The following is a 70,553-nucleotide window of genomic DNA, read 5'->3' on the forward strand; positions in this document are numbered from 1 at the left end:
CATGTAGATTTTAGCATGTTTTTATTAGTTTTTAGTTAAATGTTATTAGTTTTTAGGCAAAAATCATATTTCTGGACTTTACTATGAGTGTGTGTATTTTTCTGTGATTTCAGGTATTTTCTGGCTGAAATTGAGGAAGCGGAGCAAAAATCTGACTTAGGCTGAAAAAGGACTGCTGATGCCGTTGGATCCTGACCTCCCTGCACACGAAATGATTTTTTTGGAGCTACAGAAGTCCAATTGGCGCGTTCTCAACGGCGTTGGAAAGTAGACATCCAGGACTTTCCAGCAATATATAATAGTCCATACTGTGCGCGAAGATAGACGACGTAACTTGGCGTTGAACGCCAAGTACATGCTGCTGTCTAGAGTTAAACGCCAGAAACACGTCATGATCCGGAGTTGAACGCCCAAAACACGTCATAACTTGAAGTTTAACTCCAAGAGAAGCCTCTACTCGTGGATAGCTTTAGTCTCAGCCCCAGCACACACCAAGTGGGTCCAAGAAGTGGATTTCTGCACCAATTATCTTAGTTTACTCATATTCTGTAAACCTAGGTTACTAGTTTACTATTTAAACAACTTTTAGAGAATTATTCTGTACCTCATGACATTTTCAGATCTGAATTACATACTTTTTGACGGCATGAGTCTCTAAACGCCATTGTTGGGGGTGAGGAGCTCTGCAGCGTCTCGATGAATTAATACAATTCCTTTATTTTCCATTCAAACACGCTTGTTCTTATCTAAGATGTTCATTCGCGCTTAATTATGACGAAGGTGATGATCCGTGACACTCATCACCTTCCTCAATCCATGAACGTGTGTCTGACAACCACCTCCGTTCTACATCAGATTGAATGAGTATCTCTTAGATTCCTTAATCAGAATCTTCGTGGTATAAGCCGGATTGATGGCGGCATTCATGAGAATCCGGAAAGTCTAAACCTTGTCTGTGGTATTCCGAGTAGGATTCTGGGATTGAATGACTGTGACGAGCTTCAAACTCCTGAAGGCTGGGCGTTAGTGACAGACGCAAAAGAATCAATGGATTCTATTCCAACCTGATTGAGAACCGACAGATGATTAGCCGTGCTGTGACAGAGCATAGGAACGTTTTCACTGAGAGGATGGGAGGTAGCCATTGACAACGGTGACACCCTACATAGAGCTTGCCATGGAAGGGACCCTGCGTGTGGGAAGAGGACTTCAAGGAAAAGTAGAAATTCAAAGGACAAAGCATCTCCAAAACTCCAACATATTTCTCATTACTGCACACCAAGTAACGATTTGATTCTCTTTTATTTTTTTAATAATTTTAAACACTTTGACTTCTTACAATTAAATTCAAATAATCTTATTGGCCTCCTGACTAAGATTAATAAAATAAATATAGCTTGCTTCAAACCAATAATCTCCGTGGGATCGACCCTTACTCACGTAAGGTATTACTTGGACGACCCAGTGCACTTGCTGGTTAGTTGTGCGGATCACAAATTCGTGCACCAACCATTTTTCAAGTGCTTGGGGAACAAGCAACTTTCAAAGTTTATTGTAGGCAGTCACTTGAATCTAATGAAGGATTAAGCACCATCAACCAAAGAGAAAAAGAGGGATGCAAAGATCAACAATGGTGCTGAGAAGGAGTGAAGCAAGTAAACTCCAACAACAGGTTGTATTATTAAGTGACTGTCTTATATTCAAAACTGTTATGATTGAAAGTGATATTGTATCCCTGTTTAGTATAATTTCTTTGTAGTCAATAACTAAGATGTTTGGTACATCATAGCACCATATACTTAAAATTTTGCTTACACCCATGGTTTGGAAAAATACGAATAGAAAATATTTCTTTGAAGAGAAGGATTGAGGAATCAAAAATTTATCGTGAGGTAAGCAAAAGATTAAGGGAAGTGGTGGTTCTGGTTGTAAGAATGTGTATTGAGGTTGCATGTTTGTGAAAACCTGCATGGGAGCTCATAGGCAGGAAATAGAGTTCAAAGAAGTATTGTGGAGATTCTCAAACATCTCTTGAGCCAAGAAGCAGCAAAAAAAAAAAAGAGAGAGAACATGGCCTAAGGCTCTGAGCATCAATTACTAGACAGGAAAGAAGAAAGAAACAAGAACTCAAAGAGTTATTGTCCTAGTAAATGCTTGTGGTCGAAATGTGTCAAAGAGAGAGGCTTGAGCAAGTAAATCCTTTGGGGTGCTTTAACACCTAATACCTTAAAACCAACTGGTTTAGGAGTATTGATTGAAAGCTTATCTAAATAGCCGCTTTGAGACATGACACTTAGAGTCAAGGCCAAAACACAGAAATCATAAGCTGCTTCAAGGTGATTATCTATAAAGAGATCTCCACGGTATCATTTGGATGAAATTCCTAAGACCTAAGACTTCCAAGATGTGGGGACTAATAAACACTGAAGCCCTTACATAAACATATGATTCAGAGTTCACTCCACTGTCAATTAATCACTTCACTCACAAAGCATTACATGTCATTCTTTAATCTATTCTAATCTGGCAGAAATTTTGAGCATAAATTCTTTTCTTGCTTGGGGACAAGCAAGTTTTAAGTTTGGTGTTGTGATGACAAGTCATCTTAGCCTATTTCACTAGTCTTTTCCTTTGTTTTCAATAGATTTTATGCACTTTCTTGAGCCATAAGCAAGCCATTTGGGTAGAATTTCATGTTTCCTTTGATTCAATCAACCATGGATGGATTGATGCATTTTCATGAGTTTTTATGCCATAATTGCTTAAATTTCAAGAAGAAGAAAAACTCTCATGATTATAGCATAGCTTTGATGTTTTTGGTTGATTGATGATAGGTGAAAAGAGCTTTGAAGAAGGATGAAGAAAGAAGGAAGAGCTTGCAACATTTCACCCAGGGAGGACAAAAAGCTTGAGCTAAAGCTTGCCTCAAGCTTTAGCTCAAACGTTGGCTTGCAAAAAGTTCATCCTGGAGGCCAAAAGCTTGCGCCAACGTTTGCCTCAAGCTTTAGGTCAAACGTTGGCCACAAGCAGCAAGTAGAATTTCATCCTGGAGCAAGCTAAAGCTTGCGCCAACGTTTGACCTCAAGCTTTAGGTCAAACGTTGGCGCCATATTAGCAAGGAGAAGCACTTTGTTTGAAGCCTTGGATAAGCCAACGTTTGCGCCAACGTTTGCCTCAAACGTTGGGCCAAACGTTGGCCAAGAGAGATGCAATGAAGGAGCCATGTTTGAGCTCACGTTTGACCTCAAACGTTGAGCCAAACGTGGATGGCAGCAATGAAAGGCAATCTGCTAAAAAAAGCTTGAGCCAAAGCTTGCCTTCAAGCTTTGACTCAAGCTTAAATGGTTCATGACCCGGTTCACAAGTGGATTTCTTTCCAACACCAAGAGCAATCAACGGAGGCTACTATCAACCCAATTCCATCAAGGCCAATGCCCAAATTCAAGGCTTGAAAATCATTTGAAGAAAGTGTATAAATAGCTTAGAATTTAAGTTTTAGGAGAGCTTTTCTTTGAGAATTTTCATAGTGCTTACGGAGGAGAGCTCACCTTGCATTTTCTAGTTGTTGCTTTTAGAATTTGAGAGTTCCTGGGAAGGAGAATTAAATTCTCTTCCTCTGGGTTATTTTTGCTTTCTTTTCTACATACTTTGTTTGAGTCTTGGGTGTTGAGAATTGGGGAAATTCTGTCTCAATCTCACCTTGAGATCTCTTGTTTACTTTTTCTGCACAATTGAATTTGAATTTCTCTTCACTGCTTCATCTTCTTTCTACTGCTTGATATTTACTGTTCTTTCAATTGAATTCTAAATTTGGATCTAGGAAGGCATTGAGATCTAGACTTGGCTATCTATTCTCTTGAGTCCTGAGATTTACATTTTCCAATTTTAATTTCCTTGTTGAATGCTTCACCAAGTTTATTTACATTTTCGTTTGAGATCCGGTTTAATTGAATCCATCTTTTACCTTTCCGTTTGTTGAATTTTACTTTTCCTTGTTTAATTTTTGCAATCCCACATCCCTGACCCATTTACAATTCAAGCCATTTACGTTTCTTGCACTCTAAGATTCTGCAATTTACATTTCTTGCATTCTAAGTTTCTGCCATTTAATTTCTTGTTCTTTAAGAATCAGCACTTTTATTTTCTGTTCTCTTTAATTTCCTGCAATTTACCCTTCCCTTTTTACATTCCTTGCAATTTAGTTACTGCCAATTACAAATCAATCAACCAATACTTGATTCGCTTGACTAAATCAACCACTAAACTAAAATTGCTCAATCCTTCAATCCCTGTGGGATCGACCTCACTCATGTGAGTTATTACTACTTGATGCGACCCGGTACACTTGCTGGTGAGTTTTGTGTTGGATCCTTTTTCGCACATCAAAGATAAGGTATTTTAAAAGTAAAAAAAGAAGAAGAATGTATTTTTGGTACAATTTGTATATAAATCAGCAAAAGAATGATAGTGACAAAATAAAAAGGACTATAGGAATATCTTTCATAACGTAAAATCATTAAATAGGGATTATAAGAATATCTTTCCTTGAATATTTATAGTTTCACTAAATTTTCAATTAGGTTGCTATTTTTTTTTCTTTTCAATTGAGTCCCAATGGTATACAAGTAATTTAACAATTCACTAACATTTTTTTAACATTTAACGTTAACAGGGACTTAATTGAAAAAAAATTAACGTATAGGACCAATTGAAAAGAAAAAAGTATAGGGATCTGCAAAGTAATTAAATATGATAATAATGTATACACTTTGTTTTTTGGTTTCTCATGATATATCCAATCTAGCATGTTAATGATTAATTTGTCCCCTTTTAACACTTATTTTAGGTTAATTAGTAAGACTAACTCACATTGATATAGTTATAATAACGTATATTTTTTTTTCACGGTATACTCTAGCTTGGTAGGTCAAAAACTAATTCGTTGTGATACTGAATTTCATTTTAGGGTTTGTCGCTGGCCAATGAGTTGTTGCATCCGCATACACAAGGTGAAATTTCAACCTCCAACACTTACTTAAGTGGACTAGTGAACTAACCGTTAGACCAACCCAACTTGACCCAACTTGATTAGATATAATAATGTATATACTATTGCAAAGGACACACAATTGAGAAGGCGAGAACATTTTTTGGGGTCATAACTCATGAGTACTTCTAAAAAAGTAAAACGCACCACACTCACACACTCTCTGTAGAGTGTAGACTAAAGCGTTTCTTTTTGGTCATGTAGACTCTGGGTTTTCCATTACCACAATTGAAATACCAACCAAGAGATATATAACAAAGGAACAATTAACGAGGGATCAAACCCCAGACCTACTAGTGGACTTCCAATAATCCTACCTTATTAAATGGGCTTTCTGTTCACCCAAAAGGAGAAGAGGGCTTCTTTGCCACAAAAGAAAAGAGACAAACCTGTGACGCTTCAATCTATCCCTCTCTTCTCAAGGAGGAGATTGAGGTCCACCCCAAAAAAAAAAAAAGAAAAAAGGAGAAGAGGTTGGGATGTTGAGTAAGTTACATAAAAAATAATTTTTTAAAAACTAATCCTACAATTTTTTAAAAATTCAGTTATTAAAGATAGATTTGATACAAATATTTTTTTAAATAAAATTACAATAAAATAAAATTTAAAATGTTTTGATAAACTTCAGGAGTAAAAAGATACTTTATCCAAAAAATAAACAAATTAAAATGGATCTTTTTAAAAGGATTATAATTAATCTTGTATTCTTGTTGACAAGGTCTCTAAAGATATTTTTATCTAAATGACATCAGACTTGAGCAATTATAATATAATTTTTCGTATTGTATACTTCATGCAAAATAACATAGAAATGATGTGTTGTGTTTTGAATTGAGTTGTAAATATGTGATTAGTAAGTACATGAATCTGTATTTTATTACTGTTGTGGTTCTTCGGTTGTTTATATATGACAGTCACGATATTATGATTTGATGACATTTATAGGGTTTACATAGTAAGACTTTCGTTTTCTCATAATTAAAGTATTGGATTTAGATATGCTTCAGGAAAAAGAAAGTTTAGACCTTAACAAGATTTTTCTTAATATCCTATGTTACGAAAAAACTTGATTTGTATTTTTATTTTTTATTTTTAATATTTTATATTTTTAAAATTTTGAGAAAAATAATAAGTGAACAAATAAATTTATTATTTTAAAATTAAAATTTATATATAAAATAAAGTATTAAATTAATCATATGTGTAAAATATATACTAAATACAAAATATACATTTAAATATATAAAATACTACATATATAAATAATAATTAATAGTTTATTTTTATAGTACACATGATATTTTTCATAAGCTAATTAAAAAATCACAAGATCTTTGACATTTTATTTTTTCTACCAGAAAAAATCCTTATGTTTTATTTCCGGACAAACAATAAATGTTATTTTTAAGAGAAAAAATTTTAAACAGTTATTGATAGTTATGAAGAAGTTTTTAATAAAAAAAATATTTTTTGGTTCTTAATTTTTATTTTTATGAGATTAATTAGTCTATCTGTTAATTTTTTTTGTATTAATGGAATAAATCTATGTAATTTATTTATTAAAAATTAATTAAAATTAATAAATTTTTTATTAAAAATTTTGTTATCTTTAATAATAATTATTAAAACTGTTTGATTTTAATTTTTATTATATTTTTTAAATACATTATTCAAATATATTAACTAAATTTAGTCTATAAAACAAAAAAATTTAATATTTTTTTTGTTCGAGACCTCGTATTGGTTCGAAAAAATTAGGCCGGCCGGATATTCACTATGTTTAATTACAGTCCGTGAATTGAAAGAAAAGGACAATAAAAGATTAAAAGTGAGAAAATTAATTAGAAAAAGGGAGAAAAAATGAAAATGGTGAAACGAAAAAGCTGTTAAGTGAGTGGGATCGAGCAGCGAAGGAAGAAAAAGAATAGCAGAGACAGAAAGAGAGAGAGAGAGAGCAAGAAGCCAAGAACGCACGCACCTCTTTTCTTGTTCTCAGTTACTCTTCTCTATCATCATCGTCGTCGTCAACCCTCTCTATCGGAGCGTGCACACACGCGCACACACACGATACCTCTCACTCTGTATCCATGCATCCATCTTCTTAATCATCGCCCCAATCCAGGTTCTCTATCCATTCTTATTTTCATTTCCTTTGTGCAAATTCGAATTTCACTGCTGCTCTTCAATTCTCATGTTCAGTTCTCTCTGATTATACTTTATTATTTATTTTCTTTTGGATTTTTTTAAAGATTATAATCGTTTAGTTTCAATTGATTCAATCCTGACTGGTTTCGAGGTTCCGCATGTACCAGATTGCACTGCTCGATTCAACTTGCGATTTTGGTTATTTGCATGAATAAATTAAATAAAATTGAAAACAGACTTAGATAGTTAAGTCTTAACACCATCTTGCGTGTTATAGAGAATTGGAAAAAAAATAACTTAATTTACGCTTATCGAAGTTTCTTGGCGTTGCAAGTCTTGTTAGATCATTATGATGGTCTTAGGAATACTGATGTTGACCGTGAAAAGTGTTTGCAGTTTTATTTAAGTGTAGTTATCAGTTATCATTACTTCTTAACTTTCGTTTTTGTTTAATTGTGATTCTTTTCCCTTTTATTGAATCGTGTTCGGTTGAATCAGGAGCAGAATGGGTATGCCCATGGGCAGTGATGATCCTGCTATACTCAAGTTACATAAGTGGGAACCTTCCGATATTCCACTTGCGCTTTCGGAATTTCGTGAGGCTTTTCTTTCTCCCACAAGAGAGATACTGCTTTTGCATTCTTATGAAAAAGAAGCTCTTTTGCTTCCGCTGATAAAAGGTAATTGCTATTTTCGTTTTTGTTGATTTAAGTTCTGTAGTGGTCACACAGATGTTTCTGATTTGTGTTGTTAAGCTGTTGCGGTATATGCATTTGCTTTCCTTTTTATGCAGGAGAATTACATTCTAGTGCTCCGGAAAGCTGCCATGACAATGATAATCACAGTCCAGGTTCATCGACTCTTTCCTCCCAGGCATTCACTAGGCCTAGTATATCAGATTTGGTGAATGATTTACCTTGCACTTCAGGATCAGGAATCAACATTGATACTGATCCTGCTCAACTTAAATGTCCAAGGTCCAAAAGTTACCCATTTATTAGTGATGTGAGCTCGTTGGCATGGGCACGTTGTGGGGACAGCTATGATCAGCACAGTGATGCTTCATTTAGAGAATTTCTATTTGTGTCCGGAAGACGTGGGGTGTCCATCCATGCTTTTCCCAAATTGAACAAAACCAGAGGAATTGCTCAAGCTGCAGTAGAGGGGAACTTTAGCCAAGGCAGGTGGGTGGAATGGGGGCCTGTTGCTACATTAGCTCAAAACATAGAAGTAGGAGAGTCTTCCAGCCTGAGTGATGAAGATCAGACTATAAATGGTATTGTTGGAGATAGTGGAGTTGAACTACCGAGAGGTCCTGCTGCTAAGAGATACTTGGAGTCGTTTTTCACTAAAATTGATACTACTGTATTAGATGGTAGTATCTGGAGCAAGTTCCCTAAGAATACAGAATTTCCTTGCTCTGCAGAAGTGGTTTCATTTAACATATTTGATGGAGGTGATGTGTCTAACCAGTCAAGCTTGAGCTTGTGTGGAGATGATTCTAATTCTGATTGTTTTTCTAGTGTATTTGGTATTGAGGTTAATGGTTTCTATGAATGCCCAAGAGTGTTCTCAAGTGCTTCATATCGCTTGGTTGGGCTCTTTTTTATGTTACCGCATGATTTGTCTGGAAATATTAATGATGCAATTCAAGGAGGCAGGATAAGAAATTTACTTCTTGTAGCTAGGTTAGACTATTGGGGTATTCAGTGGGTTTCAATAGTGAAGCTAGATGAAAGAATAAACATAAGTCTAGCAAATAAGTGGATGGATTTTCAGTTTTCTGATGATCTCCTTGTTTGTCTTAATTCTTCTGGCTTGATTGCTCTCTATGGTGCATTGTCTGGTGAACTTGTGACACATTTAAATGTTTCACATGCTTGTGGACTTAACCCTCATTTTGATATGAAAGGGTCAGAAAAGTTTTCCTTGAGTGATGGTACAGATATTAAGCAAGAGTGTGACATTAAGGCTAAGTTGTCTGATCAGCATAGTGGTTCTTTTAGGCGGTCATTCAAAAGGTTCGTTGTTGCTTCACATACCTCCCTTTTAGCTGTGGTTGATGAATGCGGTGTGATCTATGTGATTTCCTTGGGTGATTATGTGCCTGACAAGAACTATTCATATGAGAAGTTGCTTCCATATGGTCAGCAATTTGGGCTTGGAATGTTGGTTGGTTGGGGAGTTGGTGGGTATGATATAAATCACAAAGTGGTATACTCTAATTCTTCTGGCAATGCTCGTTCTAGTGATTTGAACATGAAAAGTGAAGTGGTTTCTTTCCCAGACAAAGCTGTGGCGGCCAATGTGCTTCAGCAAATTCATGACTGCACATTTAAAGAAAAGACAGACTTGTTTGGCTCCTATTCAAGTGGATTTTCTGCTGCTGCTAAAAATGATAACAAGTTTCATGGTTCTGATTTGAATTCACTTGTTATGAGAACAATATTCCTTCCTGGTTTTAGAGTCTCTGGGGATGATTCCATTTGTTTTTCTCCTCTGGGATTTACTATTCTCTCTAGAAATAATTATGCACAAAATCAAAGAGGTTCTCTGCTTGTCCATTTTAATCTGCAAGTGAAGTTAGATGTTCATGATGACAACTTCATAGGTAGTAGATATGATGTGTGCCACTTTAATGGAAAAGAAGAAGCTATTATTGGAGAAGCACTTGGATGCATTTTCCAAGGTTGTTTATATATAGTGAAGGAAGCTGGTCTATCAGTGTATCTTCCCTCCATTTCAATTTCAACAAATTTTCTTCCTACTGAGCACATTGGTTATTGCCCACCAAGTAAGGGTTTAGGGATTTCAGACATAATAAAGGACAATGTGGAAACAAAAGAAACAATGAAAAGGTTTTCTCCTTGGAAAGTTGAAATTTTGGACAGAGTTCTTCTGTATGAAGGCACTGAAGAGGCACATCGATTGTGTTCAGAAAATGGTGAGTGTTACGAAAACCAAAAAGAAAAGGAAAATTCATTTTAACCTCCCATGATGCTTTGCATGTAAAAGAGAGAGAGAGTAAGGGGGGATGTATCTGTGTGTTCTTTTACTGTTGAAACCATATGGTTTTCTGTTAAATTAGAATAACCCTGATTAGAGTAAAATAAACTTTGGATGGGATATTTATTTCTTTTATTTTTCGAAGTTTGGATAAGGTTTGTATAATAGGGTGGTGGTTAGAATTTCTTAAACATAGTTTTAGCTTCATTATTATTTATTTCCTTCTTTTTCAGGATGGGATGTCAAAGTTTCTCGCATTCGTCAGTTACAAATAGCACTGGACTACTTGAAATTTGATGAAATAGAAAGGTAAGTAGGCCAAAGTTTAGACATTGATCTAATAGGCATAGTATATTTTGAATTTGTAGTTTTGAGTTATGATATGTTGCATGTGTTCATGGATGCTCTATTTCAAGGTGGGATAGTGCTTTGCAGAAATGTAGGAAATATTCTAGGGTGGACATTTATGCTATTTCAGTCTCTGCATTATAATTTAGTATTTTATCTGTGGTGGCAATTCACATGGACAGATGATGGGTCAAAAGGTTGGTCAGGTGCGGGGTGGCACAGTGGATTAGATGTCATTTTGTTTTTCAGGTGGTTTGACGTTGACCAAAGGCATGAAGGTTGTGTTACTTGGGAATGTAGTGTGCATAAACTTGGTCTGGGAAGCTAAATGGCTATGGAGCTTTCCTCTAGAGAGGACTTAATTATAGCACTGGGTTTTTTCAGACTTTAGAATTAGTATGGATAACCAAATGGGTGGGGTACAATGGTGTGACCACTGCTGTTTGAAAATATGATTTGTTTTTTTGTTTTAGGGTACAATATAATATGTATTTTTAACTCGTACATAAACACAGAATATAAAGTCCTCTCTCGGTAAGGAGCTAACTTACTTATAATAAATATCTACATGTTCTTGAAGCATTTTTTGAATCTTTCAACATCTTGAATCTCACTTTTTGTTACACTAAGAGGGTTTGGACTATAGACAAGGCTATCTGGAAATTTAGAAGTCCAAGGATGGTCAGGTCTGCTTCCTGGACAGAAGTACTGAGTAGGATGAATTATAAGTAATATGCTGGATATTTGTAGGCTTCTTGGTGCAGCTATTTCTTGTAATTGTGCTATATGCAGCTTGGGTTCAGAAATATAATGCTTTTTGGTGCAAAATATAATTTTCATTGACAAGCAAGGTTTGTAGGATAAGATTAGGTGTTTGACTTCTTTTGGTGTAAAGCACATGATCTTTACAAAGGAATTTTCTCCTCCAATATGTTGAGAGATTTAAAAGCTTTGCTTCATTGGTATACTCTTGTTTGGTCTCATTTAGTCTCGTTTCTTATCGTTATGTATACTTCTTTTCATGTTGATAAAATTCCTCTTTATCATAAAAGAAAACTTTGTTGTTGGAGTACATTGGTTTACATTGAATTATATTGTCGTGCATTAAACTGTTTCAGTAATAGTGAAGTTCGAGTTGAGATGGATTACATCGCTGTGCTTATGTAATATTTAGCGTTTTTTAACAGCAAAAATTATCTAATGAAATTCACTTTCCAGTTTTATTGATGAACAGATCTTTGGAAATGCTTGTGGATGTGAATCTAGCAGAAGAGGGGATTTTGAGGTTGCTCTTTGCTGCAGTTTTTCTCATTGTTAACAAAAATGGAAATGATAGCGAAACTTCTGCTGCTTCAAGGTAAATTTATTTGCATGTTGCAACTCTTAGCTTTGTTATGAATCATTCATACTTTATTATATAAACCTATTTGCTAATTTTAAGACATGATGTCATCTGTGTTAAATATATAGAGTAGAGGTCTATTCTAGCATTCTAATTATATATGTGACATCACATTGGTCTTTTAGCTTTTGTTTAGTTTCCTTCAGATGGCTATCTTTATGGATTTTTTGTATAAAAAAGTTGTTAGTAAGAGTGTTTCAGAATTTTGGAACTACTTGAATTTCCTTATGGCTAGTTTGTTTAGGACAGCTACATTGGATGAGAAAACTGAAATTAGGTGAGTTTTGAATGTCCCTTTAGGAATTAACCAAGTTCTTTTTCTTATTCATATTCTTTCAGATTTGTTGTGCCTTCTCCTTTAGTACAGTGCATTTGAAAGGAGAAAATAAATTGTTAGAAAAATTTGTGGATATTACTCAACCTTTTTGAGTTGTAGGTTTTTTCATCTGATTTATGATATCTTGTTTCTTGTGGTGAACATTTAGGCTTCTTGCACTGGCTACTTCCTTTGCAACCAGGATGCTTCGTAAATATGGAATTATACAACATAAAAGAGATATGATCATTGCAGAGGGCTTTAACAAAACAGAATTACTCTCTCTTCCCCCTATTGAACCAGTTAAACTGCAAGCAGAAGTGGATTTTGCTCGAAAACTTCGTGAGATGGCTCATTTCTTGGAGATCATACGCAACCTGCAATGTAGGCTTAGATCGAAATTCCAAAGGGCCAGTCAAGGATTGGTATGGTTTTGAATGATTCTGTTTCTTGGATTACTATTTAAATTGATTGCATTGTTTCTCCTGAAAATTAGTACTATCTTGTTGCTAATTACAGGCTACTATCGGAGAAGAGTCATCTTTAATTTGTACTGATATGTTGCAGGAAGAATCCCAACTTTCAGTTCATGCTTCAGATTTAGTGTCACTGGACATGTTGAACCAAAATGAGCTTTCCTTACCTCTACCTGCTCCTGGTAGTGACAACAACGAAAACCTTGCACTAGTGCCTGTTGATTCAAAATCTCCTTTGGTCTCGGAAGAGTTTGGTGAAGTATCCCCTTTAGGAGGAAATTCTGAAAAGAAAGTTTTGCCTGTGGAAAATCCGAAAGAGATGATGGCACGCTGGAATGTAGATAATCTGGACCTTAAAAATGTGGTTAAAGATGCGTTGCTCTCTGGTCGTCTGCCTTTGGCAGTACTTAAACTGCATCTTCATCAATCGGAAAATTTTGTTGCTGGCAAAGAGCCTCATGATACTTTCACTGAAGTCCGTGATATTGGCAGAGCTGTTGCTTATGACTTATTTTTGAAGGTAGTTATTTTACTCTCATTAGCTTTCATAAAGAAAATAATGTGACTAATACTATGATTACACAGGGTGAAACTGAGCTTGCTGTTTCAACACTTCAAAGACTTGGAGAGAACATCGAATCCTGTCTCAAGCAACTTTTATTTGGCACTGTAAGGAGATCTTTGCGGGCCCAGATTGCTGAGGAATTGAAAAGATATGGTTATCTAGGACCATATGAGTGGAAGATATTGGAAGATATGTCATTGATTGAGGTATGTGGAATTTATGCCTTATTTTGTGCTCAAGTGCAGTTAACTAATCGATAGAGGAATTTGCATTATCTAAGACTTGCAATCTTATTCGTTCCTTCCCGTGCATGTGTGTGAGAAGAGTCTTTATCCTAGCAGCAGCTTCTGGAAAACATATCATGGGCGGCTAAGAGAGAATGGTACTTCATCAGACTCTGTTTTGCCGATGGAAAATAGACTACAGCTCTTGCATAACCATTCATTTGATAGCCTTGTCATTGAATGTGGGGAGATTGATGGAATTGTCTTGGATTCATGGATGAATATCAATGGAAGTACATCTTCTGTAGAAGTTGATGAAGATGAGGCTCATGTTGGATATTGGGCTGCTGCTGCTATCTGGTTTGATACCTGGGAGCAAAGAACCATTGATCGTGTAAGTTGATTCTGTGTGTTCATGTCTGTATTGATGATATCTATTTTTACACTGAATTTTGATGACACCAAAGATGAGGGTCACATGTTCCCCCTTGAATACACTTTCTGTTGGGTTCTAAATCAATTTTCTTGTCAATTTACATTTACTTATTGAAAGAAAGACTGGGGTGAATGTCTCATACAAGTTCTTAGAAATTGGACTCTTATGCCTAGTTGGAAGTTTGCTATGGTATACTGCATCACATAGAACTTCTCATTTGTGCATTTGTCTCTTCAAGTCTGAGTACTCAACTCCAACCTGTACATTGTAAGATTTCCTTTTGAATTCTTGAAAGTTGCTTTGGTTTGAACTTCTCATATAAAATATTTCTTGATCCATTTACTAGCTTTGCCCTAGGTATTTTGGGTTATTAACCTAATGTTGGGACTATTGGCTTTGGTTTGTAGCTTAGCTAATGACTGTTGAAGGGGATTGCTGTTACTGATTTACAGAGGGACTAGGCTGCTATTGCTCACTGCTTGCTGCTAGTCTTTCTTAATATTTTGTTTTTTCGTTAGAAGTGAAATAAATCTGTATACCTTCTAAACACGAAAACTCTTCCTTTTCAGTTACTCTTGCATTATTTATTCATCTTTGTGTTTACAGATGATATTGAATCAATCATCTCCTTCGGGAATATCTTTACTGTGGGAATCACAACTTGAATATCATGGGGGTCGCAATAATTGGAAAGAAGTATCTGAACTGTTGGACATGATACCGGCATATGCCATATCTGCTGGAAGCCTTCAACTCAATTTGGATGTTTTGCAAACTACTTCGTCTTTAGGATGCAATATGAAGGCTTCTAATTACGGAAGTTTCTTAGGCTCTCTTGAAGAATTGGATTCTGTATGCATGGAAGTTCCAGATATCCAAATATATCAGTTTTCACCTGATATTTGCTCTTGGTGGTTGAGAATGCTCATGCAGGAAAAGCTTGCAAAAAGATTTATATTTTTGAAAGAATATTGGGAAGGAACAATGGAGATGGTTGCTCTTTTGGCTCGGGCAGGTTTCGTATCTGATCAAGATAAGATTTTGTTGGACAATGATCTTATTGAGACCTTATCAGATAGAGATGGAACTGTACATGCTATGCATAAAATATTTGTGCATCACTGTGCACAATATAATTTGCCAAGTCTTTTGGACCTTTACCTTGATTGTCATAGTTTGGTCCTTGATCGTGATTCCCTTCTTGCATTACAGGAAACTGCAGTAAGTTTTGTAGTTTCCATTGAGTGTTACTGTAATTTGGTTTGATCAATTCTAATTGTTTGTTCTCTCATTCTTTCTTCAAATTACTACGCTAGTATGAGCTATATGATTCCCTGAAATTTGTAGGTTCTGTTGTTTTACACTATAGTGAACTCATTCAGATGTGTAAAATGTTTACAAGGAATATGGAGGATAAGGCATGCTTAGTAACAGAAAAGTAAAATAAAACCCAAGACAATAAGTCTCTATCTCAATTAATATCCTTACATTTAAGAGGCTTTATTATGGAGATTTCTGTGAAGTTTTCTGCAATATCCCTATTCACTATTATTTTCTTCATTAAGTTAAGCATCTTTAAAACTTCTAGAAGTATGTATTTCTGTTCCATGTTTACTCTTTTCTTCCTATTCATGAGAGGTAAGCTCTAGTGTGTGCAATGCCAAGAGATCTCTTGCTAGCACTACCTCTCAAATCCTTATACTTTTCTTCATTTGCCGAGCTGTTATTTGCATTTCAAGCCTTTTGTAGCGTCTGTTATTCTTTTTATCAATATGCCTTTCATGTAATTATGCTTCTTGTTTCCCCCTTGTGGCTACGATGCATACATTGTTCTTATACTTAAAGGTTTGTCCTTTGTGGTGAAGTGTCTTATAACGTTCTTTTATCTATTGCTTGTTGATGCTTAATACATTGCATCTAAAAACAGGTTGATTGTCAATGGGCAAAATGGCTGCTCTTATCAAGAGTTAAGGGGTGTGAGTACGAGGCTTCACTTGCTAATGCTCGCTCAATTATGTCACAAAATTTGGTTCCTGGAAGTGGCCTCAGTGTTATGGATTTAGATGAAATAATTCGAACTGTTGATGACATTGCTGAAGGAGGGGGAGAAATGGCAGCTCTAGCAACCCTGATGCATGCTGCTTTGCCAATTCAAAGCTGTTTGAATAGTGGTAGTGTAAATATGCATATCAATTCCTCTGCCCAGTGCACATTGGAGAACCTTAGGCCAACTTTGCTACGGTTCCCAACATTGTGGCGCACGCTTGTAGGAGCATGTCTTGGACAAGATACAATGAGCTTGTTGGTTCCTAAAGCAAAAACTGGTTAGCCATTAACCTCATTTGTTGGGTAACTCCTGCCCCAACCCCTTATCCTCAGTTTCATTGGCACTTAAGCTAACTTTTTTCTCTTTTGCATCAATTTGCCTATCACAATTTTGTAATACAGCTTTATCAGATTATCTTAGTTGGCGTGATGACAATTTTTTCTCTACTGGACGTGATACTTCACTTCTACAAATGCTTCCATGCTGGTTTCCTAAGCCCATTCGGAGATTAATACAACTTTACGTGCAGGTAAATTTTGCTTTCCTTTTTGAATGACTGAATTCCTTTGCAATCTTCTCTACAATATTTTGTCTTAATTCAATTCATGTTATACCTGTCTGGTGTTGTTTCCTTTAAGAATACCGTTTGTTTTACATGTACTTTCAGTGATTGGCAGACAGCTTCATTACTGATCTTCTGTTCTCTCTTTAGTTTGTTTATTCATGTGTCGTATGGTGAAAGAGAAAAACAAAGAACTATATTTATTTGAGGAGTAAATTTTCACTGTCGAACCATGTATAGACAGTCAATATTAGAAGTTATTAAATTAAAGGTCACATGATGTGGGAAAAAATCTCATGGCTCTATATTTTAAATATTAATTTTGAACATTCATGTCAAGTCTAATAGTCAAGATTTACTCCTTTGACGGTCAGTTAACTCCTCTTCATGTAGTTTGAATGTTCTTGTATACAAACACAGTTATGGAACCCAAGTTATCTGGGTTTGGTTATATTACAGGGTCCTATTGGATGCCAATCCTTTTCAGGGTTTCCTACTGGGGAAACTTTGCTACACAGAGACATTGATTTATTCATAAATGCTGATGTACATGCTGAGATAAGTGCAATTTCTTGGGAGGCAACTATCCAAAGACACATTGAGGAAGAACTACATGGCCCTTTACTCGAGGTATGTACATTGATTGCTTCTTTTCCTACTTTGTATATCTTCTAGTTGTTCTTTTTTCTCGAATTACCTTTCCCAATATTATGCGTTATTATCCTCCTATTTCTTGCTACAAGAATGTTAACAGCTTCCAACAACGCTCCTCTTCACCATTATCATTCAGTAATTGGATAATGTTGTTTTGTATATCAAGAATTCTGATCAAATTTTCAGGAAAATGGCCTTGGACTTGAGCACCATTTGCACCGTGGACGTGCTTTGGCAGCTTTCAACCAGATCCTTGGCCATAGAGTTCAAAATATGAAGTCTAAAGAGGAGGCCGGTGCTTCAGCTCATGGACAAGCAAGCATTCAATTAGATGTCCAGACTATTCTTTCACCACTTGAGCAAAGTGAAGAGACTCTGCTTTCATCTGTATGTTTTTCTCCTTGCTTTCTTCTTTTGAAAAAAACAAATTGGGTTATGTACTTTACCTGAGGGAAAATTGAAATAAATCAGTGCATTGAGCAATGTTGAAAAAAAAATTAATACAAAAAACTTCACTTGATAAGTAGAAATTTGATTGACGTCACTCCGAAGTCATGCCTCAAATGAATCTATTTGTCTAAATCCAGTTCAATCTAAAAGCTTAAAGCTATTACTTGAAAAACATCCTTCTGCAAGTGTCCTTTGAGCTTTAAGCATGGGTAGGATAATCCACTTTACCTTGTGCCAACATTTGATTTGATTATGAAGAATGGGGATTGGAAAGATTTTTCACCTCAGTTTTCTCGTGATTTATGTTTGACAACCTGCGAAACAGTCTTAATATATTTTGCACTAGATCATATAAACTGGTTTTTATATGATTTTACCAAAAAGATGGTTCTCATAGAAATTTTAAATGATAAACTTAAAATTGTGCTGCTTGAATTGTCAGGTTTTGCCAATTGCTATTATGCATTTTGAGGATTCTATGCTTGTTGCCTCATGCACTTTTCTTCTGGAGCTATGTGGTCTGTCAGCCAGCATGTTGCGCACTGATATTGCTGTGCTAAAGCGAATTTCTTCTTTCTACACATTAAGTGAAGATAATGAAAATCTCAGGCAATTATCACCCAAGGGATCTATGTTTCATGCAAGATCCCATGAAGGTGACTTGACCGAGTCTCTTGCTCGAGCCTTAGCTGATGAATATTTGCACAAGGATTCTGCAGTAAATTCTACTGGGAATGGAGCTTCAGGTAGACAACCTTCTCGGGCTCTTATGCTTGTCTTGAACCATTTGGAAAAAGCAAGCCTTCCGCTGATTATAGATGGAAATACATATGGGTCTTGGCTGCTAACTGGAAATGGTGATGGAGCACAGTTAAGGTCTGAACGAAAGGCTGCTAGCCAGCGCTGGAGTTTGGTAACAAATTTTTGTAGGATGCATCAGCTTCCCCTAAGTACAAAGTATCTTGCTTTATTAGCTAGAGATAATGACTGGGTATGTAGCTACTTCTCTTTCCCCCCACCCTGAAAATACATTTTTCCTTTTTTTTTCTTTTACTTGAACTGTAATGGTATGATTTATATTTTGCTCCTGTCAGGTTGAATTTTTGTCTGAAGGTCAGATTGGGGGATATTCTTTTGATACAGTGGTCCAAGTGGTGAGTCTTGCTTCCTACTCTAGTTCATGTCAAAAAGTTTTAATGGATAAGTTATGTTATAGCAAAGATTTCAACCTCTAATGTTCTTGTTTCAATGCTAGGCATCAAAGGAGTTTAGTGATCCACGTCTGAGACTTCATATGATGACAGTTTTGAGAGCAATGCAATCAAAGAAAAAGGCAACCTCACCAGAGAAAGGTGATGAAACAACCTTTCCTAATGAAAACATGTGTGTTCCAGTTGAACTCTTCCAGATATTAGCAGAATGTGAAAAACACAAAGGTCCTGGAGAAGCTCTCTTGACAAAAGCAAAAGAGTTGTCCTGGTCAATTTTGGCAATGGTGGCTTCATGTTTCCCTGATGTCTCACCATTGTCATGCCTGACAGTTTGGTTGGAAATTACTGCAGCAAGGTGACTGGAATTGTCTTTTAAGTAATTAATGTTTTCACGTTCATAATTATATTCATGTGATTTTCATCATGATGTATTTTTATAATGTTCTGCATTTCTTCTGTGAGTAGGTTGCAGTCCTGCACTATTTAGTCCTACTCTGACTAATCTGAAATTGTTTAATTTGAATACATATATGATGAAATCAATGCTCTATATGCTTTCGATCTTTAAAGAGAAAAATCATGCCGATGCTTATTGACATTGTGTCCCTTTTTTGAAATACCTGATAAAGCAATATCATTTTTTAGCCAGCTCCACCTAGTGGAATATCCATGTGCCGCACATGCATACTCAAACATGTGCTGAAACTAGAAACTAATTCAATGATTCAAACTCATTATCTATATCTATGGACAGAGAAACTTCATCGATCAAGGTGCATAATATTGCTTCCCAGATTGCAGATAATGTTGGAGCAGCTGTAAATGCAACCAATTCCTTGCCTGTAGGTGATAGAGTGCTTACATTTCATTACAATAGGCAGAGTCCCAAGCGTCGACGGTTATTAACACCCATTACAGTCGACTCATCTACTTCTGTAATATCTGAGATCTCAAGTACTTCTATGGGTCCAAAAATATTTGATTCCCAAGGTAAGTCTATCGAGAATGAAAGAGATGTAGGACAGACGGGAGGTATAATTGTTGCAAGTGAATCCAATGAAAGGCCAGCTTCTCTTTCCAAGATGGTTGCAGTGCTTTGTGAACAACAATTGTTCTTGCCTTTGCTAAGGGCATTCGAGATGTTCCTTCCATCATGTCCATTGCTGCCATTCATTCGTGCCCTTCAGGTAAGCTAGCTAATCCAAAATGCTTCTGATTCATGTAGTGATGTATAGTGGAGACTGGAGAATTCTATTCTGTCTGTGTGTGCTATCATTGGGCAAGTGCCATCAAAATTCTTGGTAATGATGATGCAGTTCTTTATACTTGTGGCTTGACCCTCTTTCTCTCATGTTGTTCCTTTTGCCATATTTAATTTTTAAAAAATGATTAAAGAGAAAGACTATCATACAAAGAAAGAGGGCAAGAAATCCTGTCTAGAAAGCATTGGATGCTTTGACTGGCATTTTGCATCTTAATTGGATTTGTGCATTGGATTAGGCCTTTTGTGTATCCAGCATCAGTTTTTCTTTTTTTTTTTTTTTGGATATCTTCCGCGCAATACTGATATCCCCTCTTTGGTCAGGCATTTTCACAAATGCGCCTCTCAGAAGCTTCTGCTCATTTGGGTTCCTTTTCAGCACGAATTAAGGAGGAACCAATGTACTCACAGGCAAATGTGGGACGAGAAGGACAGATTGGAACATCATGGATTAGTTCTACAGCTTCAAAAGCTGCTGATGCAGTGCTTTCAACTTGCCCCTCTCCGTATGAGAAAAGATGCTTAATGCAACTTCTTGCCTCCACTGACTTTGGTGATGGTGGACTTGCTGCGGCACACTACCGAAGGGCTTATTGGAAAATTAATTTAGCAGAACCTATGCTTCGTAAAGATAATGTGTTGCATTTTGATAATGAAACTGCAGATGATGCTTCACTGTTGTCTGCACTAGAAAATAATAGGCAGTGGGAGCAAGCAAGGAACTGGGCCAAGCAGTTGGAGGCCAGTGGAACCCCCTGGAAATCTTCATTGCATCATGTCACTGAGTCTCAGGTAGTATTTATAATTGAAAACCTGCTTGTGACATTCTACAGTTCTTACAAACTGTAACCTCAATTTTGGGGAAGTCTTCAACCAATCTTAAAATCTTCATGTTTATGTTTACAAATTTCACTATTTAATGACTACTTGAACAGCTATTTGGGTTCATAGATAATTTGTAGGCTGAATTAACTTAACTTTTGCTCTAAGTATGAGCTCCAATGAAGCTTTATTATTATTATTATTATTATTATTATTATTATTATTGTTGTTGTTGTTGTTGTTGTTGTTGTTGTTGTTGTTGTTGTTGTTGTTGTTGCCGTGATGAATAGTGGCAATTTGTGTCATATGTTGCAAATATTTCTCACCTCCTCTTTTCCTCAACTTTCTTTACCCCTTATACAAATTCTAGGCCGAATCTATGGTAGCCGAGTGGAAGGAGTTTCTTTGGGACGTACCAGAAGAGAGGGTTGCTTTATGGAGCCACTGTCACACATTATTCATCAGATACTCCTTCCCTTCTCTTCAAGTGTGTTTGGTTTCTAGTACCTGTTGTAAAGTTCAATTAAACATATATGCTACGTTTTTTCTTAATGTTTATATCCATTTAATGATTGTAGGCTGGGTTATTTTTCCTTAAACATGCTGAAGCTGTTGAGAAAGACCTGCCTGCAAGGGAGCTTCATGAAATTTTATTGCTTTCTCTGCAATGGTTGAGTGGGATGATAAGCCTTTCCAGCCCGTATGGAACATATCAGATTTACTTCTTGAACTTCTGTTAATATCTTTACTTATCTTGTTGCTCAATTTTTCAGTGTCTGCCCATTGCATCTTCTGCGTGAAATTGAAACCAAAGTATGGCTTTTAGCGGTTGAATCTGAGAGCCAGGTAAAGAGTGAAGGAGACTTCAATTTTACCTTTTCTGTCAGGGAGAATGCTATCAAGAATGAATCCAGTATTATTGACCGAACTGCAACCATAATAGCAAAGATGGACAACCATATAAATTCAATGAGGAATAGAATTGATAACCAAATCCCTTACAAGAATCAAGTAGTGGATGCTGGCCTCTCAACTACTTTTGGTGGTGGTTCAAAGACAAAAAGAAGGGGCAAAGGATACATGCAATCAAGACGCCCACCTCTTGAAACAGCAGATAAAAGTGTTGATAGTGATGATGGATCTAGTGCCCACTGTTTCAAAAATGAGTTGCAGTTGAATGAAGAGAACCTAAAACTGGAAATGTCATTCTCTAGGTGGGACGAAAGGGTTGGCGCAGCAGAGCTGGAAAGGGCTGTACTATCTTTATTGGAATTTGGGCAAATTGCTGCAGCCAAGCAACTGCAATCTAAGTTCTCTCCTGAAGAAATACCATCTGAATTTAAACTTGTAGATGCGGCCTTGAAGCTTGCTGCTATTTCAACTCCTCCCAGCAATGTATCTTTGTCAATGCTTGACGAAGAAGTGCGTTCAGTTATACAAACACATGGTCTACTGAAGGGCAAGCACCATGTGGACCCACTGCAGGTTCTTATCTAACCACCCTCCTCTACCTAAAAATACACACATACGTGTACGCGCACACACGTGCACTATTTTTCCTGCTGTATTTTGCCAATTAGTTTCCTTTGAAAAATTTTTAAAGATGTTGACATGATATGTGTATTGATAAAATATTGTGGACATACAATGATGCTAGGTTCTGGAGTCTTTGGTGGCCATTTTTACAGAAGGCAGTGGGCGCGGGTTATGTAAGAGAATAATAGCAGTTATAAAAGCTGCAAACACCTTGGGACTCTCATTTTTTGAGGCGTTCAACAAGCAACCAATTGAACTGCTACAGCTCCTTTCTCTTAAAGCACAGGAGTCATTTGAGGAGGCAAACATGCTGGTGCAGACTCATCCAATGCCAGCGGCAAGCATTGCTCAAATACTTGCAGAATCTTTCCTAAAGGTTTGGTTCTTTATTATCTTCAATTGTGTGTGCGCGTTTCCCCTTTTATGGGTATATTGTCAATGTTGAATATGTTAAAATCTGCTTATTGCCTGTCCCAATGAAGTAAAGAAATTAACCAGGATTTTTGAACTGGCATCATTTTTGGTTGTAGGTTTATTCATATGTCAATGTTGGGTTAAAAAACTGTTTATATATACAATTTGTGTAGATTCTAAGAGTTCATAATACAATATTTCTGTATACAATTTATATTGTTCAGGGTGTGTTGGCTGCACATCGTGGAGGGTATATGGATTCACAAAAGGAAGAAGGACCTGCTCCATTGCTGTGGAGATTTTCAGATTTCTTGAAGTGGGCAGAGCTTTGTCCCTCTGAACCAGAAATTGGGCATGCTTTAATGCGTTTGGTGATTACTGGACAGGAGATACCACATGCTTGTGAGGTATCACAATGATAGTTGTCAGTTGTACATATTTTTACCAGAAACTTGGTACCGTTATCAGATGATCCTGTTTTCAACTTTCTGTCCTCTTTCTCGAATAAAATTGTAATTTCCATTAATATCTTTTCAATACCCCCTTCTTTTACATTGCTATTGTGCTCAGCCTTATTCTTTAAGCAGATAATCATTTTGAAGCTGTAACATGAAGGGAAAATAAAGATTCATTGTTGCAAAGTCACTCCATTATTTTGAAGCTGGCTAACTCGTTCTGCCTGATGAACTTGACATTTTTCAGGTTGAGCTTCTTATTCTGTCCCACCATTTCTACAAGTCATCTGCATGCCTTGATGGAGTTGATGTCCTTGTAGCTCTTGCTGCAACTAGGGTTGATGCTTATGTATTGGAGGGTGATTTTTCATGTTTGGCTCGATTAATAACCGGGGTTGGAAACTTTTATGCTCTCAATTTCATTCTTGGCATTCTCATAGAAAACGGTCAGTTGGATCTTCTGCTCCAGAAGTATTCTGCTGCTGCAGACACCAACACAGGCACTGCTGAGGCTGTCAGAGGATTTCGAATGGCTGTTCTTACATCTTTGAAGCATTTCAACCCTAATGACCTTGATGCATTTGCTATGGTCAGTATTTCCTTCTGTTGGTAAAATGGCAACTGTTACAATGTTGTCAGTGTAGCATATAAATATAAATTAATGATTGTATGCTGTGAAGTGCTAACATATAAACTTATATAAAAAGTTGTATAATTGATAACCTTTTGCCTTAGAGGATATTTCCTCTAATGCCTGCCACTTGTATGTCCATGATCAAATTATAAAGCTGGAATACCCTTCTTTTTCTTTTGGTATTCGTCCTGCTTTGTAAGATATGAATACATTTTTGGTCTTGGCGTATTCTATTTCTATAGGTTTAATTACTCTGTTGGTCCCTATAGTTTCGCACCCCATACTTTTTTTCCTTTTAATTGGGTTTCTGCACCAATTTTTTTTTTCAATTAGGTCCCTCTTGGTAGTAATTGGCTTAATTGTATAGGGATCCAATTAAAAAAAAAAAATTGGTGCAGGGACTCAAATAAAAGAAAAAAAAGTGTAGGAACTCAATTAAAAAAAATTTGGTGCAAGGACTTAATTAAAATGAAAAAAAGTATAGAGACCTAATTAAAAATTTTGCAAAACTATAGGGACCAACAGAGTAATTAAACGTATTCTATATTAAAATGTTGATAGCTTTTCAAGCAGCGACTTGAAAGGTGGACAAGTTGCTTTTTTGCAGTTGCTCAAATTCTTTTCTTGTTTCTCTCTTTCTCGAAGTCTGATTTAACATCTTTCAAAGCTCAAGATTTAACATCTTTCAAAGCTCAAGCTAACTTTAGATTAAAGTATGTGTTAATTTATTGATTATGGTTTTGTGCTCTTTATAGGTCTACAGTCATTTTGATATGAAACATGAGACAGCTGCTCTTTTAGAGTCACGAGCACAGCAATCGTGTGAACAGTGGTTCCGCCGCTATGACATGGACCAGAATGAGGATTTATTGGATTCCATGCGCTACTTCATTGAAGCTGCTGAAGTTCACTCTTCCATTGATGCTGGCAACAAAACACGAAGCAATTGTGCACAGGCTTCCCTTCTGTCCTTGCAAATTCGAATGCCTGATTTCCAGTGGCTTAATCTATCAGAAACCAATGCTAGACGAGCTTTGGTTGAGCAATCTCGTTTTCAAGAGGCTTTAATTGTAGCTGAAGCTTATAACCTAAACCAACCAAGTGAGTGGGCTTTAGTACTCTGGAACCAGATGCTCAAACCTGAAGTGATGGAGGAGTTTGTGGCAGAGTTCGTTGCAGTTCTACCTCTTCAGCCGTCAATGCTGATTGATTTAGCTAGATTCTATAGAGCTGAAGTGGCTGCTCGAGGGGACCAATCTCATTTCTCTGTCTGGCTTACAGGTGGAGGCTTGCCAGCCGAGTGGGCTAAATATTTAGGAAGATCATTCAGGTGCCTATTGAAACGAACAAGGGACTTGAAGTTGCGGATGCAATTGGCTACACTGGCAACTGGATTTGGTGATGTTATTGATGCATGCAAGGAGGAATTGGATAACGTCCCTGACAATGCGGCACCACTAGTGTTGAGGAAGGGTCATGGGGGAGCTTACCTCCCTTTAATGTAAAACTTTATACTGTTTGGACAAACCACATTGAGCAGGAAGGTGGTTCGACCATGGGCTTCTGCTGATATGAAGTCAGTTAGTGTATTGCTGAAAACATTGAAGGATGCTGAACAGAACAAACCAGAAAAAGCAAAAAAAGGCTGGACAAAATGGAAATTGGATGGTTAGTTGATTGATCAAGCTGAGGTCCTTATACATATCTTTTGGGGTTGAGAATATGATTGATGGTTGTATATTAGGCCAACTGTATCTGTAGCTCATTCTTGTAAGAACCATTCTAGTTTTGTTTTCTCCATTTTTTTAAAAAAGTTGGTTGGGGTCTTAGGGCCCAGGGGGTTTGCAGGGTGGAGAGGTAGTTTATTGTCTGTTTTGAGGCCTGTAGAATAGAATGTTCCATTGGTTCCCATTTCTCTTCTTTTTTGGCTCTAAAAGTGTATAGTTGTTATTCTTGTACATCGATATAGAATTCCAGTTAGTGGTTTATTTGGAAAGGAATATTTCGAATTTTCGATCCAGCAACCCGATGGACAAAATTTGTTGGTGAACAGAGCACTGTTTCTTTGTCTTCCCTATCACGACAAAGATACCACCTCTAGGGGATCACTGCACCGCCTGATTAGTGGTTGGTTACTCATTAAAGTGCCGTATAATACTAGAAAAACTTAAAACACTAGATTATGAATAGATAACCACTATAAAGATATTTTTATATGAAAAAAAAATTAATTTTGAAGCACTGTCCATCTAAAAAAGTTTTACATGTGTGTTTAAAAACAGATGTGATTGCAGTGTAAAATATTTTACAGTCAGGGCATTAAAATTAAACTTTTTAACTAAAGTACTTAATAAGTTAATATAATTTATGTCAACGTCTTTATTTGTAAACAGTGACAATTGCCACTTGCATCCAGCAGGGTAGCAACTAGCACCAAACAAATGGCGACCCACACCGTGTTGCCACCTTAACGTTTTACCAAGTTTTGAAACCCTTCATCTCCCTCCTTTCCCTGCCCCAGAGCCCTATCCCTTCCAAATCATTGTCTACCCATTCCTTCCAGAGACATCTACCTCTTCGGTGACTAGCATTGATGACACGTGACTAAGGTTTACGGTTTGGTTGGTACTAGTGGCTGGTTTGAGTATGATCCAAGAACTGGGGTGTAGGAAAAAGATGAGAATGAATTGGGGCTGGTAATGATGCAGTATTTGTTGGGTGGGCTTTTGTATTCTCCGAATGATGGGAAAGCCGGAAAGGTGACAAAGGGAGGCAAGGGTGAGTGGAAGCAAGTTAAATGATTGGACAAGATTTCGTTTTGGGAAATGGCGGTCACCCCCATAGCTTGTAGTTACAGCGATGCGAAGTTGTTTCTAGTTCTGAGAGAAGGCACACCTGAGAATGAGAGAGAGGCGATCACGTTCCCAAGAACAATGAAGATGGTGAATTTTAGGGTACGCTTTGTTGGTCACACACCAGATCCTCACCTTCCCACAGGATATTTTTCAGTTAAATTGTGTTGTTTACTCCTAGGCTGTACATAGTGTGGGTGAAATTGGGTTTGACTTAACTCAGTATCTGTACTAAATATATACTGGATTTATTTTTAGGTCCTAATTCGATTCTAAATTCGATCAAACCTAAATATTTTTGGATCATAATTATATTGGGTTTCACCCGAGTCTTTAAAGCTTTAATAATAATTTATAAAAAAAAATTATTTATAATGCACTTATTTATAAAGAAAAAATTTGTTATTGAAATGTTGATATCCATATTTGAACTTGAATTTGTCTATAAATTCTAATTTGATGCTTCTTTGATCTATTTTCTAATTCAACAAATGTGATTAAAAATAAAACAATAAATTTATAATTAATATAACATAATATTAAAATTAATTTAAAATATATATACTTTTTTTAATTTTCTAGTACACTTGGACTGAGTGAAGTCGAATTCGTCTTGACTTAAACTCAATTTTAAATAATGACCAGATCTATTTTTAAAACTCATACCCGATCTTAGACCCAATAAAATTATACCAAACTAGCTTCTAAAATATTTGGGTCGGGTCATATACACCCCTATTCACTCCTTCCTCCTGCTTAAGATTGAAAAACACCTAAATCTGTTTGGAACGATATCATATTGTAGTATTGTACCTCGTTGGCTAGTTTTCTTAATCTTGATACTCCCGTAAACAAGTTACTTGTTACACAAGACTTTGTTATAAGTTTCTTTCAGTGGAGGCCTTACATTAACTATCCAAACGAAACTGTAATCTTATTCCTATCGCTTAAAATTGAGAGGGAATATAACAAAAATATATCAAATTACACATGAAAAATGGCACCAAGAAAAGTGGAGCTGCGGCAATCTCTTATTTAACCTTTTCTGGCTGAGACTCTGAAGGTGTAGGACGCCTCTCAGCCAGAAAACGTTTTGTACCCTCAAGAACACCAAAGAATATCGAACCACCGATCCCTATCCATAGTACTCGAGGCCCAACACCCTGTAGTGAATCAGGTTACAATTAATAAGAAAAAAAAAAAAACAACTTGAAAGCACATTCCAAAGCATTGAAAATTGAAGATTAAAACCATTGCAATATGGCAATAGCTTTCTGAACCTGCTCTGAGCGGTTAAGGTACAGTTCATAATTTGGTGAGAATTTGGACCATGCTAAAGGTTACCACTCAAGCTGGTGTGTCCAAGAAAGCAAAAAACCCATACCTTCAAAAGTGCACTAGGTCCTTCTTCCTTGATAATTGTTTGAACACAATCTACGATTCCATTATATTGGTTTGCAGATCCCTTTAGGAGGAAAATGAGAACTTTGTTAATGGATTGATAATTGAAACTGGATATTCTTACTGATTTGCATGCGGATTACAGTACATAACATGGAATCATCTGCATATGGCGTTATACGAGTTTCACGTGAACACGAGATTGAAAAGGAAGAATACAGCAAAAGAAAAGTAGTAGGAAACAGGATTATTTAACCTGAACCATTAATCTTGTCTTGATGACATCAAGGGGAGTTGTTATAGCTCCAGTTAGTGCACCTAGAAAAACAAGATTGTTAATCACATTTTAACACTGACATAATGCTTTAAGTGCTACTGTGCTAGCAGCAATCACACACCTTAAGAGGTTAATTAAGAGAGTGGGGATCTATGTTGTGCTACAAGCCTACAACTTAGTATGTGTACACGTGTGTGTGTGTGTGTGTGTATATATATATATATATATATATATATATATATATATATATATATATATATATATATATATATATATATATATATATATATATATATATATATATATAGGAGTAGTCTTCTGATGTCATTTAAATATTTAATTACCTGCAAATGCACCAATAATTGCATTTTCTGGATCATTCAAATTTCTTCGGGCCTAAAAATGGAATGGCAGTCACATCCTCCATCAAGAAATACAGTGCAACAAAACATATAATTATAGAGCTTGAGAAATTTACCGCAGCCATATAACCTATCCTAATCTGCTCATAGATGCAAAACTGAATAGCATCAAAGGGCAAATCCCGCAATAAAAAAGATCCATACCCCTGGGTTTCAAAGATCAATGTCAAAGAAACATTTTAGCATACAATCACACATGGAAAATAGGATTGTCAAATGTTTCTCAAAAGGAAGACATAGTGAGGAGTTTCATACAGCATAAAGTCCTTTAAAACCTTCCTTAGCAGCAATGAAGCGGACAGCACCAGCAGCTGAAGTAAACTGTCCAGTTTGCATTCGTTGCTTAACAACCTGAGAAGCATTAAAGAAGATGAAGCCGTTCAGATAAAAAGTTTTACAAGTTGTCCAGCGAAACAGTTTTCAACCGTGAAATATCATTCTAACAAATTAGAACTAATTTACCTCTGTTGGAACGCGAATCAGTGAAGCAGCAATGCCCCCTATGGCACCTGCAGTCTAATAAAATTTAAAAGCCCTGTGAGAGTTTTGTTTTACCTCGACAAAAGAAACATATCACAAAGAACTTATCATCAAGAAATGCATGTTCCAGCAATATTGCCCCTAATGGAACCTGCAGTCTAATGAAATTTAGGAGTATCTTGAAAGATTTTTTACCCCCTATCCAAGGACTTTACATCAAGAAAAGTATGTCCCCAACTGGCCAAACTTCAAACTTGAAGTTAATGTACTTGGTACATGGCTTGTTTTAAAGCTAGCTTAACATATTTATTGAAACATTTTGAGCATGATACTTAAAAAATTGGTAACAGGTGTTTAAACAACGTAAATCCTCATATGCCTATATTTTCAGATCAAGGTTTATGTAAGTAATATCTTACCAGATGAGCAAAAGCACTCAGGTTTTCAGGAAACATCCTCAACAGTTTCTGCTTCAGAGGTTCATAAACTCCAACAAATAAAGCTGATGCCCTAAACATTTAAAAGCAACACCAAGGTGTTAAAGAAAAAAATTTATGAATTCATACCTTGATAAGTAGACAACAAAAAATCTTGAAAGCTAAGTGAAAAATTGAATGATATCACAGTTTACTGGCAATCCTTATTTGAATCCATGTCTCTACTAAAAGGACTCTTATATGCAACTGAGTCATAAAAAGAATTGTAGAGAAAGACATAACTGAAAATGAGCTTCTGCAGTTAGAATTTAGAATTTACAAACTTCCCTTGTTTTTGTAGATTATATAGAAAGCACCTTCGTGAAAAATGCCAGCGTATTAAGCTAGGCCATTAAGCACTAATTGGATGAATCATCATCAATGGAAATGAACATAAGCACCCAATGACTATCCAAGTGTTTTCAATGATTAGAATTCTAAGATTGTCTAGTCAACATAGAAAACCTATAATGTTTGAAACATCATGCTATCCATGAGGTTCTCACGGTAAGACACCAGCAAGGTTCCCTGCCAATCCAGAATAAAGTCCCTTCAGTATTAGTTTTTCTCCTCCCCGAGCAGCCTGGATTGGAGGAGAGCATCATCAGTATGGTAAATGTCAAATGGGAATATTCTGTTTGCTATTAAAAAAAGAATCATTATTTGTTGGCAATATATTTCTGTGGCCACTAACTTAAAGGATCACATTATAAAAAGAAACATAAAAATGGAATCAGGAGCATACATAGGTCACACATATTAAGAATAGATGATTCGATATCGATCATTGCGACTAGATCAATTGCATCCTAGGAAAAACTTATTTCAGCTTTGCCTTTTTCTTTTTTTTCTATCTTTAATAAATAGATAAATAATTGCAATGCTTTACCGAAGAATCTAGCGTAGCTGGTACTATAGGGATATTTTATGGTTGGATCAGTATTGCACATTGTAAAAATCAACACACAAGCCACGATCTTTGTTGTAAATTGTTTCACCATGGAAACCTACCTGCAAACGTGTTTTTATAGTGTCAATTGGGTATAAAGCTGTTTCAACTACGACTCCGGCTGTACCTCCTGCTATAACGCCCTCTGCAAAATATATTAGGCTCATCAAATAGATTCAATTTTAATAAACTCACCTGGATCATACATTGCCTGCCAACTTAAAAGATAAAACACTACTCCTTACTCCAGTCCTTCACGTCATATATAGATCAGGGGATATCATATCAACAACCTTCTATGTAAAGTCGGTCTAATGGTAATCAACAATTGTGAAGTTTTGGCACTCCCTTAACAAGTATTTGTTAATAATGCTCCCTCACTCGTACGAACAAGAAGAAGCGGCAGTGTATATCAATGCAATAAAATCATTTTTGTTCTCCAGTTGTCTATGTTTCACACTCTTTCTATAATATGTGGCATCTATGGTGCTAAATTAAAATTTTCTATCCAAATCACCCAAATATGTGAATAAAACTTAACTATTGGAAGTTTAACTTCTCAGAGTTCAAGCCACCACGTATAAATGGTGGACAATAAATAAAGTTGACGTATCCATTTTTTGCAAACTTACAGTTGCACTTACACATAAAATTAGGACATGAAATACCAGTAGTGTTGCAAACAATGACCAATTATACTTTGCTAAAATCAAACGATAAAACGGATATGATTTATTTGCTAGGAACTAGGGGTGTGCATGGCCCGGCCGGCCCGAAGACCCGGCCCGGTCCCGAACACTTTAGGGGCTAATTTGGTGTGATTTCATCGGGTCTAGGACCGGGTTAGGGTCTCAAAAATAGACCCGGTCATTATTTCGGGTCGGGTCCGGGCCATAGCTCGGGTCACCCGAAATCGGCCCGGTGGCCCGGTCACCATACACAATAAATATTTTGTATTATTAGTGATGGATGATGGCTATTATTATGTGGAATTTAAGTATTGTAAACCTTAATATTTTGTGTTATTAGTCATTATATATAACACTATAAGTTAATGTTTTATATTTAAAATGCATAAAACTTTAGACTAATGCATAATATTGTGTTATTTATATTGATTTAAATATTTGGTGTTATTAGGCAATATTAGTATTGATTATGGTTATGCTTTAATTTTAGAGAAGAGTTGGTTCTTGTTATATTTTTCTAAGTAAATTTTACCATGTCAAATAATGGTTGGAGTCTTGGAAATTTGGATATTTTTACATGCTAACTTACAAGAAGGTATCAAAGTAATATAATGTTAACGACCCGGTTTTCACCCGGTATAGTTGTGGCCCGAAATGGTATAGGTTTCATCGGGTTTAGGGTCGGGTTCGGGTCTCATAAATGGACCCGGTACATATTTCGGGCCGGGTCTGGGTCACATCAAACCCGATTTCACCCGGCCCATGCACACCCCTACTAGGAACAACAAAGGAGGCCTTCATTTATTAACTCTTTCTGATAATACCAAAGGAGGTATTGTAGTTACCAAATAAAGTGCGTAAGAAATCAAATGGCTTCTCCTCTCCCATGCTAACTGAAGCAAAAGGATTTCTCAGCTGCACGTTCTGTTTTCTCTTAGTGCAACCACCTGCAAAACCAAATTAGCGGTTCAAACAAGAAAGCAGAGCGAACTATGCAACACAACTATATAAGCAGAGCGCACTATGCAACACAACTATGTCAATATTGCATCACATTTTTCTTTTCTAAAGAAAGAACCCTTCTATACCAAGTGACCAAGCATAAGAAATATGAATTTCAATCAGCATGAACCTATAATCGCATAAGCGCAATTAGGCATACCCCTTGTTAGATTCACATCCAGACAGATACAAAATTGTAAATTACGGAAAAATGTGCTGTTGTTACCTGATGATGATGTGGAAGAGTGTTGCACCATAACAAGAGAGAGGGTAGAAGGACCCATCATCAAGGTCCAACGACTAAAAAGCAATTAGCAAAACTAAACGTAATTAGCTTACCAAACAAATTAGCGAGTGTGTAAACTGTTTGAAGCTTATAGTAAATTGAAAGAAATTATACACTCCAATTATGCAGAGAGAGAGAGAGAGAGAGAGAGAGAGAGAGAGAGAGAGAGAGAGAGAGAGAGAGAGAGAGAGAGAGGTTTACCAGTGCAATAGAATGCAGGTGAAGTGAAGTGATGAAGGTAACGGATAAACGGAGGAAGAAGCGTGGAAAATAGGAGGTTTATGAGTTTTTACCAAGTTGCCCTCGTAAACTTAGAGCTGTCATGCCGAATTTGTTTTAAGTAACGTGCTGTGGCATGAAATATTAGGTACACAAATTTTAAGATTTGTAAGTTGCTAATCTTGGTTGCTTTTGGAGGGTGCTAGTTAGACTGCCATCGGTTGAGAGATTGAGATTGAGATATAAGTTGAGAGATTGAGATTGAGATATAAAGATTGCGTAAAAATTCAGGTGTAGTTAATTTTATGTAAAATTGATAGATGAAAATTGTTAGATAAAAATTTAGTCAAATTAATTAAATTATTTAATGACTTTAAGTTATCAACTTCACATGAAGTCGATTGTATCTAAGTTTTTAGTTAAAGATTAAGCGTTGGTGTAAGATGTATAAAATTAAGTTGTGTCTCAATATTTTATTTAATTTAAAATAGAGACTCAAATAAATAAAATAATTAAATTATCCTCCCAATTAAAAAGGAAAAAATTAAAATAAAATTTTAATTCCTAACTCAATCTAATTCAGATATCCTTTTTTTAAGAATTTGGATCCTCTAAAATTTGAATTTTATTTTAGAGAATAAAATGTTATCTTTTTACACTTAAATAATTTTTCTTTCATATTTATTCTTAGTCTTATATGTAAAATAAATGGTAAGAAATAACTTATAAGAAATAACATTTTACTCTCTAAAATAAAATTCAAACTTTAGAGGATCCAAATCTTTTTTCCAAAATTAGTCTCTGCTTGCTTTTTGTTTAAATTTATACTGAACACAAAATTTCAAATCACAACCAATTTTATTAATTTCATCTTGAAAATTTAACATAGAAACACTAAATATTCAACATTGACAGCAACGCTTGTGCTAAAGTTTTAGACTTGTGTTAGAAATCATAATTATTAATTAGACCTTTTGAATATATTATTATGCATTTCCGAAAACAAAAATGCTCCAATGGAGGAAGAGTCAATCACCGACCTTTACGTTTAGCCTCATTTTTTTCTATACCTCCACTAAGCTTGAATCTTCTACGGTAGATTTGTTGAAAATTGATTTCGCAAGGTCGAAGAGAGAAAGCAAGTGTACTGTTCGTGTGATGGCAGGAAAAGAGGGCGTCGTCGCAAGCAGAGAGGGAGAGGTAGTCGCGGTTGGAGGAAGGAGGAGAAAAGGGAGGTGACGATGTCGCCGGTGAGAAAAGGAGGAGTCGTGCTCACCACCGTCGTTGCTGTGCTCGCCGGAAAGAACGATGCTAGAAGAGAAGAAGGCTGCAAGCCTGCAACAGATAACATGAAGGGAGTAGGTGCAGGATGAGGTGAGGAAATGTTAGAGATGTGAAAATGGTGGAAGGGGTAGATTAGGAATTATAAAAATTGAATGAGGATATTTCAAAAATAAAATATTAAAATTTTAGTTTCCATCTAAAAATTTCAGTTTTGTATTCTCATTTTTTAGAAATATTAAAAGAAATAAAATTTTAAGGAGAGAAAATTAAAATTTTAATTTTAATTTTTAATTATCAAATATAATACTAAATTTTAATTTTGATATTCTTTATCAAACGATACATAGATATTATTTAGATTAGACTGTGATAATGTAATTTATACTACTAGAAATTATTGTTTTTTTAGTCTCATGCAACTAAAAGTGGGCTAATTTTTTTTATATTAGTTAAATATATGTGTAATACATTGATATTGAAAGATTAGGTTTTTTTTTAATATGGTATTTTATTCAAATTAGACGGTCCGATTTGTTTAAAGAAAAAAATAAACTACAAATCGAAAGATCCGATTTGTTTGAAGAGAAAAAAAACTACAAATCACAGAATTCGTTTTGTATTTTATTTTTTTAATTTTTTAAAATAAAAATTAAACGATCCAATTTTAACATTAAAATTTTTTTATTTTTGAAATCACAGATCGGACCGTCCGATTTGTGATTGTTTGGAAAAAAAATAAAACAAATCGGAGGCACCAATTTATAGCTTCCATAGCAAAATTAAACACTTTTCTTTTCACACTATTGGAAAATACACTCTTCTCTCTCGCACAAAAAAAAAAGTGACCAAAAGTAAATAAAATATTACAAAAATTACAACAATGTAACCAACAAATTCTGCACAATTAACAGGTAAAATGATTTCTTAATCACTTGGTCAAGGTCTAATTGGTAACTTGTGACGAGTTTTTGTTTTTGATGAATGTAGGGAGTATACTTTTAGGGGTTAGTTTTATTCTCTGCATTAGTATTTGAATAAACATTCAACTTGATGCTATTTATTTTTTGAAGAAGAATGTGATTCTGGTTAAAAAAAGACATTTCGATTCCTAATAAAAATATTTTGGAATAATATAATTTTTTTAAATTTATTAAATAATAACAAAAATTAATATTGTAGAGTTTTTATTTATAATTTGTAGAGATCTTAAACTTTTACAAAATAAAATTTTATAATAAAAACAACTATTATCATGTTATTAATGTCTTTTTGGTATTATCATTATAATTTCTACTTTTACTATGTCAATTATAAAATCATATATTGCCATTATTATTATCTCTACTATCACCATAAACATTAACACAATACCACTAACACTGTTAACAATTCGACTTTTTATATTTTTTGTATTGGGACTTTGGGGTGTTTTTATATAATGTGGAGAGTTAGTATATTTTTATTTTGTGTGGATGCCACAAATCTGAGGATAAAATTTGTATTTTTTATTTTTTTTTTAAAAATACAAATTCAAGGATCATATTTGTATTTTATGAATAGAAAAAAATTAGTATATAAATTGAACCTTTCAATTTGTTTGAAATAAAAAAAATTTAGCTCACCACAAATCAGACCTTTCAATTTATGTACTATAGAAATCTAATTTTTTAATTTGTGTACTATAAAAAAATTTAAATACATATAAAAAAAGGGAAAATTATTATAAAGTACTGTTAGAAAGATTTAATTATTAAAAAGGATATTTAATATTAAAATTATTTAGAAGTATTAGTTTTATAATATTTAAAAAAAAGACCAAATTTTTTTGTGAAGAGACAAATATATCCTTAGATTATTTTTCTATTTATTTCTTTTTTTTGTAAACATATTTTTTTCTAATTATCTATCATACTCAAGTCCTTATTCTTTCATCTATAACTCATAGAGACATTTGTTACTGTCAATCACAAAACATAAGACCTGTGAGTACCTCAAAGTATACTAATGTCTTACTATTATCATATATAGAGTAGTCAACAATGAACATCAAATAAATCATTCAAAACTTGTGAAATTTGTCTCGAGAGATCTCTTTCTTCAATTATTCAAGGCTTAGTCCTTGAATCAAATGCAATAATCGGTGTTGATCTAATTGGTCTCTGACATGAAAATTTTATATACCTTTGTGATTGACACCCGACTCTAGCAAGTAAGTTGATTTTCCAATGCTGCATTTGGTATACCCTTGCAGAAACAAGCAAATCCTGAGGGGTAATAGAGGTTTACTCAATAGCAATGTTTCTGTAAGAATATACCAAATGCAGCATTGAAAAATCAGCTTATCTACCAGGAGTCGGGTGTCTATCACAAAGGTATATAAATATTTCATGCTAGAGACTGTAACACCCTACCACAATAAACTTTACGCTTAAGCCGTAAAACAGAGGTAGTGTGGTATTACGACCTCTAAAATAAAATGAGTATATTTAATAGCAGAAGAATTATATTATGCTAGGAGCCTTGAAGAATAGGGAAAATAAAAATTGCGAAATAAAAGCGCAACGCTCAAGGAACGAGTTATCTTTCGTGCTAAGAAAACCATAACTATTAAACATAAGATAACAAAAGTAGGAATAAAGTGCCAAAAATACAAAATAACAAGTTCCTAACTCAGCCTGCGAAGTCAAGACTGGCCGGAGAATATTTACACACACACACACATATATATATATATATATATATCAAAAACTCAAAAGTACATATACATAATCCTGCCTCTCCATAAACCTCTAAGAGGATCAAAAAGAACAAGTTGTGCGGAGAGAAAGCTAAGTGTATATATCACTGTACAACAAAACTACCCAGTAATCCCTCCGCTTTGTACAACAAAACTACCCAGTAACCCCTCTGCTTTAAGAGTCCAGACACCTAATGAGATGGCTCCCGACCTGCATCTGTAAAATAATAACATAGTATGGAATGTGAACTGGAGGTTCTCAGTATGGTAAATGTGTCACACACATAGTACATAAGGTCCTGGAAATGTCAGAGGAAATCCTAGAACGCCGATACTCAGATTATAGAGCTTAAAGTATTAAACAGAAGTCATAAAAGGTGGTTTTCTAAGAATATCTAAACCTAACTTAACTTAACCTTAAATCTAATTCACATACTGTCATTCCTCCATACCTCCAACTCCATCATGCATTTTCACAGACAAATAGACAGATAAAGGCAAACACAAGAAGGTTACAATTACTGCAGGTAACAAATACACATTTAGCATGGCAAGTACATATAGGCACACCCAATTAAAGCACAACCAAGTAGTTCAAGTAATACGCATATGATGCATGCCTGTCCTATGGCTGATGAGGCTCATCTGTCGGTTATCCAACCAACCCGACAAGTCTGAATTGTACTTAGACTGTCTCCCGACGTGCATCCCCAAGAGTCTATGCATAACTTTATCTCAAATAATCAATATTGCTCAGTGGGGGTAACATTTCCGGGAATTTATATAGTGCCCGGTCACATTTACGTCGTAGGGTCAACAGAGTATCGAGTTTTCAACATGGTACACGTGGTGGCAAGCTACGGCACTTTATCCAGGGAACCTCGTATCTCAGATCATTAAATCATTCAAGCCAGATTTCATACATAATCTTTTATCAGAACATCCAATCAAGTATCATATATGACTCATCCATAACATCTCATCATCAATTTATCACTTTTCAACTTTACTTCACCTCCAAGTTATCCTCATTTCCTAGCTTCGTCTGATTATCAAGTTTAACACTAATATTCATGACCAAAGGAATGAAATTGGAGGTTTTGTAATTTGAAATAGGGTTTAAAAACCTTAAAATCATGTTTGCTGGAAAAGATGCCACGCGTACGCGTGACTCACGCACACGTGTGGAATTGTAAAAACGTGGCTCGCGCGCGCGTTCCTTATCATGCATACGCGTAGGTGAATCCGTCATGTCACGCATACGCGTGAACATGCTGGTTTACCCCTTACGCGCATGCATGAGCTCAGCGTGTACGCATCGCCAAAAGTCCACTCCACGCGTACGCGTGGGTGGGCATTCTTCAAAAAAAACCCAGAAGCAGATGCAGTAGCAGAGTTGGGAAAACAAAGCTGCAAAATCCTATTCTAAGGCAGTTTATAAACTTAGTTTTCCAACCAACATAACTTATTCGATTTGCAACATTTTTTAACTGTTCTTCGAGTGGCATAAACATCGCGAACCCAATTTTCATTTTAAAACAAATTAGAAACAAATCGATGGTCCGAAGGTTACGTTATACCTCGTTGAAGTTCGGCCAAAAACCAACTTTGATAAACTTTCCAAAACCTCATTTTTCATTCAAAATTTCCATTCCAATCATTTTTAAACTTATTAATACCAACTCAAATTGCCAACGGAAATTCTCAACAAGCTCCATATCTCTTCATCAACCACCATTCAACCAAACCAAAATATAGCCATATAATCAACAATTCAATCACATATCCTTTCAAAGATTCACCTATTAACCAATATCATCTTACAAACAAATCACCAAACCAAACCAAGCATATTCATCAACCAATTACTAAATATTAAATATACACCTGCATTCCAACTTATCCTATGGTCATCTAGCCTAAGTTTTCACAGAACATTATATATTAAAGGTAAGAAACCTAAATCATACCTTAGCCGATTTCCAAGTATTATTCCAAGACAATTTTTCGAAAAGAACACAGCCCTCAAAACCTCAACTAATCCGCTTCCTCCAAGTTTCAATATTTACAATTTTGAGCTCCAATTATTTATTTTCAACCTTACCCAAGCTTTACATAAGCAAGAGTGAATGTTTTCCTCAAGTTAATTGGATCCTATGAAATTGTTCCGGTAAAAACGTAAAGCTCGACGCGGTGAACGCGTAGCCGCAAACGGTACGGTGATTGGAGCTCGAACGGAGAAGTTACGGGGATCGGAAGGTTACCGTAAAGGTTTCGGTAAAGTTCGTTTCTCTTCTCCCCTAATGCACTTCAGTTTTGTTTCTGTTGGAATGAAGGGGATGAAGGCTTGGGTTCACTTAAAAGGGCTGGTCCGGTTGGACCGACAGCTCGATTCGGGTCTGGTTTAACTAGTTCGGTCCAATTTTGGACCGTTTTCTTCGAAATTAGTGTCAAAATTTTCGTTTCGATGAGCTCTACCCTAATTTAATATAATATTCGTATTTCTAATCTTCCTTTTAAAAACTAATTTATTAACTAATTATCTACTAATTTAACCGGGGTTTACAAAAACCAATTAGATCAACACCAATTATTGCATTTGATTCAAGGGCTAAGCCTTGAATAATTGAAGAAAGAGATTTCTCGAGACAAATTCCACAAGTTTTGAATGATTTATTTGATACTCATTGTTGACTACTCTATATATGATAATAGTAAGATATTAGTATACTCCTAGGTCTTACGTTTTGTGATTGACAATAACAAATGTCTATGTTTTGTGATTGGCAATAACAAATATTTCTATGAGTTATAGAGGAAGAATAAAGATTTGAGTACGATAGATAATTAGAAAAAAAAAATCTTCTAAAAAAAATAAATGAAAAAATAATCTAAAAATATATTTGTCATTTCACAAAAAAATTTGATCTTTTTCTAAATATTATAAAATTAGTTTTTCTAAATAATCTTAATATTAAAAGTTCTTTTTAATAATTAAATCTTTTTAACGGTCCTTTGTAATAATTTTTCTTAAAAAAACACACCAATTAACTATAATATTGGATTACACATAATTTTTTTTCTATTTCTAAAAAAATTAACCCAACAATTCAACGTCATCATTCTCTTTTCTTTTTTTTGGTGCAACACTATTTTTTTATTTAAAAGATTTTTGTATTGTAATTATTATTTTTTTGTGACATTACTTTTGAAAATGATCATTTTTCATTTAATCACCACTAATAAAAAAATAAAAAAAAACTTATTATTTTCAAATAATAAGCCAAATGGAATGTTTAATCTGAATATTTATGGGATGGTTTTAGATTTAGTATGGGACTGAGCAAAGAATGCAGTGACAGACCAAAAAATTTTTATAATGAAACAAAAATACACTAAAATAAATTTTGTTAAACATCAATATATTCATAATTTAAAACACACACATATATATATATATATATATATATATATATATATATAACTAAGAATTTTACTTATATTTATAATAATTATGTATAAGTAAGAATATGAATTAGAATTCAATTAAAAAGTTAATTTTTTTCAACTAATTTCAATTAATATCAATCAATTTTTTTAAAATTATGTTATTTATCTTAAGATTTAAACCCCCAAGTCTCTAAAAAATTGAAAACTTTTATAATTAAAAATTAATTAATTTTAAATAACTAAAAGTCAGTTTTTTTATTTTTTTATTATTTAATATATAAATAATATTTTTTTATCTCAACAAATTTAAAAAAAATAAAAATTTTATTTATATTTTAAAAACTAAACATCAGTTTAGTAATTAATTAATTGGCTATTTTAAAAAGAATATTATCATTATTTATTATATTTTTATTTTTAGTTTTTATAGTAAATTAAATTTAATGCGATATATATAATTGTATATTAAATTTAACAAAATATTTTTTAATATAATTCTAAAAAAAATTTATAATTTAATATAGAAACAAAGATAATATAATAATAAGATTAAATATATTTATTTATATATAATTATTATTAATTTTTTATCACCCATTTATATATAATTATTATTAATTTTTTATTACCTATAGTGGGGGCAAGTGTCCCCTCTCTCCTTAACCTAGGTCCGTCACTCAATGAATGTAATATTATTGTTTTTAATAACTCATAGATGTTAATGCTTTTTTTTTTTTGCGACTAACATAACACAAATAAAAAGGATTTAAGAGAAAGAGTAGCACTCTTCTCTAATAATAATGTTTAAATTATTAGGAGACAGTAACCACTTTAAATACACATGTTTGTTTAAAGCAGCAATTTTACCTATAAAATCAGCCGCTCTGTTTATTGTGCGCTAAAACGCTGGAACGTCTTTTTGATTTTGTCAAGCAGATTAGAGTCATTCCTAATCATGCTGGTTGTACCTTGCGAAACAAGAAAAAACGCATCAAGATTATCAGTTTCACATATGACCTCTTTGTACTCGCAATCCTAAGCCATAACAAGCCCTCTCCAAATAGCATGAAGCTCACAACAGAGAACATTAGAAAAAGGTATACTGGCAGAACAACCTTTTATCCAAATTTTCATGCTATCTCTAATAATACATCCAAAGTTAGTTAATTGCTCATTTTCAAAAACACTTGCATCACAGTTCATTTTATAGACATTCATTGGAGGTACTTCCCAGTTATATTGCAAAGAGGAAGGAATAATATGTTTTTGGTTGGTAACAACATTAGAGAAATCTCGAGCAGTGTGTTTAACTAAGTGAACAATTTTTTCCTTACTCCATGGATCATCTTGATGGAAGATGTCATTGTTTCTATCCCTCCAAATCCACCAAAAGGCGCAAAGAGAAACTCATTTTTGTTGAAGTTAGAACGAATCCAAGACACAAAATCCAAACTAGAGTTTTCAGCGGTCATTTCCAAGTTTAAGCTAATTCAAATATGATGAACTTTTTGGCAAGTCTTAAAGCAATAGTTAATATTCTTTAGAATAAGATAACATCTCTAATAAAAATAAAAAATAGCAAAACATTTTTAAAATTAATAACTAACTGTAAAAATTCCGTTGTTGAGATAAAGTCAGAACAAACACTTTATAAAAAATTTTTAAAACCACGAAAAAGAAAGTAATTTACTAATTTAAATACGAGCAATGCCTTAGATAACTAGCACTTAATTACTATTTTATAGGACACTTTAAAACAAACCACATACAACCTTTTAAATTTGGGTAAGTGCCTAAGAAATCATATATTTTTATTATATAAAAATTAATGTCAAAGTCTTTGTACATTAAATTTAAACTATTTTTATTTTTTTAATGATGTTATGTTAGTACATTTATTTTTTTCGCAAATTTTAAAAATCAACCAATCAAATCAAATTTTAAAAAATTAAAAATAAAAAAAATAAAATTGTAACTCCCACAATTAATTAATTAAATACAATAAACATTTACATTAAAAGTATCATAATAATATTATTGCAATAAATTTTAAGTTACAAACTATTCAAATTTTATATTATTTGAGATACTTATATATCATACATAAGACTTTTATTGCTATTACTTCATTTCACAATTCGTGGTTTATTTACGAGAAATATTTACACCAACAAATGAAGAATAGCCTATTTATTTAAAAATGATTCTATTAGATGATTAGATACAAAATAAAAATATTTATTGTATTTTCAAAACAAATTAATGAAAAAAATACTCTTATTACTTTTACTATTTATACTTTTTTTTATTATTTTATAATACTTTACATATAATTATATTTTAATAATTTTTTTTTCAAAGTGAATGTAATTGTATTACTTTAAGAAAGTGATACAATTATACAAAGTCCTATGTGGACCAAAAAAAAAAAAAACTGAGGGGTTCTCTCAATTGAAACTATAAATGGCTACGGTAATAACTAATAAACTAAAGTAAGAAAAATACATTAGAAAATTAGAAAACTTGTCTGCTATTCATCTTTTGGTAAATTTTTTTTGTTGAGTTCGAGATATGTTGGACAACGATCTTCTCATTTTCAAACACCTCTTTATTGTGTGCTTTCCACAATACCCAACAAAAAGCAGCAAAAATGTTAAGGGCGTCGTCACCTTCTCTCCCATTTCCAGTACCTAATAGTACCTGAGTCCACCACTCTACAAAAGGAAAAACACTTTGCAATGGCTGTACCAACTTCAAATCTACTGCTCCCTATACTTCCTAAGTAGGGCGGCACTATCGAAGACAGTGAATGATAATTTTCGAGGCTAATCTACATCTGGGACATAAAGGGGGTTGATTGGAAACATTGATCGATGAGGCTCAATATAAGTAATCTTTCATGCACAGTTCTCCACAATTTTTTTTATCTTTGTTGGTATCTGTAAGTCCTAAATATTTCTCCAGATTCTTGGATTTTGCATGATTGCAGGTAGTTGATTGATCGGCTCATGCGCAAATCCATACGCCACCACATATCCAGACGCCACATCATATTGCTTCTTCAAGTTCAAGGCACAAATCAGAGAGTCCTTGCCGTTATTATTCAGCCCTATAGAGAGGATGCAGGTACTTACTTTAGGAGAAAAGATTAATTCGATAAGTTTTTCTGTTTCATCTTCTTCCTGTGGTCAATAAATCATTTACTCTATTAATTGTTGAAAATATATTGTTGTTGGATTGCTTGTTGAGGCTGATATAATATGGGTATGGGGGCGACAACCAGGATTCTTGTCAAATATTAACATCATCTTCTGACTCTATACTTCGCACCAATCTTTTTTTCACCACTTTTCTATCCTCTAAGAGATTTTGCCAGCCCTATGAAGGGTTAGTCTTTTTGTCTGCAGTCAAAGAAGACTTATATTTAAAATACTTACCCTTTAATATTTTGCTAAGTAGTGCATTAGGATTAACATCCAACCTCCAAAATTATTTTTCAAGTAGAGCCAAATCTTAAACACGCAAGTCTTTGAAACCCGATCTTCCCTCTCTTTTGTGTCTTGTCATTTTATCCCAACTAATCCATAACATTCTCCTTTCAGTGCTTCTTTTACTCCACCAGAATTGTGTTAAAATTCTGTGAATCTTATCTAAAAGTGAATTAGAAAACTTAAAACAGGATAGGATATACACAGGGATTGCTTCTCCAACAGCCTTGATCAAGACATGTCTTTCACTTGTTGACAATAGATTTCTCTTCTAAGATTGTACCTTATTTTGTACTTTATTTTTTATGGCTCCAAATGTGGCCTTTTTAGATCTTTGTACAATTAATAGGAGGTCTAGATATTTATCTTGGGCTCTTGTATGATCAATATTCAGAATTTCTGCTAGTTGATGTCTAATGTAGAGCAGAGTGTTTTGACTGAAGAATACTATTGACCTGCTTAGGTTGAATTTTTGCCCACTAACAATCTCATAGTCATAGAGTAGAGTTAGGATATTAGTACATTATTCTTCTGATGCTTTACAGAATAAAATAGAATCATCTGCAAAGAGAAGTTGGTTAATAGCCGGACTTCTTTTGTGAATCTGAATTCCTTGAATAACTCTGTTTTGCTCTACCCTGTGTAACAGAAAGGAAAATTCTTCTGTACAAAAGAGAAAAAGATACAGTGATAGGGGGTCTTCTTGACGAATACTCCTAGTTGGCCTAAAAAAATCAAAAGGTTGGCCTTCCATAAGTACAGACTAAGAAATAATAGAAGCCAGTTCTTTGATCCATGCTATCTATCTAGCATCAAAACCCATCATCTCCATAATAAACCATAGAAAATACTATTCCACTCTATCGTAGGCCTTGCTAATATCCAGCTTTAGAGCCATTTCATTCCCCAAACCTGATTTTTTTTAACTTAAGATAATACATGCACTCATAAGCTATTAGAATATTGTCAGATATTAAACTTCCTTTTCAAGAAGCACTTTGATTAGTACTTACAATGTTATTCATAAATGATTGTAGTCTATGAACAAGTACTTTTGACATAATCTTGTAAAAGACTTATAAAATGCTAATAGGTCTGACCTATGATATATTTCTGGCATTCAAAATCTTGGGTATTAAATAGATCTAAATGTGGTTGAAACTTTTTAAAATTCTTCCACTTCCAAAGAAACTACAAATACCCCTTACACATTATTACCTATGACATCCAAAAAAAATTGATAAAATTTGGCTGTGAATCTATCATTCTTCGGAGCACTCTGAGCGCAAACACTAAACGTATCTCTCTTTGTCTCTTCAAGTGAATCTGGTCTCAGTAGCCTACGTTCATATTAGTTGTAATCGTAGGTTTGAAATCCTCAAAAAGTATTTTCGGATCAGTTTGATTAGTAGTCGTAAAAATTTTCTGAAAATAGAATTCAGCCACCCTCGCTATACTTGTTGGATCAGAAACGACTTCTCTATCTTCTCCAACTAATCCCCAAATTTTATTCTTCTGATTTCTAGATTGGAACATTTGATGGAAGAACTTTGTGTTGCTGTTTCCTTCTTTCAACCATTTACATCTAGACTTCTCCCTCGAATAACTTTCTTCTCTCTTCATCTCTTTCTCTAATCTATTCTTAAGTTCAATCAACTCGCTACCTCCAGAGATACCCTCAGCCTTTTTTGCTTTCAGCTGCAAAGTTATTTTTTTTTATTAGTATTTTAGAATTGGACCGAGATTGTTGCTGCCATTGTACTAGTTTGTGTCGACATTGCTTGAGCTTCTATGCTAGAGAGTACATCAGAAAGCCTTCAATGGTTAGCCCCCAAACGTCTTTCACAATCCTTTTTACCTCCTGCTTGTCACACCATTGCATCTATCCTGAAACTTCAATCTTCTTTTGGTCTTTCAGGTCGGGGGGGTTTGAATCTAGGATTAAAGGAGCATGGTCTGAACCATTGTCTGCTTGTCTCCCCATATATTTTAACATACTTATAATTATACTTATTTAAATATATTATTTAAATCAAAAAATCAATTTTAATCATTTTTAGTACTATTTTAAGTTTGTATATTTAAAATATTGTCTGACAAAAATGAGTTAAAAAATATTAATAGATATTTTAATTTTATGCTATTTAAATTATTTTTATTAAAAATAATTTATTTTACACACACACAAAATAAAGTAGGAGAAGAAGAATTTTTAATCTTACTATTATAGATGTCATTAAAAAACTATATGCATTAGGAGAAAAAGAATAAGTAGATGTCAAAGAAAAACCTATAAAAAATAAAGTTTTTGTGCTACAAGATAAAATATTATTAACATGTATTTTACTTTATGCTATTTAAATTATTCTTATAAAAAATAGCTTATTCAATATATTATATATACACACAATAAATATTGTAAAAAATTTTTTTTACTATTATAGATATTATTAAAAACTATATGCACTAAGAGAAGAAAAATAAATAGATGCCAAAGAAAAACTCATAAAAAATGAAGTTTTTGTGCTACAACATAAAATAAATATTACAAATTTAAATTATAAAAAATTTCATCAAATTCTATCAAATTATACTTATTATAAAATATTCATCAAATTATAAATTACTAACTCAATAATTATTATAGATTCAAAATTAAATTAAAGGTTTTAGATCAAAGTGCTACAATAATTTATGTGCTATTTGATAGAGAAGTAAAAAAATTATTAGGTACAACTACCTTAACTCTAATTACACTCTAAGATAGCAATGACACTCAAGTACTATCCCAATTAAAAAAAATTATACAACTTCACACTTATATTTAAAGTCAAAATAAATAATTTTAACTATGCTCTCAATAATACACTATTACCAAGACATTTGTTCCAACACAAAATACCAAAACTCAACTCCTAATCTCCTATTACAACAAATAAAATAGGCAATACAACAAAATTTTCATTTATTCAAAACATCATTTATATTGCTCATTTATATTCTTCATTAATGATAAGAACCAACTTTATCAACACTAATATCATGAGACCTAGATGACATAATTATCAAAAATTAAAGAAAAAAAAGTAAATGAATCTAAGACACATCTTCAGAAGACGAAGAACATATATAAAAAGATAAAACAGAAAAAAAAAGATAATAGATAAGAAAATATATACAAGTCAACAGTTAAAAAAAAAGTTTCTGCAAGAACATATGATAGAAAGAAGAAAGAAACAACTCCAATAACAACAAAAAATAAAAAAGGACAAACAACATATAAAAAGATTAAGTCCGTCAATTAAAACAAATACAAAAATAAAAACAACAAATAAAAATAGGTAAATTCTATCCAATCCTCTCTAAAATAACTTGTAAATTACTCCCTATGATGTGTTACATCTTAATTAATATTTGCTTTTAATTTAAATTATTATCTTAACCATAATTAAATTATATTGTAATTAAGTTTTTAAAAGGTGTAAATATATAATTTATTAAAAAAATTTAAAACTAATTTTTTTAATTTATCAAATTAGGTTTAGGGTACTCTATACAATTTTAATATAAAATTTTTTTATATTATAAATATTTTAAATAAAAATATATCAAATTTAATATTAATTTTTATATATTTTAATTAATTTTTCAATAATATAATATTTTTTAAAATATACTATATACTACCGTTAATTTACTAGCACAAGTCTCACTCTAGTCTTATATTATTCTTCTGGTAATTGAAATAGTTACATTACATTACATATCTAATGGCATTTCAAGCATTTATTACTAAATCTTTCTATGTTGAGTTGAGAAGGAAAAATTATATCAATTAAAAAGTACAATCTACTGACATCTCTTATTACTAATCCACTCCTGCCTAACTAAACTATGGCCTCTACATAAATGTCAAGAAAATCAATGAAAAACCAGCGAAAAGTCCCACCTTGATGAGTAAAGTTGTAAGCATGTTTCCACTGCTCTCAATTTGTATAGGGAAGAAGCAAGTTCCATTTGTGGGGTCATCTGTTACAATATTGGCCAATCCTTTGAAATCACATGCCTCAACACTTTGGTCACTTATTTGGAAGTAGGAGTTAAAAGCATAGGAAGCACTCCCATCCTCACTCTGATTTGCACAAGAAGAACCAGCACCTAAGCTTGTGCAATCACCAAGTGCACAAGCATAGCTCAATGCCCCTGGCAAACTGCTCATGTTCAAGGACTTGTCAAAAGGTTTGATTACACACCATTTACGCTCTTGGTAGACGACACCTTTAGCTTCAACAGGCATTTTATTTTCTCCGTTACCTGAAAAATCCACCTCAAACTTAGGCTTCCCGTCGTATCGAAAAATTCCCCAATGGCGTTCGAAGTTTCCGGGGGCGATACTCTTGTCGTCCTCGTCCAAAAGAGAGAACAGATATGCATCCATAGGCCCGGGGCGAAGCGGGGTTCCTGTTTTACTAGCCATTTTCTTGAGGAACCCTTGGTAGAACCTTTTTGCATTACTTGGAGTACCATGTTTGTTACCATCAGTTGGCCATCCAATTTCTCCAATCACTATGTTCACATTAGAGTGATCAATCTTTCTCAATGACCAAACAAGGGTATCAAAATTTGCATCAAACACATTGTGGTATTCTTTATCATTGTCAGTAACTGGATTTGCCACGCCATCAAAGAATGCTAAATCTATTGGGAAACCTTCATTTTGGTATAGACTAAGGAAGGGGTATATGTTAACAAGAAATGGTGAGTTATGTTCATCAAGAAACTGCACAATTTCCTTAATAGCATGATACACATCCGGACGAAACTCGCCGTCGGATGGCTTGTCTGTCTTAGACTCGTACACATCTGCATTCAATGCCGTTGTCACCTTGATCTTGTCTCCATAACCAGCCTTGTCAATAGCATTTTGAACATTTTGCATTGCTGGAAATGTGATATTCACGAATGAACCATTGTAACTTCTCAAGAATGGTTCATTTCCAACAGATACATATCTGCATCACCATATTGTTATATGAGCAATAGCTAGAAAGTTATTATTAAATCACTTTTTCACCTTAGTTCATGACAACAATAAAAAAAATCTCACGGTCTATAAATTCAACTCAACAGAATATATAAATTTAATTATAATTTTACTCTTTATTATTTTATCTTTCATAGATAAATACTCTGTATATATTTAGTGTTATCTTCATCATAAATTTTAATCAATCAAAAAAATGTTCTTTATCTTTGCACTTTTTATATACTCTTTCAGTTTTAATAGTTATAATCATAAATCTTTGACAAAAACTATGGTTATGGAATAAAATATTAAAAATGTAATTATTAGTATACCTGATGTTGACCCCTCCGTTATAAACGAATTTTGTGACATTATTTTTAACCCAGTCTTGAGCATAATTGGCATCTCTAGCTAGTTTTCTGAGTTGGTCATTGGGAATTCCAACCATGAGTTCAATGTTTGAGCCAGTGAAAGCACTCACAACCCAAGGATCCGTGTCGAAGATCTTGGCCTTTTTTATGCCGTTGTCCTTCAACATATTCACTACAATGGGAGGATTTATGGGGTGAGTTGCAAGTAAACCCCAATTGATACCGAGACCTGGTACTGCCTCTGGTTCTGGTTCCCCTTCCACATGATGTAGTTGGCAATGAACCAGAAACAACCATATCAAAAAAAATGGCCACATGAGGAACTTGGGTAGAGCCATTGTTGAACCTGCAACTAAAGTATAGTAGATATTAGTCAAAGTAACGAGAATGATAACTTCTTTTGTAGGAGTAACTTGACTTTAGAAATTGAATGATCAATAACATTTGTGCCAAATTTGGGTTCTCTTGTATGATTACTATGTTAATGTCTAAATAAAGCACATAGAGTACTGGTTAATTAGATAACTATGTAACTGATTTTCTAATTGTGGGTGTCATGTCAAATCGTCCACAAATAGTCCCATAAGCTGTAATATTGAAAACATTAGAATGTAACATCTTTAAAAATGTCTTTTTGTCATATAAAAGTAAAAAAAAGTAAAGATATGCTGAAGGAAAGTTACCATCAAACAATCTTACAAAATAAAATAAACATAACCAATAACGTTTCATATTTGTGATTTTCTGTTCATGTTAGTTTTAATTACTTATTATTTTCAAGTAAAACAAAGATTTCGGCAATAGATTTTATTAACAATTATAAAAAAAGAAGAAGAAGATTTTAAGAACCAACGTTAAATCATTAAATAAGTTTTAAAACGATGTTATATATTTACAAGGGTGTTAAAGAAACTACACATCTTTTTATGTGATAAAAAATAAAAGTACAGTTTTGTTATAATATTAATTTACTAATTTAGTTGCTGGGCTCATAACAATCGTTAAAAGAAAACAGACGATAGTATTAAAAATAATTATTTTTTTTATTCAAGTTATAAGGTAATAATTAAAAAAGGTAGAAGCTCATAGTTATTTTTGTATAAAGTCATAGTTGAGAATTGTTATATGATAATTTAGTTAAACTATTTAAATTATTTAATAATTTTTAATTACTAATTTTAACAACTACACATCAGTTTTTATTCAAAAACAAATGCTCAAAATTGAAAAAAAAATACTAAAAAATTTTGAAAAAGAAAGTTAAGACATGATGGAATCTTTTTTAAATAAATAAAATAAATACTTTATTTACCAAAAGATACAATTTATAATATTTCTACCAAAATTCATTGTATCTCTTATTTCGTTTAAGAGAAAAAATATGTATATTTTATTTACAGTGTAAAATAAAATAAATATTTTATTTACCAAAAGATACAATTTATAATATTTCTACCAAAATTCATTGTATCTCTTATCTCGTTTAAGAGAAAAAATATGTATATTTTGTTTACAGTGTAAATGAAATACGTATATTCTTATTTCGTTTACATTGCAAACGAAATACGTGAATATATATAATGTTTACAGTGTAAACGAGATATGTTCGGATAAATTTTTAGCAGCTACAAAAGGATGTACAACCCTTTTTATTCTCCAAAATAAGCCAAAATGTCTAGTGGTAGTGGATATGTGGTTATAAGTGTATATCCCAATTGCCATATGAAAAATAGTGATACTGGTGCGATATTTGAGTGCGAGAATCCCATTCTATTGTGTACCTGACGAGTAAGTTTATTGTCGGAACTGAAGAGTCTGATATTGGGTATTTGGTGGTCGCGGGAGAAAAGAGATCGATAGGGTGGGGTATCGGTTTCGTTTGTTTTGACTCCATAGCGACGAGCATGAGCGTCTCATGTTTGACATCCATGGGAGAATCATGACGGAATAAGTGATAGAATTTTCTTTGGAGGTAGGTGATGTCGGTGGCAACAGATCTGACTAGTCGGATTTTGTGCAGGACGACCCTCCTCTCGCACCACCACCACTACACGTTGCTAGTCCAGTGAAAGACATGGACGTTGATAGTGAGGACTCTGATGAGGAGTATGTTACGGATAACAACGACATTGGTTCTTCTGAAGATGAGGAGGAGGACGAGTTTGTACCAGAGTCCAGAGATGACGGTCAAGCCATCAGTTTAGTATCTTTTGTCCGCCCCGTACCCAATTTCGGCCTTATCAATTGTATCCAGTCACTATTAGACATTGGATCTGGACGCAATGCATGAGAAAACTCCATTTTCCAACATAAGTGAAGGCTACTACAACTTAGACGGTGGTGTGGAGTTTTGAGTTGGTCACAAATTCAGAAGTAGATATGCAGTAATGCAAGAGAAAAATTATGGCATTCATAGAAATGTTGAATACCGAGTTGTGGAATCGGATCGATTAAAGTATTATGTGCACTGCCGGCAATATTAATAAACATGTAAATAACTAAATCAATAAACATGTAATTAATAAATTGATTTAAATAAAAAACATTGGCTTAAATAATTTATAACTAAACTAATAAACATCTAGTTAATAAATTAACTTAAATAATGACATTTAATTAAATAATTAATAACTTAATCACTCAACATCTACCTAATAACTTACTTTAAATAAAAAAATTAAAAACATTTACTTAAGAAATTAATTTAACTAATACCTAAAATCATACTCTATCAACCTTTCATAACAATATATTAATCTAGCAAACATGTGTTGTATATTAGTTTTATAAAAATACCCTAAGTATGGCTACACATACATGCTCTAACATAAACAGAAATAAAACAACACTAACCTTGAAATCAACTGCCACGCGATGTGCCATGTTGCGTTTAGTCGGTTGATGTCCAGATCATGTGCATTTGCGCGCGCCATGCTCACCAAGTAAGTCGATAATATGGTTAGAAGAGGGTAAAAGTTGGAGGAAAGTTGAAAAAATGGATGAAAAACCTATCGAAAGGGTACTAATTAGGGGTGGAAACAGGTCAGGCTGTCATACAGTTGATTGGCCTGAGCCTGGCCTACAGCCTGTTATAGGCTCTTTATAAAGTACTAGGCTTAGCCTGTTATTCAGCCTGGCCTGGCCTGAAGCCTGTTAAAAGGTCTGATAATTTTTTTTACAAAAATAAAAATATTATTTAAAAAAATTATTTTTTAATAAAAATAGTTATATGTAATATGTCATATATTTAATATTTATAAAAAATTTTAAACTTTTAACATATTTAAAATATACAAAAATATTTATAATAAAATATAATAAATTTAAAATATCTCATAATTTTATTAATAATAAATAATTATTTATATATTTAATTATATTTTAACAGGCCCAAGCAGGCCTGACAAGCCTATAAGGCTAATTAGTGAGCCTGGGGCTGGCCTATTAATATAGTAAGGCTTTTAAAAGAGCCTGGGCCTGTACCTATTTTATAACAGGCCAGGCCAGGTCAAGCCAAATACAGGCCAGGCTGCAGGCCCTGGCAGGCCGCCTGACCTTTTTCCACCCCTAGGTACTATAAACGAATTGTATATATATAGGCTGTGTTTAGCCTTATCTCCTTTATCGTGTAAATGAAATAATATTGCATATATTTTGTTTATACCGTAAACGAGATAAGGCACAATTAAAAACCGGATCGAACCGGCCAATTCGACTGGTCTAATTGTGAACCAGCAATAATTACGGTCTGATTTGCCCCCTAAAACCATTTTTCTAAAAAGCAGAGAAGAACTATCGAACCGGCCGGTTTCCAACCGGTTGAACCGGGCAGTGAACCGACCGGTTTGAAAAAAAACGGCGTCGTTTTTGCCAAATTTGCTTACTTTAACTCTTGGTTCTGAAGCTCCTTCGTTTCTTTCTCCCTTTCTCCCTCCCTTTCTTTCATTGACAGAAACTCACCCAAAAAACCCTAGCACTGTAAGCCTACACAACCGCCGCCGCAAGGAGTGGCATACTGCCGCCGTCCGTCCGTGTATCTAGCTTCCCTCGTGCTCCAAGTCTTCAACCCCCGTTCGCTGTCACCGATCGCAGCTGCTTCCTCGATCTCGGCGTCCGTCGTCTTTGTCTGCTCAGCCGCGCTTCCGCCGCCGTTGATTGCCGTTAACGTTCGCGACTTCGTTCAGCCGTCGTCTTCGTTCGCGTTCTTCGCCGTTCAAGTTTGCTCGGCGTTCACTTGCCGTTCACCGTTTGGGTTCGCGTTCGTCTGGAAGCCACGTTGCCCTGCTTCAAACTGTTCGACCAACCCGCGCGCTCCACCTAGCCGTCGAACTGCTCTCTTTTGTCGCCGCCGTGAGTTTCCTAAACCCACCACCAGACAATACATTCACACAACCCCAATACTCTGCTTCAAACTCTGCAACTTCTTATTTCTATTACAATAAGTAACTATTTGATTTGGCAGTGGTCTGGATTTTTTTCATAAACTGAATTAAAGTATACAATAGTTATGTTCTCTTCTCTATCACATTCATACTAAGCTTTGAATTCTCTTATTTCGTTTCAAATTTACCGCACTCAACATGTTTGATGAAATGCTTTAACCATATTTCGGGTTGGTTTTTATCATTTCTGGCTTTTAGAAACTTAGTAAGTTGATTGCATGTAAAATTAGAATAATTGGATCGGAAATTTTAGCTGCACAAATAGCATCTTTGTTGAAAACATATTAGCATGATGATTCCACTTGCATTAGTGTTCTTGTGAGAACTTGTTAATTTGCTAATTGTTCTTGTGTTGTTGTTCTGTTGTTCTTCTGTTATTTTTATTTTATTTTATTTTTGTTGTGATTCTCTGTTCTTGAACTTGTTAAGTTGATAATTTGCTAAATTGTTGGGCTGCTGTTGTTTTAATTTGCTAAATTGTTAGGTTTCTGTGATTTAATTTGTTGGATTTTCTATTTAGGTATTGTTCTTGTTTATTTGCTAAATTGTTGCGTATTTATTGTTGTCTTTGAGATTCTTGCTGGATATTGGTAATCATTGATTTATTATATGCTTCATGTTTTCGTTGTTTTCTTCTTCTGAAGAAAAAAAAATTCTGTTTTCATTGTTTTGTTTTAGAAATTAATTTTTTGTGATCAATGCTCAAACTCTAAATGCTGTTCTGTTGGTTTTGCAGTGTTTGTTTTGTTTCAGAAATTAATTTTTTGTTATCAATGCTCAAACTCTGAATGTTGTTCTGCTGTTTTTGTTGTTTCAGAAATCAATTTTTTGTGATTAATGCTCATACTCTGAATGTTGTTCTGTTTTGTTTTAAGGCTGTGTTTAGAAGAGGTGATTGATTTCTGAGTGTTGTTTTGTTTTTGTTTTAAAGCTGTGTGTTGTGTACAATTTTCATTTTGTACGAAATTCTTTGAGGTATATAAGAATTAAGAAGGAAGACTATTTTAACCGTATTATTCTGTTGATTCTGGTATGCTACAAGCTTGAACATAGAATTGAAGAGAGAAACCCTTTATTATTTTATCATTGGCCTATTTTTGGCATTGCATATCATTGTAGTTTGTTTATTTATAGAACCAGATGTTTATGATCCCCTCTTGAAGTAAAAAAGTGTAGAAGAAGAGCGTTTAGAACTAGTTGCTTTATTCATTGAATTTTTATAGAAACAGGTGTTTATTATAAAAAGGTTTTTTCGATTGAACCATGGTTGAACTAATGAATTAGTGAACCAGTAATTAGAATGGTTTTTTGACCGGTCCGGTTTTCTAAACCTTGGGCACAATACACCATATTATATTTGTACTCGTGGTGACGTCTGTATATATGATGTGTAACAACTGTAAACGAGATACGTAGATAAACGAAATAAGAGATATAATAAATTTTGGTAAAAATGCTACAAATGTCAAATGGTATATTTTAGTAAATAAAAAATATATTTTAAAAGAAAACCTCGAGGTAGCGTTTGTTTTCGGAGATAGGACATAGAGACATAGACAATACATGTTTAAAATTTGTTTGGAAAGCAGAAACATGGACACTGAACACATTGTCTTTGAGACAGTTTTTTTTTATACTTTTGTGTTCATAGATACTTTTTATTATTCTACTATTACTCCTTCTTATTTTTTCTATTGCATTGTTCTCAAAGATACTGGTTCTCCTTCTTTCTTTTTTTAGGTACTCTTTTTTTTGTAGAATTTTTTATTGGACTAGATAATTTTTTCTTTTTTATCGTTCTTACTTCAATACCATTTTAACCTTATATTATATTATTTGATTTGTAATAAAAATAATAACAAAAATAATTAGTCTTGAAACTTTTGAAAGATAAATATTATCAAAGGTAAAATTGATCTTTTAAAATGCTAAAAAATAATTTATAAGTCGTAATTGATTTTATATAATTTAAAGAAAAATCAGTTTTTAAATAAAAAAATTGGTTTTCTAAATAAAAATAATTTTTATATGCAAAAACTAATTCTTCTTCCATGTAAAAACGGATTTTTTTTTCAAAACTGATTTTTTATTTAAAATTAATTTGACTTATTAACTTAAACAAAATTTTTTATTAATCAAACTTTGATTTATTTTTTTATTAATCTTAACCATATGTATTTTTACATATTAATAATAAATTTAAAAATAAAATAAATATATTTATAAATTTATTTTAATATAAATATTATTATATATTATTTTATTAAAATTTTTGGTCTCTCCAAATATTTTTTTTCAAGTTCTGTTTGTATTTCTATGTACTCTTATTTTCTATTAAATTAGTTTGTACTTGATGTGGAATTACATGGCTATTTTAGTTATTTTATATGGTATTTTAGTCTGTCCCTGTATATCCAAATGTAAGATTGGATATTACATTAGTATTTTGTACATAGTATTCGAACACAATACACAAAAAATAATTTAGTGTCTTTATCCTATTGTCTTTTGTCTACGTCTCAGTGATATTCTATCCCAAGAGATGACTATTAGTCTTATTTTATTTTAATTTTAACTTTTATTTTTGTTAGTTTTTATTATAGATGAAAAAACCGAAGCTAACCCCTCCATAAACCCTAATACCCAACTGACATATTCAACGTTCCTCATTCCTCATTCCTCATTCCTCAACACACTTTCTGCCGTCGACGCACGCCACTGTGTGCCACCGCTGTCTCCACCGTCTATTTAGTCAGGTGCGGTGTTGCTTCCTATCGTAATCTCTTGTATGCTATTTCTCTCTCTCTCTCTCTCTCCTTGCGAGCTAATCACCCATTTGAAAACTTCAATTTCGCTGCAGAGAAGAGATGAGGAAGAAAGTGGACGAACGAATCAGAAATCTCATAGAGAATGGCGTCAAAACAAGGCACAGGTCCATGTTCGTCATCATCGGCGACAAGTCACGTGACCAGGTCTCTATTACACACGCCATTTCCTTCTGTAGTGCAGTGATAGGTTCTGTAGAATTTTAAACGGTTTTGGAAGCTTAATTTTATACTGTGAAGGAAATTAGAAGGCATTGCATTCCTTCTTTTGAGCTCTAAACACAGTCTCGAATGTGTGCAGATTGTGAATCTTCACTACATGCTTAGTAAGGCCCAAATCAAATCCAGGCCAACTGTTTTATGGTGTTACAAGGACAAACTTGAACTCAGCAGGTTCTGCATATATAATTGATGCCTTGGTTTTGTTTTTATGCGATTTAGTTGTGGTAAATCCAGTGTATATGTTCTGTTTGAGTTGTTGTAGACATGGTTTTAACATGATTATCATCATTGTGAATGCAGTCATAGGAAGAAACGTGCTAAGCAGGTTAAGAAATTGATGCATAAGGGGCTTTTGGATCCTGAGAAAGTTGATCCTTTTTCGTTGTTTTTAGAGAGTACGGGTTTAACTTATTGTTTATACAAGGATTCCGAAAGAATTCTCGGGAATACTTTCGGAATGTGTATACTCCAGGTATCTTATGCTTCCTATTAATTTTCTTTGTTTTTTTCCCTTGTCTCTTTTTTTTTCCCACTGAGATACATCAATTTTGCCATTGTCTTTCCTTTTAGGATTTTGAGGCATTGACACCTAATCTCCTAGCAAGAACAATAGAAACAGTTGAGGGAGGAGGGTTAATTGTTCTGCTGCTTCGTTCATTATCGTCACTTACCAGTCTCTACACCATGGTGATGGTATGAACACAGATTCATCAGAATTGATGTTTAAGTACTTTTTCTTTTATTCTTTTTGTTTTTATTTTGAATTTTAAACATCTACTTTTTTGTTAAGTCATACAAAATGCAAATTTTCTGTTGTTCACTGGTTGCAGGATGTCCATGATAGATTCCGGACTGAATCTCACTCTGAAGCTACTGGGCGCTTTAATGAGCGTTTTTTATTATCATTTGCTTCTTGCAAGGCTTGTGTGGTCATGGACGATGAGTTGAATGTACTACCAATTTCATCTCATATTAGGTCTATTAGCCCAGTTACTGTTAAGGAGGTACTATCATATCATCTATAACTATCTGTTTCCTTTTTGTTTCTGTGCTCTGTATTTTGAGAAATTTTTATTATGATGTTGCCAAAAACATTTAATTTACCATGTGCTCTTTTCTTCTGCTCTCCTTTTTTGGCTGCCAACTAAAACTATTAACTATCTAATTTTGTGCCTCTAAATTGATGTTTCAGGACTCCGAGGGACTCTCAGAAGCAGAGCAGGACCTGAAAAACCTTAAAGAACAACTCAATGAAGATTTTCCGGTTGGACCGTTGATTAAGAAGTGTTGCACATTGGACCAGGTTTGTTTTAACTCAACCTTGGATTGTCTACCATGGTTAATCAAAGTAGTTTTTCCTCTATGGTGGATGCAAGCTTTACATGGTTTTTGGTAATAGGGAAAAGCTGTCATCACATTTCTGGACGCAGTTCTGGACAAGACACTTCGTAGCACTGTTGCATTGTTGGCTGCTCGTGGTCGTGGGAAATCAGCTGCTCTTGGTTTATCAATTGCTGGAGCTGTTGCTGTGGGGTATGTGCTTTTGATGCTTATAGATACAGTTATTGCTCATTTATATTGGCTTTGTTTGGATCTGATTGTGAGATTACCTATGTAGGTATTCAAATATCTTTGTAACTGCACCAAGCCCAGAGAACTTGAAAACCTTGTTTGAATTTATATGCAAAGGTTTTGAGGCACTCGAGTACAAGGTACTAGTTCTCTTCACTTACAGCTGTTATCATTATTCATTGCTTTAGTAAGAAACAAGTTGCAAAATCTGCACTGATGGCAAATGGGCAGTTAGATTTAGGTAATGGACTGGCGTCCTAACTCCTAAGTACCTTTCTTGTACATTTTAATTTATATTGGATATCCTAACGGTTCATCCGACATCTCTTAATTGCTAAATATCAACTTCTGGACTACATGTACTTTCTTATTCAAATGGTTGTCTAGGAAAACTTTGCAATAAAGAGAATATTATTTTGCTTTCCAAGAAGAAATCAAGGGATCTTCTCATCTTAAAAATGAGTATATTGAAGAGAACAGAAGAGAAATAGGGAAAGCGTGAACTAATATGTACAAGTGAGAATAGATAATGGTGTGTTGATAGTCTGACCAAAAACATGTGCATATAATTAGTCAATTTGGGTAAGTAATGGAGATGGAAAACATATCCTTTCAACTATACATAGTGAAATCTCTTAATAATATGTATTATTTATGTCTGAAATTATTCCCTATACCGAGTGTTATGGCGTGCTTATTTGCCACTTATTTGTTTTTTCTCTCTTTCCCAAAAAAATGTAAGAAACTTTCCTATTAAATTCCATTCCAAGCAATACATTTGAAGACCAAGGAAAATATTAAAGTTTCCACATTCATATTATAAGTGTACCTACCTGTTTACTTTTCTAGTCAATAGGATACCAAATGATTGATCACTTCACATGGATTTTGCATGTTATTATCTCCTTTTAACTTTATGTTTTTGGGGAATAGGAGTGAGTGAGAATAGAATGTTCCTAAAAAGTGTTTATAGTATTTGAATCCCCAACCTCTTGCCTTTCGGTTGGTTTGTGTATAAAAGCTTGATTAAATTCAAAAGTGCTGCTCTTTCCTATGTAAACAGGAACACATTGATTTTGATGTGGTGCAAAGCGCAAATCCTGAATTCAAGAAAGCTACCACTGTAAGGATTAACATTTACAAGCATCATAGACAAACAATTCAGGTAAATTTTTTTTTGTAATGCAGATGCTTTTACGTTAATAAATGTCTTGATGTTAAGGAAACTTAATGTTTACGTAATGCTATAAGTATAAATGTGGATGTGTATGCTACATTGATATCTTCTTTCCTTTTTTTTTTGTCTCTTGTAAGGGATATCTTTTATCCTACCGTTATATTGTATTATTCCTCACACAGCCCTAATGGTAATCTTCTTTTATATATAAAGAAATTGTAAACATGATTCTGAACTTGTGTTTTCATCTAAATGGTTTTCAGTATATACTCCCACACGAGCATCAAAAGCTTTCTCAAGTTGAATTATTGGTTATTGATGAAGCAGCTGCCATTCCACTGCCGCTTGTGAAGTCTTTGCTCGGGCCATACCTTGTCTTCCTGTCATCGACAGTTAATGGGTATGCCTTGTTTTTCATTTTCATTTAATGAAGTTTGCTGTGCCTATTGTTTATAGAGCTGACTTCTGATGTGACTTAATTTTGGGGAGACTTATTTCTCTTTAAACTCATGGATAGTTATGAAGGCACTGGGCGTTCATTATCGCTAAAACTTCTGCACCAACTAGAAGAGCAAAGCCATGTATCTTCCAAGAGCACGGAGGGATCTGGTTCTGGTACTTAGTGCTTCTAGCTTTTATTAATCAATTTTAAATATATAATATGCATGCCATTTTATGCTGAGAAATTTGGTGCAGTTGAAGGGGATCAAGATTGCTTTTCAACAACTGTTACCGACTGTTATACTTAATTTTTTAGAAGTGCATGCTTGTTATTGCTGAATTATTAGTTCTATCTTTCAGGTTCTCTATTTAAGAAAATAGAACTGAATGAGTCCATCAGATATGCTTCTGGGGATCCCATAGAGAACTGGCTTAACACTCTACTATGCTTAGATGTTTCAAGTGCCATCCCTAATCTTAGCAGGTTATATCCAGTGTTTTTCATATCATATTGGAAACTTGGACCATCCTTTTTTCCTCTGTTTATGGTTCTTCGTTTTGCAATTAGGTTACCTCCACCCAGTGAGTGTGATCTATACTATGTTAATCGGGACACCCTCTTTTCCTACCATAAAGATAGTGAATTGTTTTTGCAGGTAAAAACCAGAATTATCTGATGATTTTGGCTGGAATGATAAATAATTATGTCTGTATTTATTTGCTGTACTAATATATTGATATTCTTGCAGCGAATGATGGCCTTGTATGTTGCTTCACATTACAAAAATTCTCCAAATGATTTGCAGCTGATGGCAGATGCTCCAGCACACCACTTATTTGTATTACTTGGTAGATTTGCTTTCCTTTCTAGTTATTTTTTCCTGTGTTTAAATTGATGTGGCTTGAACTAGATATATACTACTATTCGAATTACAGGACCTGTTGACGAATCAAAGAATCAACTTCCTGATATCTTGTGTGTCATCCAGGTTTGCATCGTTGGCATAAATTATCCTTGTCTTTTTGTTACATTTCTTCACATGGTCTGTTTTGACATAACCTTAGGATCTGCAATTTTCTCCTTATATGCTCTTTGCCTCTCGTCAGATTAACATGTGTGATAACTGATATACTATACGAACTATGAAGTTCTAATATCAATGTGTGAAGTTTCATTTGTTTAGCTTAAACCGTTGTTCTTGCTTGATTGTGACGGGTAAAAACTGTGTAGCTACAAGCATTAGCAAATGGCTGTGATTCTTTGAGGGTTGTATTACTGTGTACCAACAGTTACTTGGTGTTAGTTTTAGTATAATTTCTTGTTATGTTTATCCTCCTATTTCTGTTTAGCTTGCATGTCCATTTGTTGTGATTTCTGACATTCATAGCTTACAGGTCTGTCTTGAGGGGCAAATATCTCGCCATTCAGCAATCAAAAGCTTGAGTGATGGTCATCAGCCTTTTGGGGATCAAATTCCATGGAAATTCTGTGAGCAATTTCGTGATACAGTTTTCCCCTCACTTTCTGGTGCTCGTATTGTACGAATTGCTACACACCCAAGTGCCATGAGGGTAATTCTGTATTAAGGCATATCTTTCTGTTACTAACCTGATTCTCCAAAGGCGTGATACCCTCTTACGTTTCATCATCTTTCTTTTACAGCTTGGATATGGTTCACAAGCAGTTGACCTTTTAATACGGTGAGAGCAGATTGCCTCCTTGCTTCAATTGATGTTCACTTTAGCCTTCTTTTCCTTATTCTTTTTAACTTTCTTAAAGCGTTCTTCAAAAGTTTATTTTTACATCTATTTGGTTTTAGTGTGCCTTGGTTCAACTGTGTAGTTGAAAATATGTTGCTGCTGCCTCCAGTCAATTATTATTCTAATCAAGAGCTAATGTAGGTGCTGATATCTCTTATAATTAGGATTGTATTAAATGGTGCAGTAATATAATTATGAAAATATTATTCGTGTTGTTTTAATTACACTTCTCCATCAAATTACCATTTTTTTTAGTCTAAGGTGTTGCCTTGGAATGGGGCCTGCTGATTAGAGTTTCCAGTGGTGAGAGCAGCTTTATGGGATAAGCTTCTAGCCTTAAGCATGGGTCCACCAGGGAAAATGATTTAGCTTTTTAGGGACCATCCAGATCCAGTACATTGATACTCTGCTTTGAAAGATGTTGTCTCAGGGGCCAGGGCACTCGTTTTAGTCTTATATATAAAATATGTGAAAATATTTAATGTAGATTCAATTGATCATTTGCATTGCCTACTTTTTACAGTTACTATGAAGGACAACTTACTCCTATCTCTGAGATCGATGTTGAAGATGAAGTGCAAGCTCCACAAGTTAGAGTTACAGAAGCTGCAGAGAAGGTATATTTCTGCTGAACTCCAATATGTACAGATTAGTTCTGTTCATTTCTTTATCAGAAGTTAATTTATGCCATAGGGGGATATTGGAGCTATCCGGAGTCTTTTATAGGCCCACTACTAGTGCGAAAGCTTCAATTAGTTGCTGATACTTGTTTTCAGGATATTACTAAATCATTTCATAGTTAGAGATAGTAAAGAAATACTCATTATTAAGTACTTTCGATCAGGTCCTTGCTTATGTATCCTGGCCTTCTTAATTGCTTCCTATAATAAACATTAGGGTAATGTTTGGTATCTGAGTTAAAACATACGGTTGACTGGAAGCAACTGGAGCAAAAATGGCAGATTTAATTTGATTTGTTATTGTTTTTGCTTGAGTTTATCAATTTCTCTTTATGTTTCTATATGCTTAGCCTTTCTAATGATATGATGATAATCAATACAGGTTTCGTTACTCGAAGAAAATATAAAACCTAGAACAAATCTTCCTCATTTGCTGGTACATCTGCGTGAAAGACGCCCAGAGAAGCTCCATTACATTGGCGTCTCATTTGGGTTAACCTTGGACCTTTTTCGCTTTTGGAGAAAGCATGCATTTGCTCCGTTCTACATTGGCCAGATTCCAGTTAAGATTTAGTTTTTCTTAGGCAGCAGACAATAATAATGAAATTTATTTTACGGATGACATATGTTTACTTTATAGAATGCGGTTACTGGTGAGCATACGTGCATGATCCTGAAACCTTTGAACAATGATGAAATTGAAGTTGATGGATCAAATCAATGGGGTTTTTTTGGTCCATTTTATGAAGGTGAGTTCATCTTCCTTTGTGCTGGATATAGAGCCATTTATGTGTCTTTGCCTATTCATGACATTGCATAAGTTTCTATTGTTATGGGGTTTACAGTTCAATCATTGTTACACCCAATTTTCTAAATAAAAGTTAAATTTTACTATAATATAGCATGGTATAGGTCTGTGCATAGCCCGCACTTTTTTAAGTTTATAAGATGCTTGTGCCCGTGTGTTGGGGAGGGAGGGTGCTGAATATAAAGCCATTTATGTACCCTTACGCAATAGTTTAAGCTCTTGGAAGAGATTATTCAAGAAAGTATGCTATATGATTTGCATTCAATATTGATCATTAACTTTGTTAATTTTTATATGATTTTTGTTTGTAGATTTTAAGCAAAGATTTACAAGACTTCTGGCTTCCACTTTTCGTGGTATGGAATACAAGCTTGCTCTGAGGTTAGTATTAGGAATTTACATCTTTTTCCATTCTCAATTTGCAACATTGATGTGATATTTCCCCCATGAAAATTTTAAGATATAAAATTATATAGATGCTTTTACTCAACAGTTAATACTTTTGATCCTGGATATTGAAAGGAAGTCAAGCGATTCATTTTCCTATGCTTTTCGTAAACTTCTAAGACTGTTGCATAACATACTCATCAACTAAAATTTAGAGTGCATTGAACTCAATGGGTTCTTCTCCCCTGATATTTATCGCCATCATTGAAATACTTATTCTATTCATATTGTGATAATGCATCCAGCATCATAGATCCAAAAATCAATTTCATGGACCAAGAACCTTGGAAGACCAATTCTGATAAATATTTGGGATCTGTTAGAGAATATCTATCACCACATGATATGAAGCGACTGGAGGCTTATGTTGAAAATCTAGCTGATTTCCATCTGGTAAGATCTCATATATTAGTGACCAGAATTTCCAAGTGGTGCCTTGATATGTTCAATTCTGTATTCGGAGATTAAAGAGGTTCTTCACAAAGAACAAAATTTTCCCCTGATCATGTCCACAGTGATTTCCCTTTTTGAAGTAGAATTTCATTTTGTGCACATGAAAAACACCTTAAGTAAAATAATGCTTAAGAAATGAATAAGTGAATGGGAGTTTCGAGGAGGTCGCCTAAGATCAAATTTTGTGCCCCATATACATACTGCTGAATATCTGATATATTATATGATCAATTCACTGTGCCAATACGTACGATTCTCAACACCTGTCTATATGATTTGGAGTGCTTTTAAGTATATCTTGACCCTCCTTGTTGGACAGATTTTAGATATTGTTCCCACCATTACACATCTGTTCTTCCAAGAAAAGATTCCAGTTACATTGTCATATGCCCAGGCTTCTGTGTTACTGTGCATTGGACTGCAGAACCAGAACATTTCATACATTGAGGTTTGTTTATTTACTTACTGATTTCTTTAGATGAAAGTTGAAATATCACTAAGATGACTAGTTGGCACCTTATGGCTTGTATATGTAAGATAACTGAAGTCCTCCTTTCAAAATTCAAAATTATTCAACTTTTTTTTATTTCAGTAGATCTCTATCTTGTTTGTCATGATTAAACATAGTTTTCATGTTTTACATCTTTCCCTATTGTTTTCCTTCCACAAAAGATAGTTTCACTTCCTCTATATACCCTTCTCATTTAATAGGAACAAATGAAGTTGGAAAGGCAACAAATATTGTCTTTATTTATAAAGGTTATGAAGAAGTTTTACAAATATTTATATGGTCTTGCATCCAAGGAGATCGAATCAACCTTGCCCCGACTGAAAGAGGTAAGCTTATTGATAATGTTACCTTGTCTATTCCATAGCTTTATTCTTTCAGAAGAATTCTTCACAAATTGGTCAGTGAACTCGTCATATATGTGTGCTGCTGTGTATAAAGTTTCCTAATATTTGGTTCTCATTTGCATGTCTCACTAATGTGCCTACTTTTTCATTTTTACCCTTCATCTGTTTTTGCCCCCAGATTGTTATGGAACCTCATAGTGTCTCTGTGGATGAAGATCTAAATAATGCAGCTAAACAAGTTGAGGTATGCTTGTTTCTCATTTGCTTTATTCTGTTGAATATTCTTGTGTGGATCCCCATACGGCCATAGCTCCTTTCTCCAACCTCCCATTTGAAGTAGCTCTGAACTCCTGCGTGACTATTATTACTGGATAGGATGACATGAAGTCAAAAACAGAAGCACTTTTTGCTCCTGAAATGATCCAACAGTATGCCATTCAAGATGGAGAATCCGGCCTTGAGAATTTGTTACAAAATAATGGTGGAAAGATACCCACTGGCGGACTTGTTAGCGTGAAATCCAGTAAGAGTGTTGTCAAACCCGAAAAAGAGAAGAGAAGCCATAAGACTGACAAAAAGCGGGAAAAAGACAAACACAGCAATAAATCAAGCAAAAGGAAAAGGACTTGACTTTGAGGAGAATCAAAGTTAAACCTGTTAGTTGACTGATCGTTTGCGTCACAGTCAAAAGAGTGTTGTATAATGCAAAGTTGAAGATGCAGGAAAATTTTTGACCTCGCTAGAAGCTATCATATGAATGCATGTACCAGCCCATTTTCTTGTATAGCTTAGCTACAGAGCATGGCCATGTGGACCATGTAGGACAGTAGGAGGCAATTGCCAGTTTTGTAATTTACACATTAAAATGATCACAGGTGATTAAATTGGTCTCACGTTATATTCGAAATTGTGGTGGTCGGAATTTGAAATTCAATTATAAAGGGTATTAGTATATCATCAAAAGGGTACACCATAATGTAGACTCTTGCGAAAAGCACTAGTTGCTGTAGTTTAAAAATTATTCTGTTCTTCCAATTTGCGCGAGTGCCATCTTGAAATTTTATTATTCGCATCTGTAAAGTGCGAAATTATATTTATCGAAAAAAAAAGGATTTTCCGTAGTCAGTATAATCCTTCTTGAGCATGTTCCACCAAAAAATAATAAAGTTGCTCTAATTTTTCAAGAACTAGTAACCAGTTGTTTGGATAGGTGGGATATAAGTCATATAACTCTTAAAGTATGGTGTTACAAACATCAACTAAAGATCAGGATTAAAGACTTATTTCAACGTCCATTAAAAGAAAAAAGACCTGTTTCTACACCAGTTAGCCTGAAGCCCTGCACAAACAAACAATGTAATGAGATGTAGCGAAGCTTTATGCAATAAAGTAAGTATCATGACCAAATAAAAAGAAAATGCAATAAAGTGAGTATCGAATAGCGAGAACTCTAGGCCTTTGTGTACCTTATTTAATCAAAGTGTAGTAGTATAAAATTTTCATAAAGTAAGTATCATGACCAAATAAAAAGAAAATGCAATAAAGTGAGTATCGAATAGCGAGAACTCTAGGCCTTTGTGTACCTTATTTAATCAAAGTGTAGTAGTATAAAATTTTAAAAAGAGATATATGCACCAGCCGGGAATCGAACCCGGGTCTGTACCGTGGCAGGGTACTATTCTACCACTAGACCACTGGTGCCAATTGAATACCTATTTTCAACGCCTAAATATAGATTGTTTTAAAAAGTTCGCATTCTCCCTTACGTTTTTCCGTTTTTCAGGTTACAAAGGTTCAGGAGAGTTTTATGCTAATTTATGTATGTAACTATTTTCCAAATGTCAATGAATTTATTTACTACATAATTCACTAATCAGAAGATTCAAATTTCGAACATTTTATGTCGCTCCTTATTCCCTGAGAAGAATAACATAAGTGGTGGTACATGCGTTCTTGATTCTTCTCCACATAGGTTAACTGGTATATAGGGTAGATGAATTGGCAATAAACAAAGTATAAAAAATACAACTCCCAAAACAATTAATAATGCGAGCAAAGTACAACTACTCTTTAACTCATCACATAGTAGAAAAACTTATCTGCATAGTCGGTTGAAATGAGCATCAAATGACTCAATGAGGGCAAGGAAAGAGTTTCACAAAGTCAACAAATAATTAACTATAGAAAAATCTCTTGCTCAATATCCATGAAAATTGAGTTAATTATAGTTGAATATAATACATGTCATATCTCAAAAGTAGTGCTTAACTCAGTATAAAGAACAATGACAAAGATGAGCGCACATAGTTACAGATGAAAACCACATTATTCTTATTTCCTGAGAGGGAAAAATAAAAGTAGGAGCATCTGAAATATCTTGTGCTTCTTTTTCAATGATGTCTCGGATACACTGGGACTCAAAACAAGTTTGCCCCTCTCAAACAAAAAGGGGGAAAAAAAAAGTAGAAGAGTTGTTTAGAAGGTTTCAGAAATAAATCATCAATATGTTGAGCACTCTCATAAGTTCAAGGACCAAAATGAATATTCAATCTTCCATTTCCCAAAAAATGTGTCGTATACCAATAAACTTTTAAACTTTTCAATACATTCCTAAATTCCTTTTTAAAAGGTTCAACAGTCTAAAATGATAGGCAAACAGATTTATATAACAATAAAAACTATCCATGGTCAAACCTGTAAAACAAGGTTACAAAGATTGAAACAAGTAGCTCTGATAGTCTGATGTCTCCCGTGTACCACAATTAAAAAACTAATATCCCATCCAAAATGCACGAGATTGAAATTTCTATTCACCCTAATTGGTATTTTACAGGAGCTAGACAAGTCAAGCCTCTCTTGTGAACGGAAAATGGAGACTACTGTTCAAGCTGAATGTTGGCTACATGCAAGACTTTCTGCATAGTTGAAAGAAACATAATAATTCTCATTTCTGTGAGCTGGTAGATTCTTTAACTCACGACTGTAAGGATTCAAGATGGATAGAGTAGTTTTCACTATACCAGATTCATCAACATGTTCGAGCAATTGGTGGCAAACAATTTGATCTCTCCAAATACTTATTGGATATATTATCCTTGAAAAGGGCCCTACCCTGTATCGTTTAATCCATCTCTCCCCTTCAGCTGCATATGTATGAGTGTTATCCAATACCCACAAGTCAATCAGAGAAATTTCACCATTTACCATCATAAAATTATGGAAGTTTCCCATCATAAACTGATGAAACATAACAAGTTTGTCATTGTATTCTGCTAGCACAGAGGTAGAGGAGTAAGTAGTGGGCAAAGGGTGTGATTCAGGACCTCTTAACAACCTAAAAACATCATGTCCAACGTCGAATGAAACCAAACATTCATCAGGATCTTGACTGGACTCGAGATCGGAGCTCGTGGTGGCCTTCCAAAACATGCCTCCACCGGCGGCAATAGCATTCGATACCAAGCATAAATTTTGCAAATTGCTAGCATCAACTTGTCTCCATGACCCACTAGCTAAGGAATACACTTCCACTTGGTTAACATGAATGTCATCAAGAACCACAATTCCATCATTACCCTCATTATCATCATCATCATCAGACTCATAAGACTCACATACACAAATTCTCACTATCTTGTAATCATTGACAAGTGGACTATAGCCAAATCCAAAATAGTAAAGAGTCCTGACATCAGTTAGGGTTCGAGGTACCTGTGTGACTTGTCTGGTTGCTGGATTACAAATGGAAAGAGCGTGATCGGTGTGACGTAAGCACAGCAAGCCATTGCGGGAACCCACAATCTTGGCACCATTTGAGGCGAAATTGAGAAATTCAAGCTCGTGAACACTGAGGTCAGGTCCAATTAAGCAGAAGGATGTTGGAGTGGAGCACACTGGGGAAGTAGGAGAACGTTGAATTCTCTGAAGAAGAAGAAAACGATTCTGAATTGAGTGGCGAAGGTGCTGTGCCGTGAAATGAGGGGTTCTGAAGAGATTCTCCCAATTCTTGGAGACACACTTGAATCGCATCAAAGATTTTACTGGAAGCCTTTTCAGAATATCTATCATCACATCATCAGGAAAAATCTCACCGTTCTCACCCATTGAAGCCAATCAATCCTTTCTTCTGCGATTCCTTCCACAAATCCTAACTGTTGCTTAAAGTAAAGTAACTAGCTTTTCTCTTTCTCAATAAGAGAGAATACCATTATTAGAAACAGGCTATGCATCCAAGCATATTATTGCCATCAAAGTTTAATAAAACAGACTCAACACTAACAAAAATTATTACACGCGCGTCGTGGTCTTCTTCTTTTTCTTCGCGATCTCCTTCCTCTTTTTTCTCGTTTTTTTTTTTTCGTATTTTTTTTATCATCGTCATTTTTTAGTTGATGTTGTTTGTATTATATTTTTTTCATCCTCCTCTTTACGGTGATTTTGCAGCATTATAATTTTTTTGTTTGATTTTTCTTCTCTTTTTTTTAGTTTTATTCTTCTTGAAACAAAAAAAAATTATAACAAAATAAAATAAAAATAAGATAAAGAAGCAGTAAAAAATAAAGAAGAAGAGTTTTGAATTGTGTAGAACAACAATACAAAATGTACCTTAATTCACTTAGAAATAAATCGAAATTACATTTAAAATGAACCGAAAATTAAATTTCGAATGAACCGAAATTACTTAATGATGACAATTCACAAACAAATTCGTTTCAAAACAAGCACAGACCAAGTGCACATTATTTAAATTCAGAACGAATCGAAATTACTTAATGACTGCGTTCGAAAACAAGCGCAAAAACAAAATTAAATAATCAGAAATTCACTTAAAAATGAACTGAAATTACATTCAAAATGAACCAAAAATTAAATTTAGAATGAATCGAAATTACTTAATGATGCCGATACACAAACAAACTCGTTTCGAAACAAGCACAGACCAAGTGCACCTTATTTAAATCAAGAATGAACTAAAATTACTTAATAATTGCGTTAAAAAACAAGGACACAAACAAAATTGAATCATGAACAAAACACACATCCAAATTCATCAAGTGATTTTGCAGCATTATGCATTTCTTTTTCTTTGTTTATTTTTTCATGTTATTATTATTATTATTAAAATGGTAAAATAAGAAGAATTACGAAAAGGAAAAATAAGGAGGAGAAGATGAATAAGACAAGAAGAAAAAGAATATGACGAGGAATTTTTTATTCTTGTTTCTTTTTTCTGTTTGATTTTTTTCTCTTTTTCTTGATTTTATTCTTCTCAAGAGTGGATGTGAGGAGGAAGGGTTTTGAATTGTGCAGAACAACAAGACTAAATGGAGGAAGGGTTTTGAATTGTGTAGAACAACGAAACTAAATGTACCTTAATTCACTCAAAAATGAATGGAAATTACATCCCGGATGAACCAAAAATTAAATTTCAAATGAATCGAAATTACTTA

General features: G+C 34.1%; 5 protein-coding genes and 1 non-coding gene across 11 annotated transcripts; 2 read left to right on the forward strand and 4 right to left on the reverse strand.

Annotated features, from left to right (window-relative positions):
* The first annotated feature begins 6,926 nt into the window (after positions 1-6,926).
* On the forward strand, positions 6,927-26,035 carry LOC130968477 (uncharacterized). 4 transcript variants are annotated; one of them, XM_057893765.1, is made up of 26 exons: positions 6,927-7,169; positions 7,691-7,872; positions 7,986-10,136; positions 10,432-10,507; positions 11,781-11,903; positions 12,434-12,689; positions 12,784-13,260; positions 13,326-13,511; positions 13,630-13,923; positions 14,572-15,186; positions 15,893-16,289; positions 16,414-16,541; positions 17,034-17,204; positions 17,415-17,615; positions 18,121-18,669; positions 18,773-18,832; positions 18,934-19,244; positions 19,644-20,076; positions 20,475-20,942; positions 21,343-21,459; positions 21,551-21,672; positions 21,746-22,457; positions 22,630-22,884; positions 23,147-23,329; positions 23,625-23,966; positions 24,767-26,035. In XM_057893765.1, the coding sequence occupies exons 2-26, from the start codon at positions 7,698-7,700 to the stop codon at positions 25,514-25,516; spliced, it is 9,552 nt and encodes a 3,183-aa protein (XP_057749748.1). In that variant the 5' UTR covers positions 6,927-7,169; positions 7,691-7,697; the 3' UTR covers positions 25,517-26,035. The 4 variants fall into 4 exon arrangements, with proteins under 4 accessions (XP_057749748.1, XP_057749750.1, XP_057749749.1 ...); XM_057893767.1 differs by having other exon boundaries at positions 12,832-13,260; XM_057893766.1 differs by having other exon boundaries at positions 7,697-7,872.
* Positions 26,036-27,622: 1,587 nt separating this feature from the next.
* Positions 27,623-34,460, reverse strand: LOC130967949 (S-adenosylmethionine carrier 1, chloroplastic/mitochondrial). Of its 2 annotated transcripts, XM_057893009.1 has the most exons (14): positions 34,105-34,460; positions 33,047-33,193; positions 32,786-32,859; positions 32,403-32,504; positions 30,931-31,013; positions 30,426-30,502; positions 29,863-29,953; positions 29,426-29,479; positions 29,219-29,314; positions 29,020-29,109; positions 28,886-28,937; positions 28,521-28,582; positions 28,248-28,328; positions 27,623-28,026 (listed from the first exon to the last, which is right to left on the reverse strand). In XM_057893009.1, exons 3-14 carry the CDS (start codon positions 32,844-32,846, stop codon positions 27,895-27,897), a joined length of 981 nt encoding a protein of 326 aa, XP_057748992.1. In that variant the 5' UTR covers positions 32,847-32,859; positions 33,047-33,193; positions 34,105-34,460; the 3' UTR covers positions 27,623-27,894. The 2 variants fall into 2 exon arrangements, with proteins under 2 accessions (XP_057748992.1, XP_057748993.1); XM_057893010.1 differs by lacking the exons at positions 27,623-28,026; positions 34,105-34,460 and having other exon boundaries at positions 28,248-28,427; positions 33,047-33,682.
* A 10,895-nt stretch (positions 34,461-45,355) lies between these two features.
* Positions 45,356-49,758, reverse strand: LOC130966884 (glucan endo-1,3-beta-glucosidase 8-like). Its single transcript, XM_057891708.1, has 3 exons — positions 49,382-49,758; positions 47,973-49,035; positions 45,356-45,721 (listed from the first exon to the last, which is right to left on the reverse strand). The coding sequence occupies exons 1-3, from the start codon at positions 49,756-49,758 to the stop codon at positions 45,356-45,358; spliced, it is 1,806 nt and encodes a 601-aa protein (XP_057747691.1).
* Positions 49,759-53,355: 3,597 nt separating this feature from the next.
* Positions 53,356-66,057, forward strand: LOC130968363 (RNA cytidine acetyltransferase 1-like). Of its 2 annotated transcripts, none has more exons than XM_057893587.1 (28): positions 53,356-53,770; positions 56,454-56,618; positions 56,723-56,834; positions 56,989-57,080; positions 57,210-57,381; positions 57,480-57,602; positions 57,740-57,913; positions 58,102-58,212; positions 58,309-58,442; positions 58,528-58,621; positions 59,545-59,646; positions 59,922-60,058; positions 60,176-60,273; positions 60,460-60,583; positions 60,668-60,755; positions 60,849-60,948; positions 61,036-61,088; positions 61,495-61,671; positions 61,763-61,800; positions 62,384-62,477; positions 62,923-63,102; positions 63,181-63,289; positions 63,660-63,729; positions 64,041-64,188; positions 64,568-64,696; positions 64,960-65,085; positions 65,282-65,347; positions 65,479-66,057. In XM_057893587.1, the coding sequence occupies exons 3-28, from the start codon at positions 56,730-56,732 to the stop codon at positions 65,731-65,733; spliced, it is 3,099 nt and encodes a 1,032-aa protein (XP_057749570.1). In that variant the 5' UTR covers positions 53,356-53,770; positions 56,454-56,618; positions 56,723-56,729; the 3' UTR covers positions 65,734-66,057. The 2 variants fall into 2 exon arrangements, with proteins under 2 accessions (XP_057749570.1, XP_057749571.1); XM_057893588.1 differs by having other exon boundaries at positions 56,466-56,618.
* Positions 66,058-66,733: 676 nt separating this feature from the next.
* Positions 66,734-66,804, reverse strand: TRNAG-GCC (transfer RNA glycine (anticodon GCC)). The gene has a single exon. It is a non-coding gene; the product is annotated as a tRNA-Gly (tRNA).
* Positions 66,805-67,627: 823 nt separating this feature from the next.
* On the reverse strand, positions 67,628-69,443 carry LOC130966106 (F-box protein At5g62510-like). The gene is made up of 2 exons (XM_057890871.1): positions 68,124-69,443; positions 67,628-68,018 (listed from the first exon to the last, which is right to left on the reverse strand). The coding sequence occupies exons 1-2, from the start codon at positions 69,205-69,207 to the stop codon at positions 67,987-67,989; spliced, it is 1,116 nt and encodes a 371-aa protein (XP_057746854.1). The 5' UTR covers positions 69,208-69,443; the 3' UTR covers positions 67,628-67,986.
* Positions 69,444-70,553: the final 1,110 nt, after the last annotated feature.

Source organism: Arachis stenosperma, chromosome 3 (genome assembly GCF_014773155.1).
Source record: "Arachis stenosperma cultivar V10309 chromosome 3, arast.V10309.gnm1.PFL2, whole genome shotgun sequence".
NCBI classification, from domain to species: domain Eukaryota; kingdom Viridiplantae; phylum Streptophyta; class Magnoliopsida; order Fabales; family Fabaceae; genus Arachis; species Arachis stenosperma.

What these genes read in the sequence shown, in the direction of transcription:
- LOC130967949 (XM_057893009.1), bottom strand. Translation starts at nt 32,846, where the DNA reads ATGATGGGTCCTTCTACCCTCTCTCTTGTTATGGTGCAACACTCTTCC. An exon ending in CTATAAAAACACGTTTGCAG is followed by an intron (nt 30,503 to 30,930) that starts GTAGGTTTCCAT and finishes CCTCCAATCCAG; the next exon opens with GCTGCTCGGGGAGGAGAAAA. An exon ending in GACCTAGTGCACTTTTGAAG is followed by an intron (nt 28,027 to 28,247) that starts GTATGGGTTTTT and finishes GATTCACTACAG; the next exon opens with GGTGTTGGGCCTCGAGTACT.
- LOC130968363 (XM_057893587.1), top strand. Translation starts at nt 56,730, where the DNA reads ATGAGGAAGAAAGTGGACGAACGAATCAGAAATCTCATAGAGAATGGC. An exon ending in AGTGTTGCACATTGGACCAG is followed by an intron (nt 58,213 to 58,308) that starts GTTTGTTTTAAC and finishes TTTTGGTAATAG; the next exon opens with GGAAAAGCTGTCATCACATT. An exon ending in AGAACATTTCATACATTGAG is followed by an intron (nt 64,697 to 64,959) that starts GTTTGTTTATTT and finishes CTCATTTAATAG; the next exon opens with GAACAAATGAAGTTGGAAAG.
- LOC130966106 (XM_057890871.1), bottom strand. Translation starts at nt 69,207, where the DNA reads ATGGGTGAGAACGGTGAGATTTTTCCTGATGATGTGATGATAGATATT. An exon ending in CGAACATGTTGATGAATCTG is followed by an intron (nt 68,019 to 68,123) that starts GTATAGTGAAAA and finishes TCAACTATGCAG; the next exon opens with AAAGTCTTGCATGTAGCCAA.
- LOC130966884 (XM_057891708.1), bottom strand. Translation starts at nt 49,758, where the DNA reads ATGGCTCTACCCAAGTTCCTCATGTGGCCATTTTTTTTGATATGGTTG. An exon ending in AACGGAGGGGTCAACATCAG is followed by an intron (nt 49,036 to 49,381) that starts GTATACTAATAA and finishes ATGGTGATGCAG; the next exon opens with ATATGTATCTGTTGGAAATG. An exon ending in TTACAACTTTACTCATCAAG is followed by an intron (nt 45,722 to 47,972) that starts GTGGGACTTTTC and finishes ATAACTTTGCAG; the next exon opens with CTGAAAGCAAAAAAGGCTGA.
- LOC130968477 (XM_057893765.1), top strand. Translation starts at nt 7,698, where the DNA reads ATGGGTATGCCCATGGGCAGTGATGATCCTGCTATACTCAAGTTACAT. An exon ending in AAAGGGCCAGTCAAGGATTG is followed by an intron (nt 12,690 to 12,783) that starts GTATGGTTTTGA and finishes TGCTAATTACAG; the next exon opens with GCTACTATCGGAGAAGAGTC. An exon ending in TTGCAGAATCTTTCCTAAAG is followed by an intron (nt 22,885 to 23,146) that starts GTTTGGTTCTTT and finishes TATATTGTTCAG; the next exon opens with GGTGTGTTGGCTGCACATCG.